The sequence below is a fragment of the Pleurodeles waltl genome, chromosome 1_2, assembly GCF_031143425.1.
Source record: "Pleurodeles waltl isolate 20211129_DDA chromosome 1_2, aPleWal1.hap1.20221129, whole genome shotgun sequence".
Classification (NCBI taxonomy): domain Eukaryota; kingdom Metazoa; phylum Chordata; class Amphibia; order Caudata; family Salamandridae; genus Pleurodeles; species Pleurodeles waltl.
The window spans coordinates 1,241,300,543-1,241,372,631 of record NC_090437.1 but is presented as its reverse complement, the minus strand read 5'-3'; the positions used below and the strand labels follow the sequence as shown (position 1 = coordinate 1,241,372,631).

The 72,089-nt window shown below is 42.8% G+C and overlaps 1 long non-coding RNA gene across 1 annotated transcript; it reads right to left on the bottom strand.

Annotated features, from left to right (window-relative positions):
* Positions 1–35,855: 35,855 nt before the first annotated feature.
* Positions 35,856–53,053, bottom strand: LOC138296163 (uncharacterized). The gene is made up of 3 exons (XR_011203775.1): positions 52,999–53,053; positions 50,239–50,380; positions 35,856–35,963 (listed from the first exon to the last, which is right to left on the bottom strand). It is a non-coding gene; the product is annotated as an uncharacterized lncRNA (long non-coding RNA).
* Between the last annotated feature and the right edge of the window lie 19,036 nt (positions 53,054–72,089).

The window sequence follows — 72,089 nt, the reverse complement described above, 5'->3', positions numbered from 1 at the left end:
ACCCCTGACTAAGAAACGTCTATTATTTGAACCTAAGAACAATACACAAGAATACAGAAACAAGTATGTATGAAAAAAATACACAAATTATTGAATATTTAATTCACACCCAAAACAATACTAAAACTAAGATTTTTATGGGGAGGGTGAAGCCTTTTGAAAATTAGTTTTATCTGTAAAAGATTAAGTGATATGCTAGACTCTAGCATATCACTTTGTCTTATTTTGCTTCTAATGCATTTTTTTTTGTTGGTACACACAAGTGCTTCAACTGAGGCCACCAATGATCTATACTAGATTCTGTTTACTGTACTTGCTCTGCTCCCACGAATCGAGATAAGGATACCAACTTAATTGTTGGCTTCCAATTTCAAATTAGTTCACATTTACTGAGGTTTCAATACTTTCAATTAATTTATTTATGAACATGTATTTTTTCAGCTGATATTAATTAATTTTCTAAATAACCGTGGAACCCCTAGCAGTCCACGGGTTACAAACCACTGCTTTATGACACTCACAGGCTGGTCCTCTGCTTTGGCTACTATATCCAACAAAACAGTATTCCAATGGTTCACGACTATTGCTCTCGCAGCTGAGTCATAGGAGCATCACCCTCGCAAAGTCACCAAATTTCAACATCTCCGATTCATATTTATGTTTGGAGCCACACTACATTTCTATTTTGTTGATATATTCCTTGTAGCAAAATTTGATGTAATTCAATTCAGACACTGTTCTGTATTGAGTAGCAAGGAATTGTAGATAAATGGAAAATGGCACTTAGAGACTGCCTTCCCCGTTTTTCCAAGGGGCCTGCTTGACGGATCTACACTGCACCTGCCATAAAAAAAAGCCAGGGTCGATATAACGTTTTGGAATGTTTTGGCCAGATTTGTTGAGCTGCATTAACCCCTTCTGTGCCGAGGACGTAATGGTTACGTCCTGCGGCACAGTGCTGCTGTGCCCAGGACGTAACCATTACGTCCTGGGCACCCAGCCCAGAGGGAGCGCTAGCGCTCCCTCTGTGGGGTTCCCCTCCCAGCCCCCCAAGTCAGGGATGGAAGGGGAAGCCCTTCCCCTTCCACCCCCGTCCCCCCCACCCCCGCTGTGACATCAGCGCGCGAGCGCGCGCTGTTTGTCACAGGGCCTCCTCCCATCGCGCTGGAAGCTCATGATCGGAAGAGAAATGCAAAGCATTTCTCTTCCGATCACGGGGAGGAGGCTGAGGGGCTTCAAAGGGAAGGAAATGTATTTCCTTCCCTTTGAAGTCTCTCTCTGCATTTTGGCAGCCGGATTGTAAAGCAATCCGGCTGTCAAAACGCCCACTAGACACCAGGGATGTCTTTTTACATTATGAAATTGACAAAAGGGAACGACCCCTTGGGCAAGGGACGCTCCTGGGGGGCTTTTTTTTTTAAGGTCTTTTCTGCCTCCCCGGGGGCAGAAACCTCTAAGCACCAGGGATCATTTTTATTTTTGTTTAGTTTTTGTTTTTTGAGGTAGGGAGCGACCCCTTAGGCAAGGGTCGCTCCCTTGGGGGCAAATTATATTTCGGCCATTTCTGCCCCCCTTGGGGGCAGATAAAGAAACCACTAGACACCAGGGACTTTTTTTGTTTGTTTGTTTTTCACGTAAGGGGAGCGACCCCTTAGGCAAGGGTCGTTCCCCTGGGGGGCAAATTTATTTTAGGCCATTTCTGCCCCCCATGGGGGCAGATCAGCCTATTTTTATTAGGCCGATCTGCCCCCACGGGGGGCAGAAACCACTAGGCACCAGGGATTTTTGTTGTTGTTGTGTTTTACAGATAGGGAGCGTCCACTTAGGCAAGGGTCGCTCCCCTGGAGGGGCAAATTGTATTTAGGCCATTTCTGCCCGCTTTGGGGGCAGATCGGCCGATTTTAGGTCAATCTTCCCCCAAGGGGGGCAGAAACCACTAGGCACCAGGGATCTATTTTTTTTGCGCTGTCACGCAAGGGGAGCGACCTTGTAGGCAAGGGTCGCTCCCCGTGGGGGGTTTGGAGGGACAAATTTATTTTAGGCCATTTCTCCCCCCCCTGAGGGCAGAAATCTCTAGGCGCCAGGGCAAATGTTTTTTTTGTGTTTTTTTTTGTTTGTTTGTTTTTTTAGCGATGGGGAGCGACCCATTAGACAAGGGTCGCTCCCCTGGGGGGCAAATTGTATTTAGACCATTTCTGCCCCCCCTTGGGGGCAGATTGGCCAATCGTAGGTCAATCTGCTCCCAAGGGGGGCAGAAACCACTAGGCACCAGGGATCTTTTTTTTGCGCCGTCACGCAAGGGAAGCGAACTTGTAGGCAAGGGTCGCTCCCCGGGGGGGGGGGGTGCGAGGTCAAATTTATTTTAGGCCATTTCTGCCCCCCCTTGGGGGCAGATTGGCCAATCGTAGGTCAATCTGCTCCCAAGGGGGGCAGAAACCACTAGGCACCAGGGATCTTTTTTTTGCGCCGTCACGCAAGGGGAGCGACCTTGTAGGCAAGGGTCGCTCCCCGGGGGGGGGGTGTGGGGGGTCAAATTTATTTAAGGCCATTTCTGCCCCCCCTGGGGGCAGATCGGCCTATTGGTATTAGGCCGATCTGCCCCCAGGGGGGGCAGAAACCTCTAGGCGCCAAGGCAAATTGTTTTTTTGTGTTTTTTTGTTTGTTTGTTTGTTTTTTTGGAGATGGGGAGCGACCCATTAGACAAGGGTCGCTCCCCTGGGGGGCAAATTGTATTTAGACCATTTCTGCCCCCCCTTGGGGGCAGATTGGCCAATCGTAGGTCAATCTGCTCCCAAGGGGGGCAGAAACCACTAGGCACCAGGGATCTTTTTTTTGCGCCGTCACGCAAGGGGAGCGACCTTGTAGGCAAGGGTCGCTCCCCGGGGGGGGGGGTGGGGGGGCAAATTGTATTTAGACCATTTCTGCCCCCCCTTGGGGGCAGATTGGCCAATCGTAGGTCAATCTGCTCCCAAGGGGGGCAGAAACCACTAGGCACCAGGGATCTTTTTTTTGCGCCGTCACGCAAGGGGAGCGACCTTGTAGGCAAAGGTCGCTCCCCGGGGGGGGGTGTGGGGGGTCAAATTTATTTTAGGCCATTTCTGCCCCCCCTGGGGGCAGATCGGCCTATTGGTATTAGAAACCTCTAGGCGCCAAGGCAAATTGTTTTTTTGTGTTTTTTTGTTTGTTTGTTTGTTTTTTTGGAGATGGGGAGCGACCCATTAGGCAAGGGTCGCTCCCCTGGGGGGCAAATTGTATTTAGACCATTTCTGCCCCATTGGGGGCTGATTGGCCGATTTTAGGTCAATCTGCCCCCAAGGGGGAAGAAACTACTAGGCACTGGGGATTTCTTATTTTGGCGCCAATGTCACGCAGGGGGAGCAACCCCATAGGCAAGGGTCACTCCGGGGGGGGGTGGTTGAGGGGTGGGGGACAAATGTATTTTACGCCATTTCTGCACCCTGTGGGGCCGGCTGAGCTAGGGCCAAAATCCACAGGTAGGCACTGTTTTCTATGAAAAAATTTGATGTGTCCTCGTTGTATGTTGGGCCATATCCTGTCGCGGGCGCTAGGCCTACCCACACAAGTGAGGTATCATTTTTATCGGGAGACTTGGGGGAACGCTGGGTGGAAGGAAATTTGTGGCTCCCCTCAGATTCCAGAACTATCTGTCACCGAAATGTGAGGAAAACGTGTTTTTTTAGCCAAATTTTGAATTTTGCAAAGGATTCTGGGTAACAGCACCTGGTCAGAGCCCCACAAGTCACCCCATCTTGGATTCCCCTGGGTTTCTAGTTTTCACAAATGCACTGGTTTGCTAGGTTTCCCCAGGTGCCGGTTGAGCTAGAGGCCACAATCCACAGGTAGGCACGGTTTTCTATGAAAAATTGTGATGTGTCCACGTTGTGTTTTGGGCCATTTCCTGTCTCGGGCGCTAGGCCTACCCACACGAGTGAGGTATCATTTTCATCGGGAGACTTGGGGGAACGCTGGGTAGAAGGAAATTTGTGGCTCCCCTCAGATTCCAGAACTTTCTGTCACCGAAATGTGAGGAAAATGTGTTTTTTTAGCCAAATTTTGAGGTTTGAAAAGGATTCTGGGTAATAGAACCTGGTCAGAGCCCCACAAGTCACCCCATCTTGGATTCCCTCAGGTCTCTAGTTTTAAAAAAGGCACAGGTTTGGTAGGTTTCCCTAGGTGCCGGCTGAGCTAGAGGCCAAAATCTACAGGTAGGCACTTTGCAAAAAACACCTCTGTTTTCTTTAAAAAAATGTGATGTAACCACGTTGTGTTTTGGGGCGTTTCCTGTCACGGGCGCTAGGCCTACCCACACAAGTGAGGTATCATTTTTATTGGGAGACTTGGGGGAACGCTGGGTGGAAGTAAATTTGTGGCTCCCCTCAGATTCCAGAACTTTCTGTCAACGAAATGTGAGGAAAATTTGTTTTTTTTGCCAAATTTTGAGGTTTGCAAAGGATTCTGGGTAACAGAACCTGGTCAGAGCCCCACAAGTCACCCCATCTGGGATTCCCCTAGCTCTCTAGTTTTAAAAAATGCACAGGTTTGGTAGGTTTCCCTAGGTGCCGGCTGAGCTAGAGGCCAAAATCTACAGGTAGGCACTTTGCAGAAAACACCTCTGTTTTCTTTCAAAAAATGTGATGTGTCCACGTAGCGTTTTGGGGCATTTCCTGCCGCAGGCGCTAGGCCTACCCACACAAGTGAGGTATCATTTTTATCGGGAGACTTGGGGGAACATAGATTAGCAAAGCTAGTGTTATTGCCCCTTGTCTTTCTCTACATTTTTTCCTTCCAAATATAAGAGAGTGTGTAAAAAAGACATCTATTTGAGAAATGCCCTGTAATTCACATGCTAGTATGGTCACCCTGGAATTCAGAGATGTGCAAATAACCACTGCTCCTCAACACCTTATCATGTGCCCTTTTAGGAAATACAAAGGTTTTCTTGATAGCTATTTTTCACTCTTTATATTTCAGCAAATGAATTGCTGTATACCCGGTATAGAATGAAAACGCACTGCAGGGTGCAGCTCATTTATTGGCTCTGGGTACTTAGGGTTCTTGATGAACCTACAAGCCCTATATATCCCCGCAACCAGAGGAGTCCAGCAGACGTAACGGTATATTGCTTTCGAAAATATGACATTGCAGGAAAAAGAACAGAGTAAAACGTAGAGAAAAATTGATGTTTCTTTCACCTCAATTTCAATATTTTTCTTTTTCAGTTGTTATTTTCTGTAGGAAACCCTTGTAGGATCTACACAAATTACCCCTTGCTGAATTCCGAATTTTGTCTACTTTTCAAAAATGTTGCGGTTTCTGGGATCCAGCATTGGTTTCATGCCCATTTCTGTCACTGACTGGAAGGAGGCTAAAAGCACAAAAAATCATAAAAATGTGATATGTCCCAGTAAAATGCCAAAATTGTGTTGAAAAATTGGGTTTTATGATTCAAGTCTGCCTGTTTCTGAAAGCTGGGAAGCTGGTGATTTTAGCACCACAAACCCTTTGTTGAGGCCATTTTCAGGGAAAAAACCACAAGCCTTCTTCTGCAGCCTCTTTTTCCCATTTTTTTGAAAAAAACAAAATTTTCACTGTATTTTGGCTAATTTCTTGGCCTCCTTCTGGGGAACCCACAAAGTCTGGGTACCTCTAGAATCCCTAGGATGTTGGAATAAAAGGACGCAAATTTGGCGTGGGTAGCTTATGTGAACAAAAAGTTATGAGGGCCTAAGCGCGAACTGCACCAAATAGCCAAAAAAAGGCTCGGCACAGGAGGGGGAAAAGGCCTGGCAGCAAAGGGGTTAAAATATATTAGAAACCGGTTTTAACTTCTCCATATTAAAACAAACGCTTCGAGAAAAAAAAAACACTTGAATTGAATGACAAGAAACAAAAACAAAACACTAGCCCTCTTCAGTTGTGGTGAGCTCCAAAGACACGTCGCACCCAACGTAGTCTCCACGTCTCATGAATTCACAATACTATCATTAGTGACATCGCAGACACTGTGACCGGTGACAGGTTTTAACATTACACGTGTTGTAGAAAAGGCGCTAGGCAGGTCAAAAGCTGGACATTCCAGAGTGTACGTGCCAAGGAACACAATATTCAATTTGTAAGACTCGTGACTTAGTACCTACTTCGCCCCTGAGAAGGTAGTATTGAGCCACAAGGATTTTAACGGACGTAGCGTAGGACACTGGTGTACTCGTTTGTTTTAGAATTTACACTTTCTGATCCCAGCTGTACCTAATCCGTGTATTATTGTGTCATGGCTTGGGTGGTGTTGTCAAAGAAGAAAAGTATTAAAGTAATCATACATCAGAAGGCGCTGTAAACGCAACCACAACCGGAAGAAATACAAGCATTTACAATGCAACGGGTCTGGCGTTTGCTCATGTTAGAGCTGATCGCGTTGTAAACTACTAACCCGACTTTTCACCTATCGGGCAAAAGTGCATTTATGTACATAACCCGAAAAAGTGCAATTAACTATGTAAAGCGCTCGACTTCTGCCAAGCGAGATCGCGCTTGTAAATTAGAGAAAAAGAAGTCCACGAGCCCGATGGAAAACAGCGAGCCTCGCATGTTTTCTGTACTTGGTCGCTGCGCTGGAGGAGGGCTAGCCACAAGAAAAGGAATGAGTTATGCCTGCCTTCGACTAATGAAAGCAAGCAGATTTTATTACGCAAGCCCATGAACCAATAAAAAACACTGACGTGAAGTTGACAAGGCTCCGAGCCCTTTTCTAAATACAAAAGAGTCTTGCTGCGAGTGCATGCAACGCAGACTCAACCCTAAAAAAAAAAAAATCTTATGTGCAGTTCATTGCAAAATGACATGCTGCCAGAATTTTACATCTGCCATAGTGCAAAGGACTGACCAAGTAATGTGGCTGTACAAATGGGGATGATCCACAGAGTTCAATGCTAAAAAAGAGAAAATGTAAACTGTTAAAGTACACCTACTACGTGTTAAAAAAGACTCTCCTGCAAATAAAAAACAATTTTATTAGCTCTTTTGGGAACTTGTAATTTTCCCTACTGTATCCCGGAACACAATGGGGGTCATTCTGACCCTGGCGGTCTTGGACCGCCAGGGCGCAGAACGACTGAAGCACCGCCAACAGGCTGGTGGTGTTTCAAAGCCCATTCCGACCGCGGCGGTAAAGCAGCGCTGCCCTGGGGATTCCGACCCCCCTTCCCGCCAGCCTGTTTCTGGTGGTTTACACCGCCAGGAAGAGGCTGGCGGGAACGGGTGTCCCCTGGGGGCCCCTGCACTGCCCATGCCACTGGCATGGGCAGTGCATGGGCCCCCTAACATGGCCCCAGCCTGCTTTTCACTGTCTGCCTAGCAGACAGTGAAAAGCGCGACGGGTGCAGGATATAATGGACTCATAATAAGGCTGGTGGTATATCCGTCACTTTACCATCACTTTTGGGACGGATTAGCACCTCCTCCAAAGTTGTAATAACCCCCTAAAACTTTAAAAATTATGTTACTCAAAAAAAGTCTTAAAACACGTTAACGAAACTCCTCCATTAATTAAATCTTCTTTCATCAAACTTCCATTCAAAATCACTGTGAAACCTTAAACTCAACCTGTTAATAAACAATCAGAACATTAGGGATGGGTTCAAACTGGGAGGGATAATATTAGCCTCCATGTCTCTAATAAAATCAACATTTTCAGCCCACCATGGCTGTGGGAAATCTACATGTTATGTCAAGACCCAGAGGACAATATTATGCAAGTTTAAAGCTTAGCAACCAAACAGCTCGCTGCACTCTCAACAGGCTTAAAATAAAATTGTCTGAACATAGAATCAAAAGACCTATCAACGCAACGCAAAATGTCTTGCAAACTGCCACACTTCATACAAGCCTCAGAAGCAGCTGCTCCCCTCACTGAACGAGCACTAAACAAATTCACATCCACCCCAGATCTTTGCATTATCTTCTTCGCCCACCTTGCTAAAGTCGACAAAACCTGCTTATTTCATTGAAATTAGAGAACAATGAAAGAAGAATTTGTTTTAGTTCTCTGATTCAAATGAAAACATATTCCGTCTGGTGTATATGACATAGAATACCCCTCCAAAGCCCACATCTGACACTCTACGAAAATAAACCAAACATTACAACATAGGCAGCTTCAAGGACAAATCCCTCAAATGAATATTCTCATTCTTCCCCCAACTTTCGAAAAATCTCAGACCCTTCGAAATGTCCCACCAGGAGGGGGAAATAGAACCTGGAGGATTAACCATGCTGATGGTTCTCATCAACCTTCTCACCATCACATCCTGACACAGTTAAGACATTCACCATAGCATGTCCAGCTGCAATAGCTGACCGATACATATTTACAATCCTATCAGCTAGTCCTTTTGCAAATGATACTGACAAAAACTTAATTATCTGTAGTACATCAACTGAAAAGGGATCATAATACCTTTTCACACACCATCCATTTGCTCTATGCCAATTTATATGCTGTCCTTATCCCTGAAGACCAAGATTCCTCCATAAGTCTAGAAGCCTCTGATGAAAGCTTTCTTCAAAACCTCCAGAAAATGTCCATGCTACTAACATTAGCTGATCTGCACTGATCAGGCTGTGAATTTCTCCCTGGGGACCTTGCATTATTTCTGGAAAAGTCAGAAGCAACACTAGAAAGTCTACACTCATTTCCGATGATGTGGGTACCACTCCTGAGATCTTCAAAGCAGAGTGACTACCACCACTGCTCCCTTCCATTCATGGCTCAACCCTGTCACTGTTCTGATAACCGCAAAAGGGGTAAACACACAAGGGTGAAGGCTTCCACAGTTCTGGAGAAAAGCATCTATCCCTGTTGCATCTGGATTCAGACTACAGCTGAAAAACCTATCTACCTCAGCATTCAGCCTTTTGGCAAAGAGATCCCCCTGAAAAGGACCCCATAACTTGTTAAATTCCCTGAAAACGACTGTCAAAAATCCGCTTGAATCATGAAAATTCCTTGAAAACCAGTCCAGCACTGAATTCGGCAACCCTGGAATATGTTCCGCTAGTACTCTCAGACCCCTTTACAAACAATATTCATAACAGAACCTTTAATCGGTTTACATACCTCACAGCTAACACATTGTCTATCCTTAATACAATCGATTATTTGACAGTTTGGTCTGCAAATCATTTTATTGCAAAAGATCCTGCTAATAACTCTAAACCATTCATATACATATTCCTTTCTTGATTTGTCAAACAACCACCAGTCCATGACAGTCCACAACTTACACCCTATCCTTCCAAGCTGGCATTCAATTCCACAACCAAATCCATATTTACGCCATAAATGGCACACCCATTCCATGTGCGCCAAGTTCCTGAATCAACTCCTCCCTTGCCTCCAGCAACAGACAAACTCACTCTAAGTACCTCAATTCATCTCTTAAGTGCTTTGCTTTCAACCTCTGGAAGGTTAGATAAAGCAATAGACCTGGGAAAAGTGCCTGAATAGTAAAGGACAAAAGACCCACAACACGTACCAACATCCTCAAACACACCTTGTTTAACTTCAGTGTATTCTTTATCTCTGTCCTTAAACTCTTCAATTTCTCCTTTGGTAACCACAGCGGTACGTCCACATTATCCATAACAAAACCTTGGATCTGCGTTTGCTGCACCAAATACCTCTCTCTCAGAAACGCAGCAATGTGACAATGAGCCTTAGTAAAGCACCAAGGTAGTGACAAAAGGCCAAATGGAAGGCACACAAACTCTCACACATTCTTCCTCCAGAGGAATCTCAAAAAGCTCTGGTGCCTTTCCCATATTGGAACTATTAGATAAGCATCTTTCAGATTCAACAGAGTCATCCAATTCAGTTTCTGTAACATCTTTTAGTAAATGGATTCCCTCCATTTTGAAATGATGGTAAACCACCCAATCCTTTAATTCCTTTAAATTTATAACCGGTTTCATTCCCTTGTCCTCCACAAGAAACATATTGCCTGCCAAAGTCTAAGTGATCTGCCTCTAAACCAACCACTACTTTCGTAATTAGCACCTATATTTCCAAATCTATCAACCTTATCTGATCGATGAAGAAAATTAACCTTATTGGCATATTTCTTTGACCTGGACTTCCCACAAACTCTATCCACAACCGCTGCACTGTCTCTATAACCCAAGGATCCCTTGTTATCTGCACCTACTTGGGTAAAACTGGGCAAGGCTGCCACCCAATTTCAAAGGGATAACAGAAGGGTCTACTCTTTCCTGAAGTACTCCTTCCTCGTGCTCTCCATCTTTGTGGGTAGAATCTTCCACTGCAATAGAATTGTTGTCCTGGACAATTCCTGAAACCTCATGAAAAGGAGCTTCTGGTAATGCCCTGACCACGACTGGGGAATCAAGTCCTCATTCTCGCGGCCATGCCAAAAACACGCTACTGAAGCACCCTTTTAAAATCCTTCTGGGACTACTGAAGGGAATAGAAATCCTCTACAAATCTAGGAAGATTTTAATAAAAGCAGCACCAAAGAGTAATCTATTTGCAGAAGGCTCCTCTTCTTTACTTGCCAGATTCACCAATTTTGGATCGATTTTTAACAGAATGCTTTTGGGTCTCTCAGAGTATAGTATTGGCATTGCCTAACAGGCATACAATCCTTTTATTTCACTGATGCAATTCATCTACATCCACTCTCTTGCAATAAATGTAGGCCTCCCCAGCCATGTCAAATATTTTTGTGAGTGGCCCCACCATATCGAACAACCTGTCTCAACAGGATCTCAGGCCCTTTTCCAAACCCTTCCTAGGGTCTGGGGCACCTTTACCAATAAACGCAATTATCTTTGAATCCAATTCTGGTGTTGCCAACACTCTCTTATCAACAGAGGGCACTCAGACCTCAGTCTTACTCATACATGTTTTGGGACCTCTAGTCTCATCCAGACATGAACATTCTCAGCCACTTGCTTCGAGGGCATCCACTCCAGAGATAGTGAATGCTTAATGAGCAAGGGGTGAAACATACGTTGACAAAAAGGAATAATAGGTTCCCCTCACTTTAAGTCTTACTTTGATCTGATGAGAATTTCTCTCTTAAAGATCCCTGCTCTATGTCCTCCAAATCAAAATCATCAGAACAGCTGATCTCCACCTCCACACTCCCAGAGGATTCCTCACAAATGACCATCTTATGCTTACGGCCTTGAGATCCCCTATTTCTCATTTTCTGGGCCTTTCTCTTGCCCACCTTATGTGCCCTCAGCAACATCCTCTTCACTGTCCAGACAGCAATCATGCTCTGCTTCTGCTGATTTCTTCTTTTTCACCACACCAAGGTTGATGTTTGCATGCTTTTTTCCCCTCTGGTCACCTTACCTTCTTTCTGTATAATCAACTCTGTCTCATCTGCAGACAGAAAAGGCTCTTCCTCTACAAGAATGCTTTTACCAATCAATAATTCTAACTTCTTGTCCATTCTATTTGAAACCTCCCATGTAATGTTTTCTATTGCCCTATTGAGTTTCTCCTCAAAGCTCAAATCCTGCGAGCCTTCTACATATTTCTAAAAATATAATTATCACATCACAGACCATAAAATGATCTAAACTCCCTTTCAACCTTAATCTCTTCTACAACCTTATTAAAATAGGGAAAATCCTAAGCCACACAAAACTGCTGTATACTCTTACTTACCCTGTCATCTTCCTTCACATGAAGCGTTGCCAACAATCAACGATGACTCACACAGATGTCCAGTACAAATGAAAGCAAGCAGATTTTAAAGAGCAAGTCCAGGAACCAATGAAAGAGACTGACGTGACCTGGGCGTGGTTTGAAGCCCAAAGAGAGATTACTTTATGGACAGAGCGCTTTGTGCTCGCCTATAAAAAGGACTCTACACTAAACGATGAAACAGAATACTTGTATCATACAGACAAGCTCCACCATTCAGGTTAGTGGTCTAGACTTCCACCAAGATGTCAGATTGATGCATGAGCGTGTATTCATGAAGGAAAAACAACTGTTGCTTTAATCACCCTCTCCAACGTTCACGCACAGGTTAGAATATTTAATTTATATGTTTACAAAGGTTCAGCAAGGCACCAAAACCGTGGACCTTGCTATATTAAATATCTTGCTCCTCGGCCCAACACTCCATGAGACTGTGCTCGTGGTGCGGTACAACTCACAACGTGACTCCTTGAGCAACGACTCAATGCACTTCCAAAATTACCCACTGTATAGGTTAACGGGCTGAATTAAAAGCCAGACAAAGTGCTTCCAACACAACCCCGCGCACTACGGCACAGATGTTATGCCCCACTCTTAGCAACGGGCACCGCGCTTCCCAACAGCCTAAAACACTCAAAGTTTAAAAAACGCGGATTATTTCATCCATTGAGAACCAATAAACGAACACCCCACAGCCAGGGAGCCCAAAAAACCCTAGCTGTCTTAATTTTTCCACCAAAACTCTTTAAACAGACTCATGAAAACAGAACAGACTCTTCTCTGCTGCCACACACACGCACACACTAATAAATACAAATCCTTCAAATACACATCATACAACTTATACGCCAAACCAGCACATTGTAATATCTGAGTGAGCAGCAGCAAGGAAAGAAGGAAGAGGACTGGGCACAAGGTGATTTTACTAACATTGTAATGTTCTTGAATTCCAAATGCCTTTGGCTTTAAAGGTGCTGCTGAGTGGTGGCAATAAAGGATATACTGCCTAATATTGGCCTCAGAGTCTTGACATAAAATGCATAAATAAGTGGAAAATAACATCTTGTCATTCACTGCCATGTACTTCCATTTGTAAACATTGGTATATTCACACCTATTCATCATGTAGGTGAGAAAGCACCTTTATGAATGAGGCCCATAGAACTGCCTTGAGACGGGGGGAGTTGATATGTTGTGTTGTGAATGTCTAAAGGGCATGCTTCATGTTTAGGTCTCATCTGCAGGAGCACATGCACTAGAACAAGCGCTCTCACTTGCAAGAGATAGCTTTTTGCAATGTGCTTGGAGCCCGACAATTGCATACACTTTTCGATTTTCTGGTCACTCTCACTTGCTCCCTTCTTATTGGCAGTGAGTGCCAGCTTCACATCCTCTTCTTTCGACTGGAGCATGAATCAAATACTGATTGCTTAATCTTGATAAGGGTCCTCTCACTGCGGGTGCTGTGATTGCGATATTATTTTTCTTTCTAGCTAGCATAGTGCCCATGTTGCTTCCTCCATCCCAACCCCAACCACCTTTTGTCCGTGTTCATTCATCACCCCAAGCTCCTGGGGTCTGTTTTGTTTCTTCCCTTGTCCACTCTACAGTTATCTGTGTTGCTTCTTACCTCCCACACTCCCATTGTCTGTGCTGCCTCTTCCTTCCCATCCTACATGATTCAGTTGTCTCTTCCTTCTCACCCACCCTCCAGTTCATTGTATTGCACTCCCAACCGCATCCCCCACAGGGAAGAACAAAAAGAGCTATGACTTGGCCAGCGTTGACTACGTAATACCACTTTTGTTTTTTACCTTCCCATTAAACGCCATAGTGCTTTTTAAAAAAGAAAAAAAAAAAACCTTAGCTAGGCTGCTTTACAACATGGCTAAACAACATTGGCAGAGCCAATAGCTCTGATATAGACATGTTCTTTGGGTTTGCTAATATTTGTTCTTACAAGAAATTGTGGTGGTGTGCCATGCTATGCTATGCTGCTTGTGTAATGTTAGCATCCAATAATGTAGGCTTTTAGTCAGATTTAAGTATCTCATAGGCATTGCTATTGTTGTGGACAAGCCATATAATCAACAAAAGTTATACAACGACACTGGATGATATCCTATTTCTAATGGCACGTTGGAGTTGGGGGTTTCATGTCAATTATAGCGTCTCTTCTCTGATCATGGGAGCATTTTTTGTTATCCAAACAAAGAAATTTCTAGGTGTGGTTCTCACATCAGTATGTCATCTTCAAAATGTATTTTTATGATGCAGTATAAAGTTTGAACTGTGCTTCTGTAATTGAAGATAAACCAGAAAATGTTCTTCAATATGTCAGTGTATGTCCGCTCTACAGTGAAGTTAACCTCTTCTCAAGCGTTTCTATAATTTTCTGAATTCTTAATAAATCTAGATGTAAACATTTGGCTCAACTATAACCGACTGTTGGAAGACCATAAATCCATTCAGACCAGTCTCTAAATAGTTATAACAACAACTACATACCAGAATATTATAAACATGCGCAGAATTGAAAACCATATATACAGACTGACTAAAACTTTAAAGTGTGGGATTCTGTAACGTAGGGGCAAGAGTTTGCAACAACAGATAGAATAACAAAGCAAGAAACCACGTATTATTTTGGCAAACCTCTCATGTTAGGTGAATATAATGTCTAAGGTTAAAGGCAGTTACACTTAGCTAAAGCTTATCTGTTTTAGTGATCTTGCTAAGCCATCTAACTAAAAATAGGTATGCAAAAATATTATTACAAAAGAGTAGTTGTGTTAAAAAAATATGAAAAAGGAACAATACTTTACTGTATTTATAGCTATAGTATTTTTTAGACATCCGTTGGAGGTTTAGGGGGCAGAATTATAGGCAAAGGTATATTTGTCCGTTTCTGATAGATGCTATTCAAACAAGCATTGGCAATGTTAATAGGTCTGGCTTTGAAGGAATTAAGTATGGTACCACAAAGCAATACAAGTAAATAGCATTGGAATAGATATGTATTTGTGTGGGAGCAACTAACTGTAGAATAATATTGGTGCAGGTTAAAAGGTCAGATAACAGTTGCACTGTCAAGCCAGACCTAAAATCCATGTAGGCTAATGACTGCCCTTCTTCCATCTTTGCTGATGTAGAAAAAAATAAACATAAATTATCTGTTTATCTATACACTTTAGTAGCATTACAGTGTCATGTCTGTACCCATGAAAGTTCAAACTCAGGATGCTGGATAAATAAAAATATTCACAATTGCTAGAGGGCAGGTACTTTTTTTGTGGAAACACACATCTTCTGCCCAATCAAAACATGTACTTCTGGCTTCCAACATGTGGGCGGAGACAAATCCCATCTCTAGTGATGATCACATAATTCTCTCACAACAGCTGTTCTGTCAAGCCAGACCATACAAAAAGCACACACACCAAGACACAAAGGGCCTTATTATGACCCTGGCAGTCCGACCGCTACATTACAACCACGGGAGTAGCGCTGTGGTCAGACCACCAGATTACGACTTAACGACGGTCTGGCGGTCCTAATTCGCCAGGGCAGTGCTGCAAGCAGGGCAGCCCTAGGGATTATGACTCCCTTCTCCGCTAGCGGTTTCATGGCGGTAGCACTGCCATGAAACAGCTGGCGGAGATGAGGTGCAGGGAGCCCCGCCTGGACAGCCCCGTCGCAATGTTCACTGTCTGCTTTCCAAACAGGGAACATTGAGACGGGTGCTAATGCCCCCTATGCACCACAGCATTGCCGCCGGCTCTATTACGAGCCAGAGACAAATCAGTAGGACGTTTCACGCTGGGCCAGCCCAACCTGCTGACCCAGTGGGAAACTCATAATGGGGCTGGTAGGGAGGCAGCCACACTGGCGGCAGCCTACTCACCAGGACTTCGGGAGACGGGCTTTTCCATCCGTCGAAATCGCAATGACCCCGGGAGTGTGTATACTTCTTTCAACGCGTTTTGAAATGTAAGCAATAAAAGTAAAAGCTATGTGACTGAAATGTTTTATTGGCATTCGCGATTTGTACAATAACAAGTGAAATAAGACACTTATATAGCGAACTAGGCAAACCATAAGACAAATTTTTGGCTTTTACCAAAATATGAATAAGTGATAATACTGCATATGAATCCATGAATGCATAATAAATTGCTTTCAGCTTCTTAATATCCTTTAATAATCCAAATATACAAATCTCTTAAATTATTGCATTTGAATCCATAGAATCACTGTCTCATGATGTTTTCAGCAACATGTATAGTTTATTACTTTAAGCTTCTTAATATTCTTTAAAACTGGAAGGCACAGCATAAAGTAAATGGCATGCACATACAAGAAGGCAAAATTGGAATGAACCGCAAAAATGTGCTGAAGTAAACATTTACATGAGATCCTAGTGAGATTTCACATTATTACATTTTTATTTTTATTTTTTTGTATTTTTTTTTAGAAAAAGAAATATGGTGCGATCAGCTTTCTTGATAAATGCCATGAGAAAAGCTTCTAAAAGAAATTGGCAAATGCAACTCAATTCCATAAATTGCATTAGAATCAAAAAAAGGTTACCTCAGCACTCCGGATTGGCACACTGGGGTAGATTAAGTGCATTGGAATAAAGCAAAATGTGTTCTTGTACTACTGGTTAATGCACAGGCTTGTCACGGACACTGACTGTGCCGTCTTACATAACAAAGTAGACCTGTGTCTACCAAACCTGCAAAAAAAAAAAAAGACAGTCATCAATGTACTGCTAGCGAATTAACATCTGATAGCTGTCTCAACGCAACACAACAGGAAAAAAAAAAAACATTGAAATCGCCCCAACTTTTAAATGTTTGTTTGGCCTTAATCTTAACACGGCTCAGTATTTATCAGTATCGTGGATTAGCTTGTGCAAAGTACAAATGCTGATCACCTGAAAAAAAGTTGGTTGTTCTTGTGTTCAACACTATGGGCCTGATTCCTAGATTGGCGGGCGGCGGTCGCCGCCCGCCAAGCAAGAACCGCCAGAAGACCGTACCGCGGTCAAAAGACCGCGGCGGTCATTCTGAGTTTCCCGCTGGGCTGGCGGAATGGAATGGAGCCGCGGAGTGGAAGGGGTGCGACGGGTGCAGTTGCACCTGTCGCGATTTTCAGTGTCTGCCAAGCAGACACTGAAAATCAATGTGGGGCCCTGTTAGGGGGCCCCTGCAGTGCCCATGCAAGTGGCATGGGCACTGCAGGGGCCCCCAGGGGCCCCACGACACCCGTTACCGCCATCCTGTTCCTGGCGGTGAAAACCGCCAGGAACAGGATGGCGGTAAGGGGGTCGGAATCCCCATGGCGGCGCTGCAAGCAGCGCCGCCATGGAGGATTCCCTGGGGCAGCGGGAAACCGGCGGGACACCGCCGGTTTCCCGTTTCTGACCGCGGCGGAATGCCCCCGGAAGCACCGCCAGCCTGTTGGCGGTGCTTCCTCCGTCACCTACCCTGGCGGTCAATGACCGCCAGGGTAGGAATGACCCCCTATGTCCTCCAATATGGAAACTGCATGCAGTCCTATGCATCATGTGCTTTAATCTACAACTTTACATGGGTCCATATTATTCCCCCTGTTTTCCAGCTGCTGTGCAGCAAACTCCTACTGCCACTTTCTGTCCTCAGATATGTACCGCGAAAGTATGCAACCTAACCATCCGCTTTTATTCTAAAATACACAGGTCTGTTTGAAGTTAATAAAAACAAAATAAATAAAAAAACGGTCTGTAGCATACACTTAACACCATCAAACATCAAAACAAGGAAAACTTTTGTTGTAGGACTCTCGTCATGAGGACGAGACTTCTGAATTCAGGCGATAGCACCACCGCATGGGGGGACTGAGTCTTATCCCACACAGTCTGGGCCTAACGCTTTCAACTAGCTAGCAGCACCTCACCAAAACCTAGAAGTAAAGGTGATCTGTGGCAGCCTGATTCATGGCACTCTGTAACTTCTCAGGGAAGTTGTGGTGGGACAGATCTTACCCCTTTCTCTCAGTTACATAAGACTCCTACATGCAGAAGACAAAAAGAAGCAGTATTTGTTTCAATATATTTTATTGAAGCAACTGCATTCTATGTAATTAGGCATAAATTGTGATTATTTAGATAATAGAACACAACACTATTATCATTTTGACAAAAAATGAGAAACAGGTAAGTCCTAACATTATGTCACACTAGTGAATCTAAAATCACTTCCCGCACTTCTAAAATCTATACAAGAGCAATAGCAGTGTTAGCCCTAATCTGCCCTTACTTGATCTCTGCAAGAAAGACCCAACCCCATACCTGGATAATGAGCAGGAGGGTTGCCTGTTGGTCACTGGTGATTTTACCAGGTGTTTGGAGCGACAAGGCCTAGTCTTGATGCAATGCAACAACATGGTACAGCATAGGATGCCTGGCTGGCATATTTCCCTCTAACCTGGTTAGAGGAAGTCTGTTTTATAATAAAACGTGTTATTGTTCTGAACTGCCCTGACAAGATAAAATTTATTTTCTGTGTAGGGTAGACTTTGTACTCTTTGGACTGGCAATAATCAATAAATTATCATGTACAGCTTCGTTCAGCCTTGGACTGAGCACAAGATGAAATTTCGTGCAAAAGAACTAATGACAAATCCTGCATGGAAGGGCAGCTGATAAAAATAATTAAACAACTCCACTAAAATTAATCTTTTGCTAAAATAATAGGAATACAATGAAACAGAACTAGGTGAGAGGTCACAGGTCTCAAACTCAGGGCTAAAATAAATGTACCCAATTAAAGCACTAAAATAACCCCACAACAATTTCACTGTAAACAGAATGAAAGTGTAGGGCACAAAGGAACCATTCTGCTAGAACTAGTCAAAAGGCAAAATATGAAACCTTACGTTTGTGCTTGTAATTGTTCAGAGTGTAAACATTTTAAAACGACCCTGTTTGGAAAGGACTTCACCACCTACGTAGTCTGAATTGGGAACAAAGAAAACCTGTACCTGGAGGAACAACTCCTTAAAGAACACAATCTGATTTAGAAGGGATTGAACTCTGGACCATGGTCATCAGGGTGATGTCAGTGCTGAGAAGTCACAATAGAGTATCATGGAAAACATCATCACAAAACAGTTGCATTCATAAAGCAATGACTATTGTCCTCTACTGGTCCTCCAAAGCATGCATCTCCCTGATCACCTGGTCATGCCAGCTTAATGAGATCTTGAAACTCCTGTCTTTAGCAAAGTCAGGGGTAATCATCACAAAGGATCTAAAGGATCATAATATGCTTCATCTGAACCAATATGGTTTCAACCCATTTCAAAGAGCATTGCCTGTTCTTCTGCATGTGTGAGATTATCTTCTAGAAATGATGGATTAGGGTTTATCTGATTTAACTTGATGGATCAGAGCCCTAAATCCAACTGACCAAGGAGCGTTCATGGAACATCTCAGAAAATTAACTGGTATGCTCAAAACTGGTTGGTCCTCATTTGTAAATGTATGAGCAAACAAGTAAAAATGCCAATCTTGTTGGTCCTCAGTCATCCAGTTTATCTCACAGCCTTCTTCCAAAGGTTCCAAGAAAATATGGGTATTGCTGTGGTAGCTCCACCCTCTATAAAATCTATTCACACAGGCCATTTACAAGTAAAAGTTGATACTTTCACTTTAAAGCACATGTACTGTCCCTTGCTGTGGTTGTCCCAACACGTATTTGCCATACTTGGTTAATGGCACTGACCTGTTCAAGACGCTCTTCATGAAGCTATGAATGCTACCCAGACTAAGCAGTGCCTTCAAGAAAGACAACAACGGCACCCATAAATCTCTGCCAGCCCAACACATTTTCATTAATAGATAGCTAGATGGAAATAACTTACGCCTAAATGGATTGGAAATAAATGTGCTACTCTCTCCTAAGGCAAGGCCAACCGATTTACCTTTCAAATTGCCTGCATTGACAGGCAAGGCACATTTTATATAATCAAAGGCAACAAGAGTTACAAATCTGGGGTCTTCAACTCTTTCCTTCTCCCCACAAATAACTCCAGTAACCATAAGTGCAGATCTTCAAATACAAATGCTTGGCAAAATGACACCTAAGCTCAGCACAAGTGTTTGTCACCTTGCAGTGGAACTATGTTACCTTCAGTACAAAAACACAGTGCAGATTGACCTCCAACAAATGATTATGAAAACCACAATTACAGCAGTACTGCATAGCTTTGTGATGTTGAGCAGTCCCGAGCACTTTAATGTTGATACTTTTACTCTGTCCCTGGAAAACTTAATATTGAGTCCACTGACTCTTAGAAAGTCTACTACCATTCTCAGCCTCTTATGTTCACCGTTTTCAATCCTCAGCGCCAGGGCACCCTTGCGAGTGCGCTTTATAAACATACGTAACAACCCAAAAAATGTAGTACTTTCAAAGCCTTTGAATTATGAATTTGTGCATTACGCAGTGAAAAAACATTGTTGCCAAAACCAGATCAAATGTTTTTCTTTAAAGTTAAAATACCCAAATGGAGTAATGAACACTGAAAGAGGCAAGATGTTTAGCACAGAGGAATTTGGAGAGTGCTCAAGTTGATAAGGAATTATAATACATTTCCTCGTACCAATAACATTTCATATAAGAGCAGTATTACTGGAAATCTATCTGTCAAATATTCTTGTCTAGCTCTTGAGGGTGCACACACAAACTGATTTTTCTATTCTCCCTTTTTGTCACCACAGTATAGCCTGCCATAAACAGATTCCAACTGAAATATTATTTTACCTTATTATAAATTTCTTCAGTTCTTCTTTTACCTTTATATTTTTGACTCCGCATTTTCTTTTACCCCAAGCTGACACGCAAATATTTTTATTTTCCAGTTTCTCCCTGTTGGAAAATCCATTTGTATGGTTCCGCCAAGTAAATAGATGAGCCCACTGTCTCTTGACAGTTAGGCAAGGCCACAGTAAAAATAGGTAAAAACTGCACAAATGGCAAACACATAAAATACTGCATGTGGGCTGCAATGTGGCTTTGCATTGCCACATGAGAATATTTACAACATGGCATCATGTGGCCCTAAACTTCTGTAAATAGACATAAACAAACCTCATCTTCCAGGAGAACAAAGGGCCAGCTATTGCAGCTACCTTGCTGGAAGATTTCTGCCAGAAAGACATGGGAGATTAATCACAGGAACTTCAACCAAAATGTATCTGAGGAATGAAAGGTGATAGGATGCCACCAAATGAACACACAAAGCTTAGCCAAGAACTCTGAAGATGGCACATTTACATAAGAGCAAAGATCTAAGGAGGGCCTATTTTTAACATTATCCTATTTCTTGCCAGGCTGACTCCATTCCTTCAGAACAGTGGCTGAATAACAGTACTTTTTGGAGTTGGTTTTCCACTGCTCAGGACAGGGAAACATCCAAATTTAGCAGACAAGCCTAGTGGTGGGCTAGTAGAAACTTTAAGAAGCTGAAACAGTCTTGTATCATTTTGAAAAGCATTTGGATTATGGCTATCTGGGATTGTTTGAGCCATATGTTAGGAAAACTGCTACCACATTAGGAAGTGACTAGTTTGGGAAGTTAATAGGCATAGACTAATGGCCCTACAGTATCTATTGCTGAGTTACTACTATTTACCAGTGCTGCATTCAAAAGCATGATGTCACCCTTCATTCATTCTACTGAAAGTCCATTTTGTACTTTATCTCATGTTAACAGAGGCCAACAGATAACTGGAGGATTTGAAGGGTGGGGCATTTGTGAATATTTTGAACAGCTCTGGGATGTAATCACTTCTTGGTTTATTGTTTAAGTTTATAACTAGAGGAAGAATTATGTAGGCTTCTATTGATTTTGCCAATCTCTTACCTGGGAATGGCATCAAAATAGAGGTCTGTACCAAACGTGCTGAGTGGCAAACAAAAAACCTGGTGCATACATTAGATAGCAAATGAAGCTTCACATTTTCTCAGATTGTCACTTACCTTTATCTCGATCTCAGATCAGTGCACTGGATGAACGACCCTACTCAGCTTACATTTGCTGTACTACTGTTTTATTCACAAAAATATCTAGAGGGTCTCCTTTTTATGTGCGTTTAAAGGCTTACTCTATATTCTCAGCTTCCCTCGCCCATACAATGGCAAGCACCTGTTCTGGCAGTTCTCACAATACCTCCCAAGAGGACTGCACATGCCTTGAAATGTAAACTCAGCTGTGAACAGATTGTCCATCCATCCCAAGGTTGGCTGAAATGGCAATATTTATGCTGTTAGTGGCAAAGGGATGCTAGCAGTATAGGACTGTGGTTTGCTTTGCTTGTCCTCTGTAGTTTAGCCTTATTGCCCAAATAGGAGGTATTCATTCCTGGCAAGATTCAAATCTGTGAGACAACTTACACACAGATCGCTGTACAGTCAGTATCTCCAGAAATAAACATAAGTGTTTGACATTTACAAAGGCAAACCACACAGTGGAACTGTGAGGAGTACATGACTAAGGGCCAGATGTAGGTACAAAAAAATTAGCGACTCGCAATTTGGGATCATGTGCGACTCGCAAATTGCGTGTCGATAATAGAAATACAGATACAATTTCCGGGGACAAATTGCGACTCGCACCCGGAGTCGCAACGCAGATAGCGAGTCCGCTGTCTGCGAGGTCGCTTTTTGCGACCGCGCAAAAAAACGGACACGCAATTTGCGAGTGGGTGTCGCAAATTGCGATTATCATGAAAATTGATTGCAGGTGCTGCAGAACACTCCAGAAACCACTCCAGAACACTCTGGAAACACTTCCTGGCACATGATGATGACGTCACAGCCAAGAAGTTTACTAATACACCTGGGAGGAGCGAGGACCACACCCTTTTTAACAGCAGAACTGCAAACAGAGCAACAGCAACAATGGCAGACACTCCCAGAAAGAGGAAATTGAAATTTTCTGTGAAGGAGCCGGAGGTGCTGATAGAGGAATGCTGTCAGCACCATGATGATCTTTTTGGGAAGGCAGCCCTCAATGTGCCAGACTCTACTAAAAAAAGAATTTGGCTGGATATTCAGGAAAAGGTGAACTCCCTGGGGGTCAGCCACAGGAGTGTGGATGAGATAAAGAAGAGGTGGTATGACCTCCGCTCCCGGACCAAGGAGAGGGTGGCAGAAAGGCTCCGGGAGATGAGAGGCACAGGAGGGGGACCATCATCCATACCACCACCCACACCCCTGGAGGAAAGGGTGGAGGAGACCCTGGAGCAGGAGGCTGTAACAGGATTCGGAGATCTGGACACCTCTGAGCCCAGAACATCAACCGGTGAGTACCATGTGATATGCCTGTACCCCCATCAATGCCATACCCCCACCCACCATGTACACAGTGGCATGCACAACCAAGATAGCTCCATTTCAGGGTAGCATATACCAGCATGATGCATTATAGGCAATGTAGTCAAGTAGGCAGTCAATAGGCAAATGTTTATTAGGAAGTGTGCAACAGATAGTAGACACTGACAGTCTGTTCCCCATGTCCCACAGGTCTCCCACAAGACCCCACCACCAGCCACAGCAGCCAGGTGCCAACAGTCAGCCAGCCCCATGAGGAAAGCACAGGAGCTGCCATCACTCCCACCTGCACCACCAACACCATCCCCTTGATGACAACACCTGCTGCAACAGTGGTTCCGGAGGCTGCACCAGCAACAGCCAGGAGTGCCACGGTACATCTCACAGGGCATCCACCGCTGTGCAGGTGACACAGGTTGAGGAGAGCAGGGCTGCAGGCAGAGTCCGGGCATCCATCCACCACCATGACAGAGGCACAACTGCTACGTGGTCAGCGCCTGCAGAACCAAATGTTAGGGAGGATTAGTGGGGTTCTGCACCGCTTTGTAAGGAGCAATGAGAACAGCATGCAGCAGCTCCATGCACAATTGGACGTCATAGGCAACAACACTGGGGACCTAGCCCTGTCCATGCGGGAACTGGTGGCTGGACTGCTGTCACAGAGCGAGGGTGGGCGGCGCAGGGACCGCCAGCTGCTCCAGAGGCTGGACAGGATGGCCTCCTCAATTTGCAGACTGGCAGTCAACACCACTGGGCTGTCAAGAAGAACAGTCGGCCTCCAGGTGGAAATGGGCCACTTTGCAGGTGATGTGGCAAGAGGCCTGGGCCGGATCACCCATGTGATCGATCTCATGGAGGCACGGCATGTGTCCAGGGGTACAGGGTCACCCCACAGGGCAGCGGAGAGGGCTCCACTGTGAGAAGTGTCTCTGCTGGTGACACCAGGGTGCTCCGGAGTGGGAGTACGAGGCAGAGCACTGCTGAACAACCTGGGACCAGCCAGGCTGGCAGAGGCCGCCGTAGGTCATAAACTAAACTCTGTCCCTGATGTTGGGGCACATGACGGCAATGTGCCCCATGCCTGGTTGGCTTTCTGAACTCCCTGAACAGTTTGTCATTGTAAATAGTTCAATTTCTGCACATTTGAAATAGTTTTTTTGTTCCACTTAACAAATGGAGTTTTTGGTCAATAGGTGAGTATGGTTGAAGTTGACACGTACCTTCCAAAGTATTGGGTTGCGATGTGTTGCCGTCTCAGTCTGCCTTGATTTGCGATGCTCCGATCCCCATGATGTCGATGTGGTTGCTCTTGCTCTTCATCCTCAGAATCTGGGTCTGCAGGGGTGAGCGGTAGCCCACGTCGAGTGGCAATATTGTGCAGGATAGCGCATGCGACAACAATTTTGAATGCCGTAATGGGGGTATACTGGAGGGCACCTCCACTCCGGTGGAGGCATCTGAACCGTGCTTTCAGCAATCCGAAGGTGCGTTCAATCAGGTTCCTGGTCCTCTTATGTGCACTGTTGTATCGTCTCTCACATTCATTGCAGGGTGTTAAGTACGGAGTCAATATCCATGGCCGTAGTGCATATGCACTGTCACCTGTTGGGCACAAACAGTACACTGTTAGAAAGTCCTGGTTGGTGTGCACATTGATCTGTGTGTATGTCCACAAGGTGTATGCAGCTCTACCTAGGAGGTATCCGTCTCCAAACTCCCCACGTTCCAGGCGTTGGTGTATCCCACTGTGCCTAAAAATGTATGAGTCATGACTACTGCCTGGAAATTTCGCGACAATGTCAGTGATGACATAATGGGCGTCACAAACAACCTGAATATTGAGTGAGTGGGTGCACTTTCTGTTGGGGAACAGATATTCCAGGTTTGCATGAGGGCATATTTGAATAAGTGTCCCATCTACACACCCTATTACATGGGGAAAGTTGGCAATCCGGTAAAAGTCCAACTTGGTGCTGTTAATTTCTGCCTCATTCCTGGGTAGGTATATGTATTGGGACATGTGTGTGAGTAAGGCATCTAGGAATGCCCTGAGGAACCTTGATAGTGCACTTTGAGATACCCCACCTGCCACAGCAATGACCCCCTGATAGCTTCCCGAGGCCAAGAGGTGCAGTGAGCATAGCACTTGCACATGCGTAGGGATGGCGCAGCCGCGCAGAGTCTGGCGTTCTAGCTGTGGTTTGAGTAATTCAATTAAATCTAGTATAGCTGCGCTGCTAAGTCGGTATTTGTCATAGATTTCTTCCTCAGTTTGCTGAAAAAGAGTCTGCCTTGTTCTGTAAATCTTCTCCTGTCTCAGGCTCCTCCTCCTCCTCTGCTGGGCTGCGTGGACTCTCCTCCTCACTGCTATCAGGTATATCTCCGCCATCTTGAGTAACCCAGATGCCTTCTGAGTCTCCTTTTATACTTTGGTAATGATTACCACCTGCTCTGAGTTAGTGGTAAATGGGACATGCAAACTGGGCTTTTTGCGACTAGTCGCAATTTGCGAGTTGCAATTGCATGTGGTTTGCGACTCCCAAATTGCGACTTCCTATTTGCGGGTCGCAAAATGGGGTCGCACATTTTGCGAGTCGGTAACGGCTCGCATCGCTTTTTGCGAGTCGGAAATGGGATTTTTGCATCCCATTTCCGATTTTGCGGAGTCGCAAATAGCGATTCGGGCCATTTGCGAATTGCAAACCTTTGCTACATCTGGCCCTAAGTGTCCCACTGCAATAGTTTAACAGCATCTTTATAATGACTTCTTTGTATAGTGCTTCGCACTACCCTTATTGTTGGGGTATGTGGTGGAATGTTTTGGTGGAATGTTTGACATGTAACGGTGTCTAAGCAACAGGACGGAATGCAGGGACAGTGACAGTTGCTGCTGGAGCTGCCAGGATTGGTCCAGTCTTACTTACTGAAAATAAACCTTTGGAAGAGAAAACCTGGATGGCGTCTTTTTTAGTGGCGACGAGGATGGGATACCAAGGGTAGCCAACCCTGGCAGAGTGTCAACCGTGCTGGGAAGAAGCAGATTTGGGGCGCATCGTGCCAAAAATAAATTGTGACCTGGAAACCAATAAGTGTGGAGTGTACCGTGGAAAAGAACCTAGGAAAAACTGGATGAGTCTGGGAAGGGCTGAACGTCTAAATGTAAAGCAGAAAACAAGGAAGAGCGTACTTAAGGATCCAGTCCTACAGGCTGAGGTACCATGTAGTGAAGTTTGTAGGGTGTTTTGGTACTTTCTGTATGAGTGAACGCTAAGACAGAAAGAACTGTGCGAACTATTTGTACAATATATACGTTTTACAACAGTATTTCGGGAATGGCGTGGGACGCGCGGCGGCGTATTCAAACCTACCACAAGGAACAACCGTTACGAATCCTCCTACCGCAGAGGGGCTCGTGCTTGGGAGCTGTTACTGTACAGGTTGCTCCACCGCGCATCGGAGGATCACCGCAAGGTACAACCATTGCGAAACCTCCCGCTGCAAGGGGGCTCGTGCAGAGAAGCTGTCACCACGCGGGCTGCTCCACTGCGCGTATCGGGGGACAAGTAACGGAGGATGACGTTGCTGTAACTACGGCAACCAACGTAGAGACGCTCCGCGTTGCTGAGACAAGGGCAACCGCCTCTGGATAGACGTACGCTGTCAATAACATTAGTAGGATTGATGTTGCCGTAACCAATGCAACAAACGTAGGGACACTCCACATTACTGAAACAAGGGCAACCGCCTTTATAAAAAGGGACGAACGTTGTCAAAACAATGCTGAGGGCATCGACAAAATTAATGTGGTAGCGTTGGCAACAGATGGCATTATTGGAACTGAATGACCATCGTGAAAACGCTGCAGGTTGCTGAAATAAGTATGGACATGCATAAATGGGGAAAGGAGTGTTAAAATGTATATGAATTGTTCCGGTTTGCAATGTCATAAATTTATTTTGTTCCATTGCTATTAACACAATGCAGTCAATCGCGCCTCCTCCCACGTTCTTGGCTGTACCTGGTGAACCGAATATGCCGTGGGAAGATTGGCAAGAAGACCTACTTGGAGGCTTTGGGTGGTGCTATTTTTACTGCTAAGCAAAAAGTTGCTTTATTAAAACATAATCTGGGAGTGGAAGGCAGGGAAGTACTGAAAACCTTACCATGTGACAACTTTGCTGTAAATGGGGAAGGCTCTGATGAGGAGACAGAGGAGGATGATGTATATACCAGGGCCATGATAGCACTGGAAAATCATTTTCGTAAGAAAGTGAGTATTGTGGTAGAACGTCACAAATTTTTCTCTAGAGCACAAGCACCCATTGAATCGATTGACCAATTTGTAAGTGCTTTACGAACATTGGCGAATACGTTCAAGTTTAGGGATTTGCACAAAGAAAGAATAAGGAACCAGCTAATAAACCGCACTAAAAGTTTAAAGATACAAGAAAAACTCTTAAGCATGAAGGATCCGTCTTTGGAGGAAGCGATTGTCATTGCACGGCGCATTGAAGATACTTCAAGATATATTAAGGAATTAGGAAAAAATTATGCTGAGCAAGTGACAATGCAAGAAGTTGATAGAGTTAAGAACAGTAAGGGAGACAGGAAAGTTGAACGGACAAGGAGATGCTATAGATGTGGTAGTATGAGACACATGGCCTTTTCTGGGAATTGTCCAGCGGCAAGTGTCAAATGTTTTAACTGTAACAAGGTGGGACATTTTTCAAAAATGTGTAACCAGAAGAGGAGTACAGTAAAAAAGAAAAGTATAAATTGTCTACAGAACGATTGTAATGAAGGGGACAAAACGTCTTCAGATGAAGATGTTGACCGCATACAGGTGTTCATGTTAGACAAAGTCGTTCCAGAAGAAGATTTGCTCGAAGATGATATTATGTTGTTAGATAATGATCGCTACAGATCACCTAAGTGTGACGTGAGTTTAAATGGTATACACATCAGCATGTGGGCAGATTCTTGTTCCCCATACACGCTCATAGATAAGGATGCATGGGGTAAACTGGGAAAGGTGGAATTGACTGCTTCCAAAATTGCTCTGGTAGGGTATGGGGGTAGCAAGATACCGGTTATGGGGTGTTTCCATGGGATGGTAAGTTTTAAACAGAGGGAAGTCAAGTGTTGTGTGTATGTGGTGGAAACTGGAAAGTGCTTGCTGGGGTGGAAAGAGCAAAGGGCGTTAGGTATTATATTGAACCCTAATACTAAGGAACAAGTGTTGACTGTGTTACATGATGAATCTAAAGCCAAGAGGTAGGAAGTATAATTTCTAAGGTTGTTTGGAGGAAAACTAGGTTGTCTGGAGAAGTTTCAACATAGGATCATCTTAAAGGAAGGTGCTGTACCCAAAGTACATAAAGTGAGAGGGGTACCATTGGTGTTAAGAGATGCGCTGAAAGTTGAATTGGCAAGATTGCTGCAGTTGGGAGTGATAGAAGAGATAGAATCGTCAGAATGGTTGAGTCCGGTGGTGTTGGCTCAGAAACCCAACGGTAAGATTAGAATGTGTGTGGATTTGAGGGATTTAAACAAGGAGATATGAGTTGATAGACATCCTATCCCCAACATAAATGAGTTGTTGACCAGCATTCAAGGTGGTAAGGTGTTTTCCACACTGGATTTATCCAATGCGTATCATCAAATTGTACTGCATCCCGAGTCATGGCATCTCACCTCTTTTATTTCACCTGAAGGGGCATTTAGATTTGTGCGAATGCCATTTGGGTTGGCATCTGCTTCGGCAGTGTTCAAGAGGGTGATGCAGAGTTTATTGGGAGCGGTTAAGAATGTGAAATTCTTTCAAGATGATGTTTTAGTGTGGGCAGAGAATGTGGAGGAACATAACGATGTGTTAAAAAAGGGTATGTTCGATCCTGGAGGAAGCGGGCCTGACGGTTGAAATGAATAAGTACAAGCTTGAGTGCAGTACAGTAGAATACCTGGGTCATACAGTGTCTGGTGATGGGATTAAGGCGAGAGTTGGACTAATGTAAGCTATTGAAAAGGCACCCAACCCTGTGGATAAAGATCAGTTGAGATGATTTTTGGGCTTGACTGAATATTATGCAAAATTTGTAAAAAAAATTGCTGATATTGCCCAACCTTTAAGAGCGTTGATGAAGAAAAACCAAAAGTTTGAGTTGTCTGAGAAATGCCAGCAAGCATTTGATACATTAAAGTGCAACATCATCGAGGCTGTCGAATTGAAACCATTTGTAAATAAAAATCGTACAATTATTTCCACAGATGCGAGTACGTATGCCTTGGGTGCAGTATTGATGCAAGTGAGTAAAGGGAGAGAGCATGTGATTGCGTTTGCATCAAGAAAGCTTAAAGGTGCAGAAAGCACATATTCTGCAATTGAAAAAGAAGCTCTTGCATGTTGGTGGGGGGGTTCAACATTTCAGGAATTATGTTTGGGGTAGAAGGTTTGTATTACGAACCGACCATAAACCCTTGGTGGACATCTTTACAACAAAGGGTGCAAATTGCACGTCTCCTCGAATAGCTAAATGGCTCTACAGATTGCAAGAGTATGATTTTGTAATTGAATATGTGCCGGGGATAGCAAATGTGAATGCTGACTGTCTATCTAGATTACCAATTGAAGGATTTGTGGGTGAGGAAGATGAAGAATGGTTGGTGGCGGACGTACAAGCTATGGAAACAAAAGCGCTAGAAGAGAGTGTATGGAAGAGGTAGATGGAAGAGGATGTGCAATTGAAATTGTTAAAGGATAATTTGAACAAATATTGGCGGCAGTTAAGAGAAGATGTGTCAATTGTGTTGTCAGATTTCCATAATGTGTTGCCAGAATTATCGGAACATAATGGTGTTTTGAGAAGAGGTGACAGAGTAATATTACCGCGCAATTTGAGAAAGAATGTATTGGGGATTTTGCATTAGGGTCATGGTGGAATGTCAGGTATGAAGAGGAAAGCTAGAGAGGATTTTTGGTGGCCAGGCCTGGATCGTGATGTTGAGAGATTTGTTAGAAATTGCGTGTGTTGTGCTTGCAGCGATAAAATACACGTTGGAAAGGGCACCCCTGTGGTCCCTATACCGTTTCCTCGTGAGCCATGGCAGAAGGTGGGCATGGATGTGTGCGGTCCATTTGAATTGGATGGATGTGGTAAAACCTATGCCATCGTGATGATGGATTACTATTCTAAATGGCCAGAGGTCAGTTTAGTGCGTGAGATCAAGTCTGGCGTTGTCATTGAATTTTGTGAAGAGGTGTGGAGGCAAGAAGGTTATCCCGTGGGGCTGGTGTCTGATAATGGTCTGCAATTTACGTCTAATGAATTTAAGAACTATTTGGAGAACTGTGGGGTTAAGCATATCAAAACTGCTATTGCACATACCAGGGAAAATGGACTAGTGGAAAGATTTAACAGGGTGTTGAGAGATAACATTCAGTTGGCTGTGCAAAATGGGTTGAGTTGGAAGAAGGAAATCAAGGATATGTTATGGAACTACCGCACCACTCCGCATTCTCTTACCATGGAAACTCCGTTTAAGTTATTGAAAGGAAGGAAACCGTGTACTAAGGCTGTGCCAGGGTGGATGGGCAAGGCTGGTAGAAAGAAAGTGAATGAGAGGAGATTGAGGATTCGTGTTGCTGAAGGGCAAGGGAGGTATGATGGCGGAGAAATGGGTGGTGTCGCGGAACGAAATCTGGCGGTTGGTGATTGGGTATAACAAAGAATTGGGAGAAGTCGAAAAAAGGCTTGTCCAGGTGGCCCGTACACAAGCGCATAACGAAAGTGAGTAAATATAGTGTGGTTGTGGATGATGGAAGAAAATGGAATGTGGGTAGTGTGGTGAAATGTAATGAGTTGGAAATGAGAAAGTGGAAGAATGTTGCATGCGAGCATGGCGAGCAGGGTGAAGAGGGGAGGAAAACGTTGTTGGAGGAAAAGAAAAAAGAATGGTCAAGAGACCAGATTATTTGAGGGACTACATTGCATAGGCAGTGTAGGCAACACATATATTATTGCTGAAGTTTTGACATGTATGTCCATGCGGGATATTTTGTTTTGGGAAATCATATTTATTGTAAATAGTTACTGTATCTTATTTGTTATTAAGTTTATTTTGTTAAAGGAGGGAGATAGGTTGGGTTATGTGGTGGAATGTTTTGGTGGAATGTTTGACATGTAACGGTGTCTAAGCAACAGGACGGAATGCAGGGAGTGGAAAGATTGTGAGCAGTGACAGTTGCTGCTGGAGCTGCCAGGGTTGGTACAGTCTTACTTACTGAAAATAAACCTTTGGAAGACAAAACCTGGATGGCGTCTTTTTCACTTATATCGTTTCTACGTGCTGCAAATAACAAAAGAATGTTCAATTTAATGGTAGCTAACCTACCGGCCACGGACGGATGGAAGCCCGAGTGGCCATGCCTGGATTCAAACCTGTGATCTGCCTACCTCATCAGTGAGGGAACATCTACCTCAGTGAGTCAGCCTACTCGCTTAACAAATTCACTCTGGCTTGCGGTCAAACTAACGGTTTGTTTTGTTTGCACAAAGTACAATTTGCCACAAACAGCTAAAACATAACATGTTTGCCATTTACTCTGGAGATATCAAAGTAAAAACTTTGAAATGTGTTTGCGTCTTTGCAAGGTGAAGAAGTCTTTGTCTCTAGACAGAGGACTGATGTCCCAGCAGCAGGAGGATAAGAGAGAGGGCAGCAGGATTTGCAGGAGCTTTGCCACAAGCAGGTGGTGTTAGCATGATGGTTGAGGAGAGATTGCTAAGTCTTGCAGATATGGTGGGTGAGTTTGTAAGTGACTGGAAGTGCTGAAGGATAGTTAGGGGTATTTTCCATGGCAGCCATTGGAGATGCTGGAAACTAACCTTTGAAAACATAACATGCGTCTCCCCATCTGTAGCACCTGTGAACTTTTAGTGCTCATCAAAACAACCTTCTCACACTATGCTGCACACGTATACAAGGGCAGAGTAAGCGGAATCCACTCAAGCCAGTCCCACCTGGAATTTCTGTTTTGACCATCACTATGGAGTTGCTGTTTTATCTATTTTGTGCATGCAACTTAAGATATTTTTGCGTAAACTGCATTTCACCTACTAAGAAAAGTAGAAACCTTGCATAACTCATTAAATTGAACAAAAAGCAGCTGCTTGTGTAGCAAAACAACAGGTGCATTCTATTCAATTATAGGGAACTTTGTAATAATGTCAAGCGCACATTTGACATAGATGGTTTACTGCTGCCCATAGATGGTAAATTTATCAAACAGAAGCCAGTGAAATAAACTGATGGTGACAAAAAGATCTATAAAATAAGGATGTATGATGCTTCTTACTTGGAGTTTACGATCACCTGCATTGATCTCTGTTACTGCAGAAATTTGGTCATAATGTGTGCCTGCAGACAGCCGGAATCCACACACACTAAGGTGACATTTGGAAACAGAACATAGAGCTCTAGCAGGAAAGAACAGAGACCTTTTTTGCCAGGAAATTGCAAGACGTTACCCAAGAAAAAACAAACGCTGTGAAAATCATAGCCTCCACTGCAGGAAATCCACTAAAACCATCCTAATAGAGGGTACATCGCACTGCCAAAAATCAAAAAGCCTTTTAGATAGAGAAAAAACAGTTATTCTTCCAGCTAATCTTGACGAGGCCAATAAAATGCTTGGTAAAAGGTGACAGAAAAGTTTAAAATGATACCCCTACCTTATATCACTGTTTGTCGCTGTATATCTGGCCCGACTCATTGCTCACCTGAAATGAAGTAGGTTGCTTTACAACTGGACGAAGCGAATGACTCAATGACAGAACTAGTTTATTTGCCGACACCCACAACAACCACAAAACTTTAATATTGAAAGATTTCAAATTCTCCAAGTCAACAGAGGGGTGGGCAGCAGTATCTAACATGTTTGACACAGTCAACGGCTTCTGTGCTACTATGGTTTAGAAAGAGAAGATTGCGTTAGAAAACTGGTAGACGGTGCTTCTTCCATATGTGGCACTGTAGGAGGACGAAAGCCAACACGCTGAAAGTGGCTCCACATATTATCAGAACCCACCGGACAATACACTGGGAGCCCTTCCTGTCCCAAAGATGGATGGTGATCTTGAGGAGGTGGCGAACCTTACAGTACAAAATGTTAAGTTCATAAACATCCACTGCAAGAAATGTTAGGTTTAGAAATGAGGGCTAAACATGAGGGATGGTTGTTTCACACACAAGTGATAATTAGTAAATCTGTTGAATGATATTTTTACATTGAGTAACAAAGTATGACAATTCCTTCTGACTTTGGACTCTGTAAAGCAGACCAACTGTGCAGCCTCCGCTGCATTGTGCTTTTAGCTTACTATGCCAACAAACTTGATGAACTACATTCCGTGTATATTTCTTTGCAAGGAGCCAAACCACTTTTAACCATGAATAAAAACAAATTCAATTAAGAATAAGCCACAGTTATTGAGAAGAATAAGTGAATCTCGACTGGAAGAGGAATTCCAATTACTCTCTGATACTCTTGAGACCTGTAAATGTATTCTTCAACGTGTTGCTGAGGAAATAAAAAATCTAGTAATTTCTCTAAGGTAATAGCTTATGAAAGTACTTTCCTGGAAACAATGCTCACATCAATGAGCAAGTAGTTCAACATTTTCCGACTGAGGAGGGGGTGATTTAGCTCTAGAACGTCCATTTGGCTGAAAATGTAAGCAGAACATTCAGCTTTGACAGAAACCCTACTAAAAGTCCTATGCTTTTCAACTCTTATTTATGCAAAATTGGGTTCTCAGCACTTAATAGTACTAAGGAAAAAGTACTGTTCCAGACAAAAAGTGAAGCACAATCAGAGGATTGCAGCTGCAAGGATTCATCCACAGATGGCCTGTCTGCACATAATCGGGCACACCCATCACAGTAGTTCAGAAAGGCCCTATTGTCCAAATATGTATGTGCAGAATGTTCTGTCTTCGGAATAAAACCTGAACACTTTTGGACAACATTTTCTTAGAACCTTGTCAAAAATATTTTGGCTCATATGTTTATCTAAAATGCAGTGTAGAGAAATGAAGAAAATACTCAACTTTTTACACTGCACGAAAAGGTGGTCCCCTAACTACCCGCACTCAACTAGCTTTTATTTACAAACCAATGTCCTCTGCATTTTAGATTTCACCGACGAGGAAATGATTTACCACATATGCTTGACGAGTGTGATAGAGGTCGATGATGTGGAGGTTGAAATTTTAAAGATTTTGTGGCTCCTCTCAGATTCCAGAACTTTCTGTCACCGAAATGTGAGGAAAATGTGTTTTTTTAGCCAAATATTGAGGTTTGCAAATGATTCTGGGTAACAGAACCTGGTCTCAGCTCCACAAGTCACCTTATCTTGGATTCCCCTAGGTGTCTAGTTTTAAAAAATGGCAAGGTTTGCTAGGTTTCCCTAGGTGCCGGCTGAGCTAGAGGCCACAATCTACAGCTAGGCACTTTGCAAAAAACACGTCAGATTTCAATGTAAAAATGTGATGTGTCCATGTTGCGTTTCCTGTCGCGAGCATTAGGCCTACCCACGCAAGTGAGGTACCATTGTTATCGGGAGACTAGGGGGAACACAGAATAGCAAAACAAGTGTTATTGCCCCTTGTCTTTCTCTACATTTTTTCCTTCCAAATGTAAGACAATGTGTAAAAAAGACGTCTATTTGAGAAATGGCCTGTAATTCACATGCTAGTATGGGCACCCCGGAATTCAGAGATGTGCAAATAACCACTACTTCTTAACACCTTATCTTATGCTCATTTTGGAAATACAAAAGTTTGCTTGATACCTATTTTTCACTCTTTATATTTCAGCAAATGAATTGCTGTATACCCAGTATAGAATGAAAACCCATTGCAAGGTGCAGCTCATTTATTGGCTCTGGGTACCTTGGGATCTTTATGAACCTACAAGCCCTATATATCCTCGCAACCGGAAGAGTCCAGCACACGTAACGGGGTATTGCTTTAAAAAATGTGACATTGCAGGAAAAAGTTACAGAGTAAAACGTGGAGAAAAATGGCTGTTTTTTTCAGCTCACTTTCAATATTTTTTTATTTCAGCTGTTATTTTCTGTAGGAAAACCTTTTAGGATCTACACAAATGACCCCTTGCTGAATTCAGAATTTTGTCTACATTTCAGAAATGTTTAGATTTCTGGGATCCAGTTTCACACCCATTCCTGTCACTAACTGGAAGGAGGATGAAAGCACCAAAAAAGGGGTATGCCCCTGTAAAATGTCAAAATTGTGTTGAAAAATGTGGTTTTCTGATTCAAGTCTGCCTGTTCCTGAAAGGTGGGAAGATGGTAATTTTAGCACCAGAAACCCTTTGTTGATGACATTTTCAGGGAAAAAACCACAAGCATTCTTCGGCAGCCCAGGGGAAACCACAAACTCTGGGTACCATTAGAATCCCTAGGATGTTGGAAAAAAAGACGCAAATTTGGCTTTGATAGCTTATGTGGACAAAAAGTTATGAAGGCCTAATCGCGAACTACCCCAAATAGCCAAAAAAGGGCTCAGCACTGGGGGGGAAAGGACCAGCAGCTAAGAGGTTAATATTATACAACAAGCCCTTGATTCCTCACCACGGGCACAAACATTAAATATATTGTAAATTTATTGTAGCACTTAATGACAACCAATTTCTAATGTGAACCGGTTACCTGGAATCATTTTAATAGCTGTATTCACTGTGCTCCAGTTGTGTAACTTGTCAAACTTCCAGTCTAAAAGGAAATTGCCATTATCTGTCACCACTGGACCCTATGGAGAAAGAATTGAAAGTATGTCAGATTTCTTTAAAGTCCATTTCTGACTCGCACAATTTACCTAGTTATCTCGAGAATGATAGCAACGACACAAATCCAGAAAAGGACGCTGGTATACTCATCTTACAGATACAGTCATTTAAAAAATGGAGTGAATGCTCAACTTCCCCGTGGTGCAGTAAACGTCTGCCCCATGAATGTACATGGAAGCTACCCCAAACAAACAAACTGACAAATCTTTTTCAATGTGTAAAAAACACTACATTTTTAAGCTGAAAACCTTGCTAAGAAAAGAAAATGAAAATTGAGTCCTTGACCTCATGCACCTATGCTCTGCTTAAATGGTACTGTATTGCCCCTTCCCTTCTCAGAACAGTCAGTGCAGCTGTAGGGCTGTCAAAGTGGATCTGTTTCAGCTTCATCCATGTATATAGGTAGGTGTACATTTGCTTCATTCTTCACAAACTCTATCCAATGTCAACAGCCACCAGAATGCATCAGTCAACCCCTTTGATCACACACACAACACTATACACATGGTCTCAGATGCCAAGACTTGCTGTGAATGCCGTGGGATGTGGATTCTATATTTATTTGTTCTGTCTTCCTAACCATGTGACAATGGCTCTCTGCTCCACAAAACATAAATGTATTAAAGCCATACTTTGCATGTGTGCCTCAAGATTGGTTCTAGATTTTTGTGAATCTGAATAGTATGTGTTGTGACCTCTAGGTGGGGAGGAACTTTCAAACCGCCCCTGAAAGCATGTCCTAAACTGCCCAAAGTAAACCCTGCAGGTAACCCCTACACATGTTATGTGTATTTGTATAGTGCACAAGTCACCTGGGGAGATATCCTGGTGCTGAAGCAGGAGCTGTATGGGCAGAGCCAGGGTCAGAGCTAGGTGAGGAGCCAAGTCTTTGGTTTCTTGTGGAATTCAAGAACTGAGGAGGAGGCTCTGATGTGCAGGGATAGGTTGTTGTTCTACTCACAAATAACAGCATCTAAAATGTCAATATGCAGACGTTGTAAACTCTTCTTAAAATTCTACTCCGTCCAAAAATCAACACCTCGAACACTGCCTGCATCTCATCTAGATCTGCATGCTCATCGCTTACCTTAGGTTTAACCACATCAAGGCAAAATTCCTTGCTTACCAAGAACAACAAGCAAAAATTAGTTCAACTCTGGCTCAATGACTAGAACCTTGATGACTTAAAACCCCAACTTTCACCAAGTGTCATGTCACTTGGATTACTACTGATCATGAACCTCACTCTTAAGGGATACAATGCCAAACATCTAAGACAGCCTGGCACCAGCCCTCTCTTGTAAAGAAAGAGCAACAGTTTATCCACATTGTGATTTTAGAACTGCTGTGCAAGACCTCGTATTTTCTCATCTGGATGGTGGTAACGACATGCTCCATGACCTCCCGGACTGCAGATTTCTCCCCCCAAACCCTCTCCCTTATACTCTCTGGGCATCCTACACACCACAGAATGTCTCATCCAGGGCTGGAAGAAATGTGATCACATCCACTCCATCTTGTTGGAACGACTTTGGCTCCCATTGCTGGCCTGCACGGTCTTCAAAACCAGATTCATCATTTACAAAGCCATCACAACCAGTATCCCTGTTTTTCTTGCAGGCAAGTTCACCATCATGAGCAGCTGTTGCCACACCCGCAGTTAGGCCACTATCAGACTGCAGACTAAGAAGTGTAAAAAAGAAAAAATTTAAGGCATCATCCGTTTTCCGCCCAAGTATTAAAGATCTGGAACAACATGCCTGTAGCCACCAGGATCTCGCCAATGTTGTTCCAATTTAGGAAAGAGTTCAAAACATGCCTCACTATAGAACACTACATCCCGATGCAGTAACATCATAATACCCAGCTAGCTCTCCTATTACTCATAGACAGTATGCTTGCCTTTGAACCTGTATAGAACCCACTGCCTTTTTGCTTGGTCTACTCTGTGCAAATATATGTATATGTATATGTGTATATATATATATATATATATATATATATATATATACACAATATATTTGATCCACCAGAGAGCTTCCTCACAGCCAATTAAAATAAAGTGCACTAACTCCCTTAAAAAGATAAAACAAACAACAGACCTAGTAAAAAGTCTATAAGCCTTTCACAAAATGAAAAGAAAGAAAAACAATGCATTTAAAAACTGACAATTCATCAATCCTTAATTATATCCATAATATTTGATCAGGTTTATACTCCTCAAAATATTCAAAAACCATGTGTTGAAACTAATGTAATAAAAATGTTTGTATAAATTCATCTCTTCTATACGTGCAAAATGGCCATGTAATACATGAAAGTTTCTTGTACATCATAAATTCTGGACAAGTCAAAACAAGTCCAGTGTTTATAGGTACTTACTGGCCAAGTGACTATATGATATTACATAAATGTATTTTCACACATGATTAATCTTTTCAAAATATTCATCATCACTCCCTCTAACCTATACTTTTGCATCCAGTTAACATAATTGCATTGTACTTTCTACTTTATTCTTATTCTTCTTTATGTCAATTTTCTACATAAAAAAGGCAACAACCCATGCACCACCGAAAATAAGTGCATTAAAAATGTATGTGGAACAAGAAAAGTGCTGAGCAATATTCCTGTCCCATAGTATATGCCCCTAACTCCTGTCTCCCTAGATATATGTTCCTAAAACCAAAAGTAGACACGCCATTTAATCTCATATTCTAACTGCTAACAGCCTATTTGGACCGAAAGCTCCTCATCCAAATTCAGGCGAATTGGGGCCTTACTTTTAAGACGCACAATATATTCAGACTCCAAAATCCGGAATTTCCGCTCTGTCACCTCCTCTCAATGGAACCTCCACCCTGTCAATGGCAAAAAAGGAAAGATTATCTGAATTCTTGGCATGTTCTTTTTCCCCCAGAGTCTATCTGCTGGATAATTCTGATCTCAATTTTTGATAGCTCGCAAATGCTCCAAAATCTGTTTCTTCACTGGAAAGATGGTACTTCCAATATAACGTAAACCACATGGACATTCTAAAACATATACACAAAAATCACTATTACATGTGATTGTCTTGTTGATCTTCTTTTCTTGTCCATTCGGCATTGTGTGCGTCTTAACATTGGCACTATTTTTACAAGCTTTACAATTGCCACATTTGAAGAAACCCTTCTATTCAGTCAGCCAGTGATCAATATATAATATATATATATATATATATCACACATCAAGTGCCCCCAGGTGCATTAAGGAGCACTCTCGGGGATTACAAAAATCTCAATTTAATGGTAGGCAGACGCGTTTCGGCAGAGGGCCTTCTTCAATGCCAATTACACAAAGATTGGAACACACATGATTTAAATAACTGCAGCCTCGTTCACATTGGAGAATGAATTCTCAACATCAAAGACGGACTTCACATCAGACAGATCGAATTGTATCCATATTAACGCAGTATTTCAACCTTCAAAGAGTCTCATATAAGGTGCCCAGTTCTAAATAACGTTGATTCCTCACATCAATCTGCTCTCAAATGCACCCTTTTTGGTATGCAGCATGCTGTTTTAGTTCACGAGAATCATCGCAGGAAAATATGGTCATTCCGCACTTAAAATTGTAATCTGTAACCCCTCGTTGTCCCGTACCTTGCCAAGTTTGCTGCCAAACATCCACATGCATCGGTTATAGTAACATCCAGCATACTATTAAGTAAAGTCAACTTCGTGTTGATGGATGTGGCAGCTTTTACAGGCTAACGGCGGTTCAGGCAGAATATTTAAATCTTTCACCAAGATGCCACTAAAAACTGCCGAACTCCTTCATATAACGGGTGCCTCCTTCCGTGTTAGTGGCCACACGTCTTATCTCACACACCAAGTGAACACACATGATTTAAATAACTGCAGCCTCATTCATGAATTCTCAACATCAAAGACGGACTTCACATCAGACAGATCGAATTGTATCAGCATGCCGCCATAGTAACGCAGTATTTCAACCTTCAAAGTGGCCACTAACACGGAAGGAGGCACCCATTATATGAAGGAGTTTGGCAGTTTTTAGTGGCATCTTGGTGAAACATATATATATATATATATATATATATATACACAAACACACACACACACACACACACACACACACTCACACACACACACACACAAGGACATCACAGCCTAGGCGGTGGTGCGGCGGATGCGGGGGATGGAGGCGAGGGCGAGGCTGGCGGAGCGAAGATTGTGGGTGGGGGTGTGGAAGGTGAGTGTCGTTGAGGTAGGCTGGACCTGTGTTGTGGAGGGCCTTGTGTGCGTGGATAAGGAGCTTGAGGGTGATCCTCTTTGGTACTGGTAGCCAGTGTAGGTCTCTGAGGTGGGGAGAGATGTGATTGTGGCGTGGAACGTCAAGAATGAGGCAGGCAGATGAGTTCTGGATTCTTTGCACCATTGTTTGGAGTTTGGTTGTTGTTCCTGCATATAGGGCATTTCCATAGTCCAATCGTCTGCTGACCAAGGCGTGGGTGACAGTTTTCCTGGTTTCGACGGGAATCAATTTGAAGATTTTACGGAGCATGCGGAGAGTATTGTAGCAGGAAGAGGAGACGGCGTTGTCATGCTGAGTGTGGAGTCCAGGGTGAATCCCAGGTTGTGTGCGTGGGTGGTGGGTGAGGGTGCAGATCCTAGGGAGGTGGGCTACCAGTAGTCATTCCATGTTGAGGGGTTGGTGCCAAAGATGAGGATTTCTGTCTTTTCTGTGTTCAACGTGAGGCGGCTTGATTCCATTCAGCGGGCGATGGCGAGAAGTCCGCTGTGGAGGTTGTTCTTTGCTGTTGAAGGGTCTTTCGTGAGGGATAGGATGAGCTGCGTATCATCTGCGTAGGAAACTATGTAGATGTGGTGGGTTTGTGTGATGGTAGCGAGTGGGGCCACGTAGACGTTGAAGAGCGTGGGGCTGAGCGATGATCCTTGGGGGACGCCGCAGATGAATCTGGAGGCTTCTGACCGGAACGGTGGAAGGTGGACTCTCTGGGTTCTGCCTGTGAGAAATGACGAGATCCAATTGAGTGCCTTGTCCCGGATTCCATCGTTGTGGAGGCGTGTGCGGAGAATGTGATGACATACTGTGTCAAAGGTGGCGGTGAAGTCCAGGAGGATGATTGCTGCTGTTTCACCTTCGTTGAGCATGGTCCAGATGTCGTCTGTGGCATCAATGAGTGCGGTCTCAGTGCTGTGGTTTTTGTGGAATCTGGATTGGGAGGGGTCGAGTGCCTTGCTGTCTTCCAGGAACCGGGATAATTGGCTGTTTATGATTTTTTGGATGACCTTGGCTAGGAAAGGGGGAGGGAGATCGGCCGGTAGTTCTTGGGGTCGTCTGGGTCAGCCTTAGGCTTTTTTAGCTGGGTGTTGACTTCTGTGTGCTTCCAACTTTCTGGGAAGGTGGCTGACTCGAAGGAGCTGTTGATGGTGTTGCAGAGGTAGGGGGCGATGATGGTGTTGGCTTTGCTGAAGATATAGTGTGGGCAGGGGTCAGATGGTGATACGGAGTGGATGGAGGCCATGGTGATGGTGGTGTCTTCTATGCTGGCGGGGGTCCAGGTGTGGAGGAGGTGGGTGTTGCATGGGGCGTTGGGTTTGTGGGTGTTTGTAGTCAGCTGGTGGGTCTGGGGGTTGAAGCTGTAGTGGATTTCTTCTATCTTTCGACGGAAGTGGGTTGCGAGTGAGTTGCAGAGCTCCTGCAAAGGTGGAGCTTCAGGGGAGCAGGTCCTGGGAGTGGAGAGCTCTTTGATGATGCCGAAGAGCTCCTTACTGTTGTGGGAGTTGGTGTCAATGCGTTTTTTGAAGTGAGTCCTTTTTGGTGGTGCGGATCAGTTGGTGATATTTGAGTAGGGCATCCTTGAAGGCGATGTGGTTGGAGTTGGTAGGTTTGGTGTGCCAGGTTTTTTCCAATCTGCGGCATAGCCGTTTGGATTCTTGTAGCTCTGGGGTGAACCAGCTAGCCTTGATTCTGTGGGGGGTGATTTTTTTGTTTTTTTTTGCAGTGCGAGGGTGTTGGTGCAGTCTTCTATCCAGCGATGCAGGTTGGTGGCGGCTGTGTTTGGGTCCGGGGTCCCAGTGGGTTGGGCCCGGGCGAGGGTGGAAATCAGTTGATATTTTGCTCCAGTTGCATTGGGGGGCTTGTGTGCAGTGGTGGTGAGTGACTGGCTTATGGTAGGAGAAAACACATGGATGTTGGTAATCCACAATCACCAACATCCATATCAAATCTCTAGTGATACATTGGCACAATTAAATTCATTCCCAGCTTCTCCCTGGACAGAAACTTTACCTGCCATAAAGTTGTTTATTGAATACAAACTTGTCCACCTCCCTACACACGAAGTTCACAAAGTTTTACACCTTGAATCCCATCCCAGGTTACCACTAATACAACCTTATTCTCTTCTTCAAATCTGACTCAGTGTACCTTTAAACCAACTGGAGACAGATTCTTGCTGGCTCTAATAATTACCAACACTCCCTCCACACTCAACTCCTCATGTACTTTTGAAAAAAGCTATCAATTGCCTCTGGACATAGTCATTACTCCTCCGTCAATGATAATCTTGACACACAAAGACTCATCCCTCGCACACACTCTTTCCCATTCGTCATGGCTTATTATCTCTTCTGATACAATCACACAGTTCAGCAAACCAATTACACACTCAATCTCACTGTTGGAAACATTTCTCAGAGCCACACTCATTGGATCTCGACAGAAAATTCTGCTAAAACAAACACATGTATTTGGGACAGCTGCTAAACGAGTATTGGACTGACCATGCCCATACTGTTTTTACATAACACTTGACAAGTAAACTAATAGTTTGTGACCTGTAAATTAACACAAACTCTCTTTCCCACAAATAAATCATAAAATGATGAGCTACCCAAACACAAGCTAACATTTCCCTTTAAATTATACTGTAGTTACGCTGTGAGCCGGATAAACATCTGGAAACAAACCTCACCACATTCTCCTGAACACCAATATCTTGATCCAAAACTGCTTTTAAGTCTGTTGCATTGGTGTGAATGGTGAGTACACACTGGGCATCATTCTAGAGCAGCTGTAATAGAAGTGCCTCAATACTCAACCCTTTCATCCTATCAAACACTACCTGACCTACAATTCCTGCACATATTTTCACCTTTCTCAATAACTTCCTGAGTGGCTCTGTATGGCACAGTAACCTTTCTTGGTCACATACACTTCGGTACTGATTACCGGTCTTTGTATGCTAACTTTTCATGGAAATACCGGATAATATTTAATTTTGCACACTCCAAAAGCTAGTGTGCAAATTTCTGGTGGTTATAATGCCTTGTGGCAATTTCTCCTTATAAAACATGGCTGTCACAATAGTGATAGGTGAACCAGAGTCCATGGTCACACCAAGGTCTACCTCGCCAATTTCAAATCACAAATCAGATTACCATTTCCTTTGTTGTCATTTTGGCCTTCCACAATACCACATTGTGTTGTCTTCTCTCATCCTCATCATCCAGTCTATTAATTTGTTGTTCATTTACTAAAATCACTTTCTGCACAGTGGACACACTTTAGCAAAGTGGAAGATTTTCTTGCACTTCATGCATGCTTCATAGACATTTAAATCGCCACATGGTTTTGTGATCAACCCAAATAAAATTGTCCCTGGTTATTTCCTGCGCTTTTGTCCCGACTTCTACTGCCACTTGGTATATAGGTAGTGTTGTTGTCTTTGACACAGACTGCACCTACGGACCCTGACTTCCACTGAACCTAGACTTCGCTAGTTCCTTAGGCTAAGTAAAGACCCCTTTATGCCACTGGTTATCTCTAGTGTTTTATCAAGTGCCTGGTTCCTGCAAAATAATTGTCCCTCTTATGTCCTACCATCTTAACAACTGACTACTTGTTGGTCTATCGGTTTTTATTCAGTGTGCCCTCAAATTCAGATGTGGAGGATAAAATATTAAATTCTGCTAAAAAACTGTTGATGTATTCATACTTTTGCTGAACGCAGGTGAAAAACAAACTATGCCTCACCACTATTATGCGTGGATCATCGTTAAAGTAATTCTACAGTCTTTTTACAGCTTCCATATAGACATTCCACATGGCAAGTACAGGAGATGGTGGAATCATCTCAAGTAGGTGATCAAAATATTCACTGCCCTTCTTTGCCATGACAATTATAACCATAGCTTTTTCGTGGCAGGATCAAACCTGGCGCCATCTATGGCTATTACAGAACCATGGCCTGTACCATTGCCTCCATTTCATTCTGAGTACCCCGTGCTCCAGCAAATATTATTTTATGTCAAAAGCGTAATGCAGCCTTCGATGTGCTTCACCTTGCTGTTCCTTAACTTTGTGGAAACAATCTCCCTGTTGCCTCGTGAAATGGCCTAAATGTTCTGCCACTCAAGCAACCATTGGGACACATTCTGAAGGAATTAAATTCTGTCTGCTGCTAATCTGGTTGTATATTTCAACCAACTCGAGGAAGTGACTGTTGTATTTGGAGACCATTGTAGGTAGTTTGTAACAAGGGGGGGGCACCATTACCAGTTCGATATCTTATTGAATGTTGGCAGTTGGAATGTTAGGTGCGGGGAACGTTAGGATATTCAATGCTGGGAGACGGAGGAGATAAGAAATAAATAAAGGATTTGGAAGGAGAAGTGGAGTGAGGATCCATCTTTACAGATTTGGCAAAGACTAGGTACAAACGCACTGCGAATCACAACTATTATACAGCTGTACATGACTGACATGAGTTGTAGCCCGCTACATGAACAAAAACCCGAGAAACACTTCAGAAACAATACATAGCTCGAAGTGATCATCTATAAAGGAACCAGTAACACACAGCTGCTCAACCTTCGTGCACTTCTAAACTGATTATCTTGTGCGCGGCCCCATTGGTAGAGAGAATTAAAGAGTATTTTATAAATTATATTTCAACATATGAAGATGATGAAGACCTCAAACTTGAAAAACATCATGTTGTGTTCTTTGGGCCCAGGAGGACTGTCAGTTTATAACTGCACACAGAAGAAACCTAGACAACCGGATGGCTTCAAAAACGCTTCAGAATATTTAAATGCATATTTTAATTCACCAGTCTGTATCAGTTGAGCAGTTTAAATGTTTCCATAGAAAGCAAGAAAAAAATGAGAACATCGAAGACTGTGTAGCATCCCTAACAGAAATGTGGCCATAACAAACAGATTTCAGGATCCTCATGATGAACTGGTTAGAGACCAAGTAGTGATGCATGCAGCTAACCCTTATGTTCAAGACAGGTTATGGACAAAGAGAGAAGCATCACTGCAAGAAGTAATTGACATAGTTAAAAGAGCGGTGAGCTGGACGATGTGCCAAAGCTGTGACAGCAGAATACAAAAATAAAATTGAAGACTATAATGATAATAAAAGTCTTATTGCAAGAATTAAGGTAAAAAAGACATCAGTTACATAACAAAAAGGATAACTAAAAAAAAAGAATTCCAGACTACTACAGAGAAATACGAGGGAAAATCAAACCAAGGAACTGTCGAAAGGAAATGCTACAGACAAGGTCATTTAACTCATGACAAGAAATGGCCAGCACGCTCACAAAAATTCAGGGTGTGAGATAACAGGGCATTTTGACAAGGTATGGAAAAGGAGAAAAGAAAAGTCAGGGAAATTGGGTGATGAGACAACAGACTCAGAATCAGATAAAAAGGATGAAACCGATGTTGATGTAAACATGTGTGTGTTTAATATAGTCGAAGAAGTACTGGGGGCACAATCTAAAGAAAAACGCATTTGTGACATGTTGATTGGTGGTGTCAAAATTTCAAATGTAGCCGACTCATGGTCACCCTACACGATCATCAATAAGAAGGTATGGGATGGAAAACTTTCACCTATTTTAGGTAATAATTTGGATCCTGCCGACATTAAACCTAAAACATTTACAGAATAAAACATCAATATGGTGGGGGTGAGGAAACTACTCTTCAAGTTTAAGGACAGAGGGGCGAATGTAAATTGTATGTCTCTGTTAAAGGGCTTTCAATATTGGTATGATGTGTCCAAGGTGAGTTAGGAATTACTTTGAATCCTAACAGTCCCACAAGAGTGTTATCCTTTCAAACTAATGATGAATATGGGCAATACATGTTACAACTGTACCCTGAAGTGTTTTCTGGAACCATAGGCTAACTTAAAAAGTTTCAACACAAAATCATACTGAAGCACAATGCTACACCTTGTTTACACAATGGAAGAAATATACCCATGACCACGAGAGAACAAATAAAGTGTGAATTGGAAAAATTGTGTAATGCTGGAATTATAGAATAGGTGGAGTCATCAGAATGGGTGTCAGCTATGATGGTTGCGAGAAAAGCTGAGAGAAAATTGAGAATATGTGTGGACTTAAGGATTCTAAATAAACATATTGCAGTGGACCTATTTCCCTTGTTTAAGATAAACAAAATGCTATCGGCTAGTAAGGATGTAAAATGGTTCACTACAATAGATCTCACAGCAGCATACCACCAAGTTCTGTGGCACCAAGATTGTCAAAATCTGACCACCTTTATTACACCTTTTGGTTGTTCCCGATTTGTGAGGGTTCCTTTTGGCTTAGCCTCTGAGGCGGCCATGTTCCAGAAATTGATGTTTGAATTCTTGAAAGAATTAAGGAATATGACATTTTTTCAAGATGATATTTAAATAAAGGAAAAGACCAGGGAAGAACATGATTATACCATGGAAAAGGTAATGAATATTCTAAAAGGAAAGGATTAACTGCAGAATTCACAAAATGCAAATTTCCAAGACAGAAAGTAACTTATTTAAGACACAAAGTATCCCTGAGAGGGATTAGACCTAAAAAGAACTGCAAGAAGTCATTAGGAACTCCTAAAGTCCTAGCAACAAAGTTGAAGTGAGGGCTTTTTTAGGCGTGGATGAATTTTACTCGAACTTTGTACAAAAAATCTCTAGTGAGATATATAAATTAAACAACTTTTAAAAAACAAAAGTACATTTGCATTGTCTATTATGCATCACAGACAGTTTGAAAGAGTGAAAAATTACATTTGTAATGCATACTATTACATTTAACCTGGTCATAAAAGGAGCAATCCAATTGGCGAAAAACAACAACTTGAGTTGCAAAGCAGAAATATTCCGTATTATATGGGCACTCAGAATAACACCGTGTAGTGCAACAGACCATAACCCTTTTTAATTAATGAGAGGAAGCACACCATTATCAAAGGACAACATCAGCTGGATGCCCAAAGTAAGAAGAGTAAACTGGGAACCAGAAATAGGCAGGCCTCAAAACATTATACTAATGTTACTAGACCTGCAGGTCGAGTAACTTGAGTAATCTACTCAACCTAACTGCAATCTACTTGTCCCCTTTTTCTTCATTCTCACATACGAGTGCACCTTCAAATACGTGAGCTCAGCATTTCTGCTGCAAAAAACCCTCTTTTGTTTGATTAAATAGAGGAAATGTTTGCTCCATATATAATAGGAACGTAGCTCTCATATAGGGGACAAATGATCCATGACTTGCCTCTTAGTTTACTAATAGCATTGCCATCAAGGCAGGAGTGTTTCTCAGTTCATGCTTAAACACTCAAATTTAATAAATATATTACTAACTCATGATGTGGTAGCACACTATCATTTACGGACAGTAAATTTGCAATAAATGTCCAAAAACCTTCCCACTAACTTGCAGCTTTACTGATAAAACTATATAGAATATTAACAATAATCTGTGAAAATTAGGTTTTAGAAAACATATTTATCTTTTGCACATCACTAAGTAAAGAGGTGTGCTTTGTTTTCGTGATTTAAAATTATTTTTTTCATACCACATAAGTACAAAAAGGGGCTTTCACAACTACTGAAATATATTTTGAAATGTTTGCACAGAGGACGTACTGTGAAATTAAAGACTGTATGGTGTCAGGTTTTTCCTAATAAACCACATTTAAATAACTCTTTTTACACCAGGTCAGAGAAGTTCACCTTTCAAAATCCTTAAATACTGTAGTTAGAAGGGAAATTAACTGCAAGACCAACTGACTTTTGACCACTGTCTCTCAACACAGAGCACATGTGACAACATAACATTTAAAGGGACCTAATTGCTCCTTTACTTTCTGACTAAACAGAACACCTGTTCATTGTCAACTCATCAGAAGGGGCGAGGAGGTCCTACAAATAGCTCGACCTGATAAAAAATATGACTCGCCATAGCGAGTGGTCAAGTACACCTTTCGAGGTCTGATGAGTAAAAGAAAAAAATAATGAAGCAAAACCACAGTGAAAGACATGGTTGTAAAAATGTGAAAGTAGGAGACAAAGGGGGTCATTCCTAGATTGGCGGGCGGCGGTTGCCGCCCGCCAAGCGGGAACCGCCAGAAGACCGTACCGCGGTCAAAAGACCGCAGCGGTCATTCTGAGTTTCCCGCTGGGCTGGCGGGCGACTGCCAGAAGGCCGCCCGCCCGCCCAGCGGGAAACCCCCTTCCAGGAGGATGCCGGCTCCGAATGGAGCCGGCGGAGTCGAAGGGGTGCGACGGGTGCAGTGGCACCCGTCGCGATTTTCAGTGTCTGCAAAGCCCCACGACACCCGTTACCGCCATCCTGTTCCTGGCGGTGAAAACCGGTAAGGGGGTCGGAATCCCCATGGCGGCGCTGCAAGCAGCGCCGCCGTGGAGGATTCCCTGGGGCAGCGGGAAACCGGCGGGACACCGCTGGTTTCCCGTTTCTGACCGCGGCTTTACCGCCCCGGTCAGAATGCCCCCGGAAGCACCGCCAGCCTGTTGGCGGTGCTTCCTCCGTCACCTACCCTGGCGGTCTATGACCGCCAGGGTAGGAATGACCCCCAAAGTGAAGATCAAATGGCCTGGTACTTTGACGAAAGGACATAACTGATTTTCCGATCTGCTGGAAGTAGAAAAAATATTCTGCTTTGTTAAATGATGTGAAGGTCAGACATTTTGGATCTTTGGCCAAATGCGCCAGATCTGAAGGAAAAGTATCAGGGGAATCTATACAACTTTGCAGGAGGTACAATTGTTTAATGGAGGAAGATGTTGAAAAAAATGCACATCTGGTTTGTGAAAGAGTGGATAGTGCAGTCACTGAGAAAGCACACAGCGAGAATAATACGGATGACCAAAGACCAAAAAATTCTACCAATGAATTAGATATCAGATATCAACAAGAACACTCAAAAAGAAAAGAGAAATGGAAGATTTGGTAGATCTATTCATAAACATTCCAAATTTTTCATCTATGATTAGTACTATTATGAATACATCCCAGTATGTTCCATTCAAGTACGTATAGTCGTGAGTTAGAGAAAATTTGAAATACTTTGTAGCATCTGCTCTTCCTTCGCATATTATCCATCAAAGTTATTGGTTAATCTATTATATAGATCTTAAGATACAATATAAGTTTCACTGTTCAGTTATACTAACGAGGGAGGGATGGGTGGAACATTAGGGTATTCCATGCTGGGAGACTGAGGAGATAAGAAGAGTGATGCTCTACTTATGAATGTGTTATGCCGCTTTCAAATAAATCAAGGAATTGGAAGGAGAAATGAAGTGAGGATCTATCTTTACACAGACCCAGAGAGCTACTGTCACAATGTAAACAACATGCATACATGAACTGCCCCAGTTCTTGCTCTCTATCTCCATCCCACCCTTCCAGCACTACTTGACCCTGCCTTGCGTACACTTCCCCCATACCTTAGCCACCAGGCAGGTAGTAGCTTAAGACCTTGAGGCTCTGTTTCAATGCACTCTTCCTGTACAGTTTCAGGTCACAGGATTGCCACCAAATTATAGTGTGTCAAAAGGACCACAGCAGGACACAGCAATAAGTTTAAAAGGTTGATTTATTCAGATTGCCTGAAGAGTCAGCACACAGCGTTCTCGTCAGCAGCTGTTCCAGATTCCAACTTTCCAATGTACCATGCAGTCTGCAACGCTCCCCAAAAGATGTTGCAATGGAACATACATCTTAAATGGCAACATACAGTCCTACATAAACATGTAACACGGATCTATTCCCTTCACTCTCTTTATATTACATCAACTTACAGCGAGAGAGGGCATCTGCTTAATGACAGTATCATAATCATTTTCTGAGATTGCCATGCAAGCCCAAATACTTACAGCTTTACTAACGGCCATTCTTAGTTCAGCAATTTCTCCAAACCTGCTGGCGAGAGCTTTGGATACTGGCACAAAAGCCATCGGCTTGACTTCAATGGGAATGCCTTTCTTCCATTGGTCTCCAAAATTCTTGGAATCTTTCCTGGAAAAAAAGAAATAGTGTTTTTATTTTTATAGGAATAGGAAATGTTTTTCAGTTGTACAGTACATTCTTAGTTTGTAGTCAGCAATGTTTTGGTATACTTACCATATTTTAAGAAGCCTGCCTTGAACTACGTCAAAAGCATTGCCTGTTCAGATGAAGTTAGAGCAGTCCTGTGTACAGAAGTCATAAGTTTAAAGCACACAATAAATTAAATGCTATGCTCTCATTAAGGACTTTTGCATACATTATAAAAAGTAGAATGGCAGCTCTTTTATCTAGTAAATGAACTTTGACTATTCGGTCTGCAGTCTCAGAAAAGCTGTGCAACAAAACTGTTCCTGAATGTTCTTTCGTATTTCATGATTTCACTCTGCCCCTATATCTATTAAACTTCACACAGCAGAATATAACAAACTCTAAAAATGCTAATTTGAAGAGTTTGACCTTCATTCCCAATTTTCTATGGAAAGCCATCAGCGGTTGCATTATGTAAAAAGCCCTGGGGGCGCAACAGGAATGTGCGCCTGCTTCGCGCGTCCCTGGGGTACTTTAGTTTTAAAGAAAGGGCCTCAGACATTTGTGAGGCCCTTTCCGTAATACAGATAGCGCTGGTGTACACATAGCGCCAGCACTATCACCAGAGGATGTTCACTCATTTACATGGGAGTGTGGCCCCATGCAAATAAGGGAAACCCTTTGCCTCTGCACCCATACTGTAGGCGCTGAAGCAAAGAAGCTGTCAAGACGTGCACTGACAGTGCCCCTTGATTACGGTCCTCTTGGGGGTGGAGGGGCCTATGGCCCCACCCCAGACATCCCCTAGCAGGAGGGTGCAATCACTCACTTCACAGTGAAACACAGAGCTGCTGCTTCAAAACTGCCTAGTTTTTCACTTGAAGCCACTGCCCCCAGGACGGCTCAAGTTCGCAGCTGCCCTGGGGGCAGTGCACTTAAACTAATAAGGCACATTCTCCTTGTTTATGTTGGGCGCACCTTTCAAAAGCTGCGCCCGGCACAAACAGGGAGAATGCACTGCATTTTATAATACAGCCCCAGAGGTTTCCCATAGTAGAAAAATGCTATATTAAACTAAAGAAAATGTAATAATAAACAAATATTAACTAATGAGTAGATCAGAAGCGTAGTATTTCTTCAAGCAACATACTCATCTGGTTCCAATGGATCTCTGATGCGTTACTCGACTATAATCATTTTGAACTCCCTTCTAATCTAGACTAATTTCAAACTAGTGCCAAAGGCTCACTAGCCTGGTGCCAAATCCCTGAGGCACCAATTCCCAAAATTATTAAACTTGTCATCAGCTATGGAAACACAGAGCCAAATTCTCTGGTTCAAAGCCATATATTTATTTACAATGAGATCACAAAAGGAACCAACAAATATTTAAGTGTGAGAGCTATCCCATGTTAGATAATCTGTTTTTATGTACAAGGATGAACCTTTCCGGATCCATGGAAACTCATCCACGAAAGAGGCATGCTACGTCATTGGCTCATGCTCCTTGTTTAGTATGTGTGGGTTGCATCACCCAATGGGCTGCTTGTGGAGAACTTCTAGGAGAACTTGCATTATGTGTTCATGGATCACAAAGACCCAATGGATGACCTTTTGTAAAAATCAGTCTTTCAAAGGAAAGAGTAATAATAGATCTGGCCAAGTGAAGTAAGATTATAAATGGATAACCATAACCAATATTTCAATTATTTATTAGCTGGTAGTGGATTCAATGATAAGTTCAGAAAATAAATGGGACTCGCAGGACATAATTATCCAAACAGTCACAGCGAAGTGGTGGACAGGTTTCTACCCTAAAGTAGACACGTAGCCGCTGTAGCAAATATTGACACGTAAACATCTGCAACTGTTTTTAATGTCATTTGAATAATAACGCACAAAAGAGTATGTTTTAAAATGGATTACATTCTTTTTCATGTACACAAGGCTTAGGCAGATATTATAAACAGTTAAACAAAATGGAGCCGCTCCATGTGAACAATGCCACAGCAATGATGGAAATGCGTCATCCTGGGCAATGTGGTGTGACCAACCAGCACAAAAGTTAATCCTCCGTGTTAGTGCCTTTTTTGGAGGAAAATAGGAAATGCAATATTTTCTCATATATATATGCCTCCACAGGGGTATATTTAAGCCCTGGCCATAGCATCATGTAAAGATTATAGTAAATGTGATACCTCAATGCAACAAATCATGCCTTAGCAGAAGCTTCTCTCCTTCCATGTGCCCCAGGTAGGATCACAATATTTTATATACTTAATTCATACCATACAACGTTCTTGATCATAATGCAGGTTCTAACTAATGTAGAGAAGAACAGAGATAACAAAATGCAGTACTTTCAAAACACTGAAGAAGCTAACCAAGGCGGGAGATGTCTCTGAGACCAGAGCACAACGAATAAAAGTTGTTATCCATCCACCTGCATCAATAGCCCTGTCCTCCACTGCCGCAGGTGCCGAATGTTCTAGAACAGGTACTCAGATTTCAACTGCAAGCCAAAGCACAGTGAGCTTCTTGATAAAACTCAAGCTTTTTTACCACCTTTCCAACAAAGTGTAAAGCCAGGAGTTACGTACCTGTAGTCAGCAATGACGATGAAAGATTTGGCGCAGCCAGTGACTATCTTCTTTTGTGCCAAACAACCTCTAGAAAGCAAACGTAAAGACAAGCAGCAGTTACTCGAGGGAAAACAGATTAACCTATCGCTTGCTAGAAATGGCAGCAGGGCAACCTATGACTTCAGTGTCATATTCTAGTGATAAAACTACACAAAATTATTAGGGAGTAAGATATCAACGAGAATCTGCATCTTTTTACACTTCCGCTGTTGTAGGAGTAGATCTGTATCCCAGCAGCAAGGTGTCACATACAGGAACTCTGTAACAGCTTCTTTTCAATGAGACCTTTTCACCACGCAGGAACCCACGCGTCTCCACCCTTTAAGTGCAACAGTTGCAAGTGCAGAGTCAATTTCCACCAGCATACTTCAGTAACAAGGATCTAACTGCAATTGTGGGAATTATACGAGACAAATTCATCTTCATGTTTAACACTCACATTCTTTATTTATTTCTATATTAAAGGTACCCCAAGGGCTTATCTGAAACCGGGTACTTGACAGTTCCAAATGGGAATAAGGATGGCATCGAGATGGGTGGGTGGGGATGAGCCACTAGCAATAATCCAAACAGCGAACATAATATAGGCGACAACTAATGTGATGTTCAAAAGAGGATCCTGTTTATTTCTGGAAGAAGGAATAAGTGAGGTCTGAGTTAATGGCCAGGGGAGCCAAAAAGATTCAAAAAACAAACCTGAGAATACCATAATTGGTTTTTGAGTTGGCAGACTCACTGAAGGATGTTACGATGGGTATTGTCTGAGCAGGTGGGCATTCACTAGATTCTCAAAAGTAGTGAGTGTGGTCAGAGTTCTCAGCTAAGAGGTCAGAGTGTTGCAGACCAAGGAGGCTGCACAAGAGAACTGGTTTGTGCTGTTGTAGTTGTGATCTGGGAATTTCTAGACGAAGGCCTTGGTGACTTCTTAGACAACCGACCACCCACCCCCCCACTGAGCCCCCTTTGGACCCTCTTGATAGTGAAAAAGAACAGTAAAGAGATGGTAGGGTACTTTCATGGCTGGCCTTGCGCATAAGCACATTTTTGATTCTGGCAGTAATTGACAGTCAATGCAGATCACAGGCTATCAAAGTAATATGGCTACATTTCCTTGCAGAGTGGGCTAACCTAGCAGCTGAGGGCAGTACAATGGATTCATTTCTACCAATGCATTTTCAATATCAAATCTCGATAAAAGAGAATGGGCAGCTATTTCTAATAAGTCAGAGGGAATTTTTTTGTGCATGGAAAGGAGAGATTGCAGCTCTCGCCTTCTGTTGATATATGGGCTTGAGTGAGGTATGAATTAAGTGTGAAAACCGAAGTATGAGGCTAACAGAATAGGCATGTCTGCAAATCCTTCCTGCTTTATGTGTCCCAGAGCGTCACATCCAATCTGCTTTTGGTTGACATTGAGAGGAAGAAAAATTCAGTTTTCTGGGAGTTTAGAAGGAGGACTTTCTGTTGCATCCAATTTTATGATTGTGTTAGAGCATTTCTAAGGATAGTAATGTCATCGACTGTTGAGGGTCTTAGGTGCACTGGGTGTCGACTGCATAATGTGCAAGGGCTACACCAGAGTTATGTAGGATCAGCATTTAAGGCACGAGAATTGATCTATTGGAACTGTGCATCTTATGTTGGCAATACTGAAAGTATGATAGCTAACCTTCCTTGGGATCACAGTAAGGAAGGTGTAGATATCTCCAGATGTCTTTTGTAGTCAACTGTACCAAAGGCTGCCAAATGGGGTAATAGAATGATTAAGTATGAGTTGCTTTTGTCTCGGGTATGGTGTACATCATCTAGTACCTTTAATATTACAGTTTCAATGTCAAGTTGTGGGCTGAGATTGGAAGCCTGGTAACTGGCCAAAAAGTGCTCTTCAGGTATGTTATAATTGAATTGATTTGCCATTATTATTTTTCATTCTTGCCAAACCTTGATAGGTTAGACACTGGAGGGAAGTCAGAAGTCAAGATGCGATCGAGATTGGGTTTTTAGGTCAAACGTGCAAGCGCTTTTGACCTGTTGTAAGTCTTGCAGGCTTTTAACCACGCCCACCACATGCCCATCACTTTCACTTGTTTGTGGGATTGCCTTTTAAAATACCTTTATCATCATTGGTAAATGCTTTATGTTCGTCCTTCCTTGGGGAGGTTTTGTTATTACCTTGCAGGCTCCCCCTGTTACATGGATAATTGCACAATTTGACTGTAAGACAACTTTTTCTTTTTGCGTCTCTCCCTCGTGCTCATGGTGACCATGGCACTTTGAATGGGCTCAGCCATGTCAACTGTTTAACTTTTCCTTTTCAATTTAAGTAGCAAGAAAAGTCCAGTTAGGAATGTACAATGCTAATCGCTCTAACTCAAGCAAACGCGAGACCCATTGCAGTGCACATGCTTGTTTGATGATGGGGTGATCTGGCCCGTCTTCAGGGGTGCCATGGATATGCCTGGAGGACACGCGGACTTTGGCCTGCTTTAATTATACCGACTGGCATTCCACCTCCTCAGCTGTGGAGCTTAATTAAACAGCCCTGCAGTTGTAAATTGCGAAATGTATGTGGGGAGAGGGCAGGAGGAGCACTTGGGCTGCAGGGGGACCTGCCCTCACAATCTCTCCTCCTCCCTCCCCAGGCAATCACCGCGGGGCAAACGCAGCGCTTCGAGTGCGTCGCTGTTTGTCCCGCAGTGAAATGCTCGCATATCTGCCTTGAGCAAGTGATTTATTAACCAGAAAGTCCTAAGTGTCTTTGTAGACGGTGAAAGAGTCCTCAATTATTTTTGCTGGAATTGGGTTACAGAAACAGTAGATATTAGATTTCTGATAGTCTTGGCTAGTTAAACTGGACTTGTGATCTTGAAGGAGTATCGTACATGTGCAAATTTAGTAGGGGATACTGAGGAATTTTTGTTATTTCAAAATTGTCCTTAATCACATGGACGAAGTAACTCTTCGCATTTTTTTGGTGAAAAGTGTCTGAGAAGTCTATTTTGCAGGACGAACATTATCTAAAGACGCAGAATAAATATATTGTGGCATTAGTGGAAAATTCTATTCTCGGACAGGAGTGTATTTATATTGTTTTCTTACCTTGGATTCCTGTGGCACCAAAGTAAGCATGGGTGGTTTAATAGTGCCCTCTGCTGGCCAGTTATAGTAATACAGTACACCATTTCAAAACTGTGGCAACACCTCTTACAGACACATTTCATTCAAACTACAATAAGTAGCTCATTATATTGAAAGTAAGTAAATGTCCGTTTTGTTTTACTTTGAGCTGAAAGGTGGAATTTTTCCCTATGGGTCACTGGTGATTGAGTGAAGAGACAACTACACACGCCATACTAAAGCTAAAACTATCTGTTAGACCTGTAAGCCCTTGGTGTGGTTTCACGTGTCTTTTGGCTTCTGACATCCTGTTTAGGGTCGAGCCTGCGAATGCATGTGCTTGCACATGAGGCTCACATGCGAGACACTGTTGTGTTCAGTAAAGGGCTTGGAGCCTGCCTGTTGCTCACTATTTGTTGGTTTCCAGGGCACTCTTCTTTACAGCCTCATAATTTGTTGATTTCAACTTAATTAGTGTGTGTCCACTGTCCCTGAAGTGATGGAGGTACTATTTTTTTCTAGCTTCCAGTGCCCCGCAAACAAAAGGCTTGTGACTGGCAAAAACGTGCCCAGCAGGACGAACAAAATTGCAGTTTTTTTTTTAAAGCTAACTTTATTTTAATTGTTAAGCCGTCTTTTCTCAGTTTCCATTTCATTTTAGTTTTTTGCTCGTGGGCACTGTTGTCAAAAGATGACAATTAACTTGTTCCAAATGTGTGAGACTTATTTCATTACAAATGCTTGTTTTTATCTCATGCTGAATTTCTTTTTTGCTGGTTTTAGGTCTCTAGGCACTTTCCCAAGGCTGATCAGTGCTAATGTGCAAGTGCTCTCTGTCTAAATGCAGCACATGTCCAAAGAGGAAAAAACGAAGCAAGATGTAAATATATGCTCCTCGTTACGCCTGCTTTGAGGAGATGTACTTTTTTGGCACTGTCCCAGATGTACACTATATTGTAAATCTGAAGCAGTGTAAAAACCCATGGGTGTTGCATGGGAACACTTACAGCAACACCCATTGCACGCCTCCCTGATGCAGAGTAAGGCAACGCAGCAACTTGTGCTGCCTTGCCTTAGTCCATATCTACTGACTTTGCATAAAAAAGTGACACTTCTGTGGTGCAGGGGGCTTGTAAAAAAGTCTTTCAGGTTTAGTTAGTTTCACAGCCTGCACTTTTAAAGACAGACATTTATTTTATTCATTGTCATATTATTTAGCAAAGCCTGTTTTAGTGCATTATTTTATATTTTCAGTCAGCTGCCTTCTTCTTGGAAGAAGGAATTCGTATTTAACCTTTTTTATCAGCCTTTAGCACTACATGCATACTGTGCCTTCTCCAAGATTGTTATGTTTAGTACGTGATATGCCAGCTTGGATTGCTGATTTAGGACACGGTTTCTATCTCCTAAACACATCATGACCTCAGGCCTACTTCTACGAATTGTGTATGGTTTACTGTTTACACAACACATAGGCCTTAGGAGGGCATAAGACATTCCAGTCATAACAGTCCTGGGACGTACATGATACTGCAGCCAGGTTTTCTGATTGCGATGCTGTCCTTTCAGTGTCCTGAGAGAATTGCCATCCACACAGCAGGCAGATCCCTGCTATCCAACTCAGGTATGGGCTCGGGGTTCCTCCCTTAGATCGGGACAGGCCAATGGGTTACTTCTAGTGTGCTGTCAAAATTGAAGTTTAAGCAGGGCTCTCTAGACTCTCCAGAACCATTCAAAATGGTGGGGTTGTGCATCTTCTTCATCTTTTTCACCCTTATAATGATGATCACTGTATTATGTTTCATATGCCTTATTATCACAGCTCATGCAGTTTACACTAGGATTCAATTGATTCAATAAATATATTGAATTCAGTTTGCATCCCTTATCTTTTTTTGGCATGTGTGAGCACTGAGTAATTGACTGAAAAGAGTATGATCCATTTTTCATGACTTTCCTAAGGAGCCAGGGTGTCTGGATTAGATGATCACAAATCACCACTACCCTGAATGGGATGGGTGAGGTACTGCGGGCTAGCCAGGAGTTAGCCCAACAGCCTCCAGATGGTGTGGAGTTCATTCAGTCTCCCACACTCTGTGGTGCTGCCACCCTAAACATGCAGTTTTATTACCATAATAGGAGGCACAAGACAGTTAGATCTTAAACTTGATAAATACATCCTCCAGTCCTAATGCTAGACCTCACGGGAATGAATATGCATGCACATTTTTTTTATCTTAAAAGAAAGTATGAAATGCAAGACAAATCGATTGAGAATGACTTTGCTTTAAAAAAAAAAAAAATGTTGCAGTCGACATTGAATGAGAGCGAACAAATGGAAACAACATATGCTATAGAAATCTTGTTACCAAAATGTTTAAAAGATAACATTATCTTTACCTACATCTACCTGCCTGAAAAACACAAGTTTCTGGACTCTTGCTAGCCAGCAAAGCTCCTCAGTGAGTTATGTGCCAAGTGCTGGCATCTGACTCTTACCTACACGTCACAAGTAAAAAAAAAAACATTTACTATTATTATTACTGGTTATTTAGCAAAGGACACCACCCAAACCTGATATCTCTTTTGTCTCCCCCTTCTGACTTCTCCTGACTACAGATACACAATAAACCTATACGCTATACCTCTAAAGATGTCTCTAAATTTTACCATACCTCAGAGAATATCAGAATTCTATTTATACACATCTATGCAAAACAGGCCCATATTTACACTTTTTGACGCAAAAATAGAACAAACTTACAAAATACAATCGTATTTTGCAAGTTTGCGCCACTTTTGCGTAAATAAATGACGCAAATGCGGCACTAAAAAAGTATAAATATGGGCCACAGCATCTTGCCAAACACACCCAAAATGTCTAAATTGTTAGGATATGACTTACTTTAGGGTATTTTGCATAACCCACTTTACTCAGTGATGCATTATGCCAGACATAAATCTTACTTTATGAATATTTGCATAAAGCACCTTATATGACACCGTCCACCGCTCTCACTTTTTAAATTCCGAAGCTGTCTGCACAAGCATGGGAGAGCACCCTCGATCCTCCAAGCAGTGAGTGCCTTGTGTAGGGCACTGGGGGAGACAAAAGCAGTAGGTATTTTATTAATGAATGGAACCTAAACATACATAAAACTAAGGCCCATATTTATACTTTTTTAGCACCGCATTTGCGCCGCTTTTTGACGCAAAAACGGCTCAAACTTACAAAATACAATGGCCCGTATTTATACTTTGTTAGCGCCGCGTTTGAATAATTATTTTATGCAAAAGCGGCACAAACTTACAAAATACAATTGTATTTGGTAAGTTTGCGCCGCTTTTGCTTGAAACAGCGGCGCAAATGCAGCACTAAAAAAGTATAAATATGGGCCAATGTATTTTGTAAGTTTGAACCGTTTTTGCATCAAAAAGCGGCGCAAATGCAGCACTAAAAAAGTATAAATATGGGACCTTATGTTTGCAATGTACTTGAGACTATAGGAAATTAATATATCCTTGCCATTCAACGCATCTTTTTTAATGAATTTCTTCTATGATCGTTTGATCTTGTGTTTTTACTGCACGGATATATTTATACCGCTGTTGTTTTTATTATCTAAAACAATAACCTACTATAACTATTACTGTGGATACACGTCTGACAGCTCTTCCTAGAATTACATTTGTTTTTCGATCATACAAATTTTTACAGTTCCTATTATTTTTCTTTCACACTTTCTTTTGCTGGTGCAGTAATTCAGACAGATTCAGAGCAAAAGATTGATAAATTTGAACAATAATTAAAGTGATCCAAGGAGATTTCCTTCTCCTCCCAAGAATACTTCACCACAAAGCCCTCAAAAAAATAATGGTGGTAAATGTGTGAATGACAGTGCGGTAGATGTATGTAAACACGCTCTATGGTTTATACATTGCTCTGATCACATGATTAGCACTGCGCAAGTTTGCAATAAAAAGTCTGAAACACACTACAATGCCCTACTTACGTCACCAAAATGCTTTCTGATAGATTACAGTATAAAATACCCACTGACAGCACATACTGAAAAGCAGCTCACACGACAACCCAGAAAGCCTTTTGCGGTCACTCCAAGAAGCGAGTTATACAAATGTTACAATACCTCTTCCATTACAGCATTTGTTTTAGAACCAGTCTGTCCAAGTTCTGCCAGTGCAAAGTTCAATACTGTCCAGTAGATGGCGAAGTCCCCCAACTTATCACACTGCACCTTTATCTATTGGAATTTTCCAAACAGTTTTAGTTTTAGTCGTCGCACTACCTATATTCAAAGCCTTTTACACAAAAAATATAAAAAATACGTTGAACGGATTGAAGAGCTGCTGACCTGCCAACTTGTGAACATTCTTCACTGTGTGAGGAGGGGGCGGAGCCTTAGAATGGGCTGGCCTTTGTGCCGAGTACAGCACCAGGCATTTTAACTCACCATCCCCACACCAAAAAAAAAGAACAAGCATTTGCAATGCAATAGGTCTTGCATTTTCTTGAGTTAGAGCTATTGGCGATGTAAAAGCATAACTGGACGTTCTTTGCCATTTAAATTGTTCAACCATGCCGCATAATTTGGTCCTCCCTGTCACATAATTCCAGTGGCCTTGCATATAACTAAAGCACTTCCATTTACCTTCTTCCTCTAACTGAAGCAAAAAATGAAAATATTGCTATTTAGAATCCTGATTTAAATCTGCCATGCTAATTCCAATAGAATACCACTTTCACCACCCCACCATCAGAGTTACTGGCTGGCTAACAGAAATTCTGGGGAAAGGCTAAGAGTAGAACTTTTAAAAAGGATGTGCGAAGAGGCTGATGTGTAAGATAGTGGTACTGTATTACTGGATGTTCATTGTTTTGTGCCGGAGACAGAACTGTCTACCAGCAGTATACAACACACAGCTCGTCAGTACATTTGTCATGATGAAGGGGTTGAAATCCCCTCTATTTGATGGAATGCTCTTTTATAACACTATAAAAGTGCAAGGCACAGGCATCCCCAAAGGGTGGAACACAAATACACACACAGTCAGTGCTCTACTTAATTAAGTTTGCTGTGCTGTTTGGGATCTGTGACGGGCTCAGCAAAAGTATAAAGGGCCTTATTACAAGGCTGGTGGTCAGGACCACCGCTGCTGTGGTGGTCCTACCGCCACATTAAGACCCTGGTGGTCAGACCGCCAGGGTTCCGTCATCCCCGCCGCGATTGGTGATCCCAACGGGTAGACACCGGGTGAAGATCATGCACCTACCTGCTGATTACAACTTTGTTCTCCACCAACCTTTTCATGACAGTTTTACCACCATGAAAAGGCTGGCGTAGAACAGCTGCAGGGAGTCACAGGAGGGCCCCTGCACTGTCCATGCACTTAGCATGGGTAGTGGAGGGGTCCCCCTGCCCAGCCCCATTGTGATGTCTACTGTCTGCCGTGGACTGTTTCCCTTATGCAGGGTCAGCCCCAATCTTTTTGCCTCCTGACTCCTATTTTTTCTAACCTGTTGTTGTTGGCTTTTGAACTCTGAGCACTTTACCACTGCTAACCAGTGCTAAAGTGCATATGCCCTATGTGAAAACTGTACTGTTGATTGTTTTTCCATGATTGGCATATTTGATTTACTGGTAAGTCCCTAGTACAGTGCACTAGTGGTTCCCAGGGCCTGTAAATCAAATGCTAATAGTGGGCCTAAAGCACTGGTTGTGCCACCCACATTAGTAGACCTGTAAACATGGCTCAGACCTGCCACTGCAGTGTCTGTGTGTGCAGTTTTAAACTGCCAAATTGACTTGTAAAGTGTACCCACTTGCAAGGCCTAAACCTTCCCTTTTCTTACATGGAAGACACCCCTAAAGTAGGCCCTAGGTAGCCCCATGGGCAGGGTGCAGTGTATGTTTAAAGTAGGACATATGGTAATTTGTTTTATATGTCATAACAGTGAAATACTGCCACATTCGGTATTCACTGCTGCAAGGCCTATCCCTCTCACAGGTTAACATTGGGGCTGCCTTTAAATATGAATAAAACGTAGATTCCCTTTGAGAGTTGATAGGCATGTGGAGTTTCTGGTCTCTGAACTCATGATCTGTAAATACATCTTTTTAGTAAAGTTGGTTTTAAGATTGTGTGTTTGAAAATGCCACTTTTAGAAAGTGGGCATTTTCTTGCTTAAACCATTCTGTAACTCTGCCTGTTTGTGGATTCCCTGTCTGGGTCAGTTTGACAGTTGGGCTGTTTGCACCTCTCTCTAGACAGTGACACAAACCTGCATATCCTGATGAGCCATCTGTGCTAGGAGGGAGGGGAGGAGTGGTCACTTACACCTGAAATGGCTGTGCCTGCCCTCAAACAATGCAGTCTCCAGCCCCCTGGTGTGTGTTCGGGGCCTGTCCTGGGCAAGGCAGGATTTTACAAACAAAAGAGACTTTCCGTTGAAGTAAGCCTACTTCAGAGGCCAAAATGGGTATAAGAAGGGCACCCAAAACCACGGACTTGATATCACTTCTGGACATCAAGAGGAACCTCTCCCTGGAGAAGAGCTGAAGAGCTGAGGAGAAGTGCTGCCCTGACTGTGACTGTGCTCTGTGGAGCTATCCTGCAGTTGCTGCTTCTGCCTGGTGAAAGGGGACAAAGACTGGACTTTGTTGTGCATTCCTCCTTGTGAAGAAATCTCTAAGGGCTTGTCCTGAGCTTGGCTCCTGTTGTTGAAGTCTCAGGGCCATCAAAGACTTCCGCTGCCAGCACCTGGACTCTCTGCTGAGACTCCTGCCCTGCTAAGTGGTGCCCTATCCAGTTCCTGGGGCCTTGACAGGTGGAGCTGGCAGACCAAGATTGAAAATCCATGCACCGACCGCCGTGCTGGGAAATTTCCGATGTAACCTCCTAGACGCGACTGAAGAAACGACGCACCACCAGCACTGTGGCTTTAATCAACACACCGCCTTTAGCGCAGCTGGAAGATCGACGTATGTGGATGGGGAAACGACGCGCTGCATCGCTAACGGAGGCTGCTAACATCACAACCCACACAGCTCGGTCTTGCTAACACCGAGCAGCAGGAATTTAGATGCAAACCTTGCTGGACGCAGAAAAAATGACGCCTGCACGGTCCCGACTGCTGCCTGGATCGATGCATCACTCTCCTGTGGAGAGGAAAACTGATGCACGTTGACCTGAGCGGAAAAGGAGAAACGACGCACGATCTCGCTTGCGGGTGAGAAATCGATGCACCGCTTACCTTTTTCTACGCACACTCGCCTCTGCATGTTATTTTGACGCTACCCAGGTACTTTTCAATGCTAACAGTGTTTTACCTGTTTACAAAAGGATTTAAGACTCTTTTGCTTTTAAAATTAATAACTTGACTTGTATGTTGGATTTTTGTCGTTTTGGTCTTGTTTTGTTTAGATAAATATTTCCTATTTTTCTAAACCTGTGTTGTGTCATTTAGTAGTGTTTTCATTAAGTTACTGTTTGTGTTGCTACAAATACTTCACACCTAGACTCTGAAGTTAAGTGTGTCTGCCCGTGCCAAGCTACCAAGAGGGTGGGAGGGGGTTAGCTGAGGGTGATTCTCCTTTACTGAGTAGAGTGAGGGTCCTTGCTTGGACAGCGGGTAACGTGACTGCCAGCCAAAGACCCAATATCTAAAAAACGACAAAAGTTGTACCACTATCTAGCTACCCATAGTTTAGCATATAAATAAAGTACACTGCGTTTTATTAAATGAATTAGACCTTAGCGTTACACTTTTACATCACAATGCAACACATTGCAATCCATTTTAAGCTCTTGATCCATGTTTTCACTATGAAAAAAAAAACCACTTTTCCATGCACTGAAATAAAGTTAACAGGGACCCAACCATGGAGCGCTTGGATAAACAATGAAAGTAAACTGGTAGGCATGCAAATAGCTTAATACTGCCGAGCGAGATCATGCTGTGCAGGAAAAGAAAGGGGATGGGTTACTGATGAGTGGGACCCAGCATGTTGGCCACGTCTCAGTGAAACGATCCGAATGTGTCCTATCATAAATTGCTGACATCGGGCAAACATACAGCTGTGTCCAGATGTGTCTTGTTTATGTTCTGAGGAGAAACCCACTTGGGCTGAGAAATGTCTTTTACTTCAGCTCTAGTTAGACCAACATAAATCTCTCACTTAAAGGGACGTCAGTGCCCATGTTCAAACACACTGGGAGATAACTGCAGTCTAACACCTTAATTCCAATGCCATGAAACCACACGCTGGGAGCTACCTGCAGTCTAACATCTCAATTCCAATGCCATGGAAAAAAAAAAGGCAATCCCCTTGTTGTCACATTGCAAGTACTCTCATTTTGGAGCAAGGTTTTTTATTTACACTCTCAAGCATTGTATGAAAGTAATAAGGATGCCCTATAGTCATATGTACCTGTCTATTTAATTAATTATACAAATAACTATTTATATAGTACTGACAATAAATGCGCATTATTACCCAAAGAAACTTTTTTTAACAAGCATCACCTAACAAACAATTGAAAAAAAACAGTAAAGTCTAAAACTTTTGCCTTGTAGTTTGCATGAAGCTTTTTGGTGCAGGTTCATTATTCCCTAAACACATCAAAAAGAACTGTAACTTGTGACCTGACCTCGAGAAAAACCACAGTAACTCACTAAGCTATCTGAATAAATTACACATCTTTGATCTGCATGTGATACGCTGTGCTTTGTAGCAGGAACATTAGCCCTCTTTACTATTTTATGATAATTCACATCTGTGACTAGTCTACACGCAGATCTCTATAGCAAGTACATTAACCACCAGAGCTATCTGATTGCTGTTATACCATTGAGCTTGCTAGATGTACATAGAGTACTTCAGCACGAGCCTTAACCTCATAATTAAGATGCAGTTTGTTTGTGTTTGTTAAGTAATTCAGAATAAATGTATTTTGAGATGTGTCCTTTTGTCAACTTTGTGATGATAGAGTTTTTAAAATAAAAACTGAATGTATGAGTTTAATGTCAGACCCCAACCCTGATGAGATTGTTCTTTGTGGCTCTGTCCCCTTTCTGCTGCCACCACTTAACACCAATTTAGGGGCATCTAGAAATCCTTTCCATTTCCAGCACAGAGCTGAATAGTCAGAGCTATGCACAAATCTGCTGAACAGTCTCAAACATTAAGAAGGCAGCTAATGTGCCAAAACATGAGAAGTCTTTGGGTTGCCTGTTGTTGAGTGGACCACAAATCCCTTCACACATTGAGAACTTGCACTACACTCAACCATCACACATTGTGTCACATTCAGTTCTTTATCTCATACATGCAGTACCAATATGACCATGTATACTAAACCAACTATACTGCCATCTACACAGTATAAATACCAATTCAACTATGTCCACCATCAGTATGATGACCAGTTCCCCCACCAGTACTACCACCACTACTACCCCCAACACAAATATCAGAAATATCACTATTGTCAGTATCATCACCTAAAATAAACAATATTCAAACCATCAGTACCACCAACCCCATCACCAATAATACCATCTATAGCACACCACTGACCATAAGATTCTCCATCACCACCAATACAATTCCACCATCAATACCATCACACAACTGTGATGGGACATTCATACTCTAGTGCAGATATGATAACTGTGCTGCACCACACCTGGACTCTTTCCACACACCACTCACAACATGAGACTTGGGGGTGATCATTTATTGCACAGGAGTTCCCAGGTGATAACTAGCGACCCAAAATTATCATTTCTGGTCCGAATCACAATTACAAATGTTTTGCCTGGTAATGGGAAATAACATCTTAGATGCAAAATGACCATGTCTCTAAATGTTTTTTCCCAGTACTTGGCCTTTTGCTGGTAATTAATTCCACGTGTTTTTGGCAGGGGGAGATGTAGCTCGGATTTACCACCTATGGCTATCATGACTGGGGTAACACATAAAAACGTGTAATCCCATTTTAGGCACTGAAGTTTTGGATTACTGTCTCAATTGTAATCAGGCTCCAAGAGAGCTCAGGGGCCTCTGTGTCTTCCCACTACAGAGAGCCTTAACATTTACACCTCAACATGTTGACTACTTATTTAGCTAAACATAAACGAAGGGCAAATGTACCCATTTTTTTAGCAGGGCAGCGCTGCAAGCCTTCTTGCTGCTCTGACCAGTGTCAAAAGAAAGGGGCAGAAATGTCCTATATCCTACAGGTGTGGCAAGTTCCTGTCCTTTTCTCCTGTGCTGGCTCATTCGCCAATGCAGGCATCCTTGCACCATGGTTGCAGGGATGATTGTTTTTGTGCAGAAAGGGACACTTTCCTGCACAAAAACATTCTCGAGAGGCAGAATGCAGCACACATAGAAAAAGCAAAAATTAGGAGAAATAAACATATTTCTCCTCATTGTGCCATGCTAACGCCCCCCTGGGGTGGCATTACTTTTTAGCGCTTCCTCAGGTTTACGATTTATCATAAATCTGGGGCAGCATCAAAATTCAATGGGTATTGTGGTGAGCCACCCACAGCAACATCCATTGCACACCACTTTCACGTTAAGTGATGCATGTATAGGGGCCGTATTTACAAATCAATGCTAAGCCACAAAAAGTGGCTTAACACTGCTAAGTAAAAATGGCCAAGGGCATTGTGCCACTGAAGCATTGCTAAAAGTGACGCTCTGGTGATGCAAGAGCCTTGTAAATGAGGCCGATAGTGTATAAGCTCAAAATGTGCATCTATCATTCATAGGAACTTCAAAGGCAGACAATATAATCCTACTTTTTTTTACAAAGAGATGTGCCTTAGAATTTCAATAAACCGGTAATGCCTATACTACGTGTTTAATAAGAAAACGAACATTCACATGAACTACAAATATGACCTAATTAATACAGAGATGAGTTACATAAGTGGGTGAGCTCTACATTCACAATGTTACGTGTCCAATGTGTGGTTTATTAGATCATACACATACTTAAAAGTCAGAATGTCCCACTGTCATTTTTTCATCTGCCTTCTATATTAGGGTTACAGATGATTTTGGATGATATAAGTGCAGTGTGGATCAAGCCATGCCTTGTTAATCCATTCTGTATAAGCAACATTCCTGCATGGGTAGTCCTACTTCAACATCTCTCCTGGTTTAAATACAAATCACTCCACTCACAAAAATAGAACAATTGGCAGACACGTTCCACATCTTAAGAGATCTTCACATACAAATTCAGGCCTTCAAGTGCAAGGTTACAGATCCAGATGGGTCAGGAGAAGAAAACAAGAAAATATGCCTTACCTGGCAATGGAACAATGCCCCGTTGGACCTCAGACACTCCCCTGTGTGCAATCCTACCTGTTCAAATGGTTATTTCTTCCATTGTCTTAAAGGACTAGCGACACATGTAACTAACCCATCAAAGCATATCCTAATTCTAAACCTATAAATGTAATATATGTATCACTTGAGTGTTGTAAACTCATACGTGCTATAAATCTGGTGCTTAACACTTCATATTTTATAATTTCACTGAGGGCAGAAACTATTCTGCTGGTGGACAAGAATAACGAAATTAGCTTTTTGCACTTTATTTTTTTGTACTGCTGGAATTAAGAGCCCACTGTCCATCCATAGTTTCCTCTCATGATTTGGCTAACCACTACACCAGGAAGGTATGCCAGTCACAAACCATTCTTACTGGCCATGTAGCAGCCATTCACAATGGACTGAACACAGGGAGGGATGAGATCTGGGGAATGACAACTATTCAGATTGGTTCAAAACACCACCAAAGTTTTTCAGTCATGCAGACTTGCTGCCTCCCACGCTTGTTCAAAATTTAGCTCCTGGGTGGGCCAGATCCCAGGGGCATGCATCATTCTAAAAAAAGAAAAAGGTGCATGAACCTCCCCTTCTAGAGCTCTTTTGAGCCCTGGGAACCACCGCCTCCTCTTAGCTTGTTCCAGAAATTAGAGGGGGTGCAAATGGCCCCCCTGCATTGAGCTCTTATAAGCCTCTGGACCACCAACTCCCCGTGGGTTAATTTTTAAGATGGAAGGGGACAGGGCTGACCTCTTCTATGGCTCTTTGAAAAGGCAGGGATGACCACCTTCCCGGGGCTAAATTAAAAAACTTTTAAGGAGGGCCACAGGTACCTCCCAGGGACCACCATCTCTCGGGCCAGAAAAATAGTTAAAACAGGAATGGGGGCCATGAAACTCCCTTCATGGGGAAGGCCCTGTGATATTAAAGGAGGGGGGGCTCTGCGGCCCCACTCCTGGAGCCATTAATGGCACAAAATATGGGTGAAAAATCAAAAAGAAAGCAGTGAAAACAAAGGAAAAGCAAGGACCGGGCATACAGAATACAGATGAAAAAGCAGGGATAAAGCAGTGACAATGAGGGAAAAGCATGGAGCACACACAAAATACAAAGGACAGAGCAAAGATAAAGCAATGAAAATGAGGGAAAAACAAGGAGAAGGCACACAAAAAATGGGGGACAAAGCAAGGAAAGAGGAGTGAAAACTAGGGAAAAGCAAGGAGTGGGCACACAGAATATAGAGGGAAAAGCAAGGATCTACCTTGTTGCCAAATTTGGTGTAATTCCAATCATCAGTTCAGGCTGTAGTCATGTCTAAGGACCCTATTGGAAAATGTATGGTGAAAACACGTTTTGGGACCCCCTTTTTTCTTGGCCCCTGCTTGACAAATTAACATGAAACTGTCCAGACAGCAGCTGAAGTGAGTAGCTTCCTAATTTTGAAATTTCGTGAAGATTCATCTAACCAAAAATGGTTTTCCCATGATAACTAGGTCCCAACTATAAATGCCAGTATTTATATATATATATATATATATATATATATATATATATATATATATCCTGAATCCTTAACCCACATGTAAGAATTTGTAACGCTCAAACCACTACAAATTGAAGAGTCTAAGAAACCAATCAACTTTGTCTTAATTTAATCTCTTGTGGGCAGACCTTGGGTACAAATATCCTAAATACACAAATGCCAAGATGGATAATAAATTAAATATCTGTTTCCTTTCCCCATTTCTCATGCATCAAGAAAGAAAAAACAGTCTCGGCCTTCCAGACAGCACAATCGGGCCATAGCTGGTTATTCAACCTTGTCCTCTAACCACACTCGGGCCCATATTTATACGTTTTTAGCGCCGCATTTGCGCCGCTTTTTGACGCAAAAACGGCGCAATCTTTCAAAATCCAATTGTATTTTGCAAGTTTGCACCGTTTTTGCGTCAAAAAGAGGCGCAAATGCGGCGCTAAAAAAGTATAAATATGGGCCTCGGTCTCGCTCCTCTACCTCATCAGATGCACATTCACAAAAGAAGAAAGTTATTTACAGATTTTCGATTACTAAACAAATTATTTCAATAGTTAAAAAAACTTCAAATCGATTGTGTGCACCCTGGGCTCGCTTAAAATTTGCATATCATAAGTAACATTAACATAACATCGTTCATAGAATACACCGTTATTTCATGTCCATCAATCATGGCCATTTTAGCAGCATTCAGCTCCAGTTATACTTCTATAAACAGGTGAGGTCCAGTGGTGGTGGTCACTGCAGCATCCCAGCCATGACATTGCCGAACGCCTCAAGATGACTCAGCAGAAAACTAGACTGAAAGGAGGCGATTCAATTACCAGGTAGTCTGCAGCATCAGTGACGCGGTTTAGATGGTGATGACAACACTTACATGTTTCCATGGGATTAGTTCAGAAACTGGATGATTTCACATGCTTTTTCAAAATATTTTCCATCGAAGGATCACAGAAGGCTATCGGACATCAAGTATTTGCAAGTCCTTTGTTTTTCAGTTTGAAATCAACAAACATCAAGATGTAGATTTCCCGGTGCTTTTGAAAAGTAAAAAACGGGAGATACAACGAAATGGCCTTTCTAAAATTAAGAATGAAAAAAGTTTGGGTACTGTTTTTCCAAGGAAATAATCAAAAAGCCTTTCGACTACATTGCACTGGGTGTTTGGAGTGCCCCCCCCAGAAGACAAAAGCCAAAAGTTCAAATCTATGCTGACAATAGCAATCCTAACTTGAACAATATTTTTATTGATGGAAATCTCCAGCGATGACTCACCAACCTGGTAAACTAAACACCGATGCCCCAGGGAGGATTTTGTATTCCAGATACACCGCTGTCTACCTTGAATGAGATCTGATGGCTGCTGTGTTCAACATCAGTAATATGACTAAGGTGGAAGAGAAGCTCCTCTCTCACAGTGATACACCCTGGAACCAAAACCTTTCAAACCCCCGATTTTCACTTCCACTTCCACAGCAGGGGTATCCAACACTCAGGCTCTCATTATGATATTGGCGGTAAAAACCGCCTACCGCCGCAGCAACGGCTGCCAAAAGACCGTTGCCATGGCTACCAGCTATCTTCCGTATTATGAACAAAGCTGGATTTCCACCAGAACAATGGCGGAAATCCGTCTGTGGCCATGCCAGTGGATGGCAGTAAGGTGGCGCTGCTGCCACCAGCAGCACCACGCCAGTAGACTGCCGCCAGCCGTATTATGACCCATAATATGGCCTAGTGGTGTTCTGCTGGCGGACGCTGCTTCTGGCAGCAGCCCCATCCCGTCTCCCACCGGAGGACCCTCTGCACACAGGTAAGTGGGTGTTCTGACAGGGGAGAGGGGTGGGGGGTGTTGTGTGTGTGTGTGTGGGTGTGTGTGCGTGTTTGCACATGTGTGTATGCAGGTGTGTTCCGTGTTGAATGTGTGTGCATGTATTGAGGTATGAGTGCGTGTATGTTGTGTTCTGTGAATGTGTGTCTGCGTGTATGTATGAAAGTGTGTGCAGATGTTTGTGTGAATGGATGTACGCATGCGTGGATGCAAGTGGGAATGGGTGTGCGTATGCGTGTGAAGGGATTCCCTGTCACTGATAGTGCCTACCGCCATGGCTTTCATGGCGGTAAGGAAGCCACGGAAACCATGGCGGTAGGCGGGGTGATTATCGGGCAGGCGGTAAAGTGATGGTGACTGGGCTGGAGATTGATATCTCCAGCCCAGCGGCTGTCACTGCGGTGGCGGTCGGTGTGGTACATTGGAGGTTTGGCTTCAGCCGCCAAGGTCATAATGAGGGCCTCAGTCTGATCATGAAAGCAGGTCTGCCAAGTCTGAGACATTGAGCAGGTCTTACACAACACCATGTGCTGCTCTAAAAGCGCTGGTTGGAATTCATCTGGAACTACTCCAATTACCGTTTCTATAAATACAACATCCATATATTATTACACATTATTTCTTTGTTCTTTAAAGTGAAATGTGTAAGCATTAAAAAACAAAGAACTGGTTACTTAGTGATTAGAACTTTACAATGCAACTTGTTTTTTGTCACCTGGATATTGGGAAAAAAACACAGATACCTTTCTTCCTAGTGACCATAACATCATTTGTTTCCGCTGATCACGTGGTTAGTCTTAATTTTGACACCTAATGGCGTGAGACCCCCAAAAGCAAGCAGACTGCTCAAAAACAGTTAACCTGAAGGTCAATAAATATCTGTGAGGAATTAAAGATTTAGGGGCATCACATTCGGTGTTGGGGGAAGAGAGCATTTTGAGGGCCACTGGTAACTAGGCCCTTATTTAACAGGGCCTAGCGCCTCTCTGCGCCACATTAGCGTCATTTTATTTATACCAATGTGGCCCAATGAGGCCAAAATCGCAGCACCAGATTTACATTGTGCCACTTTGTAACCCCTTGCGCCACATCATGACTGCACCAGGCATAATGTATGCATGAGGGGCATTCCCTCTTTGGGGTGGTGAAAAAATGGCGTTAAAAAATCTAAAAGATTTCTTTACACCATTTTTTGCTG